The sequence below is a fragment of the Amblyomma maculatum genome, chromosome 1 (genome assembly GCF_055883805.1).
Source record: "Amblyomma maculatum isolate TAMU_Amacu chromosome 1, ASM5588380v1, whole genome shotgun sequence".
NCBI classification, from domain to species: Eukaryota; Metazoa; Arthropoda; class Arachnida; order Ixodida; family Ixodidae; genus Amblyomma; species Amblyomma maculatum.
In genome coordinates this window covers 153,326,499-153,397,958 of record NC_139344.1, presented here as the reverse complement: position 1 = coordinate 153,397,958, position 71,460 = coordinate 153,326,499, and the positions used below count along the sequence as shown (strand labels likewise).

Here is a 71,460-nt window from a genome sequence, read left to right as displayed (position 1 = left end):
AAATTTTTAAGAACATTAATACTTCACCACGCAAATTAAAGATATAAAATAATAACGCTTGTTCATGTTTTTGTATTGTAAACGCGCTGGGCACGTGTGTGCGTGACGCTCCTCGGGTGAACGCTAGCAACCTTGCGGGCGTTCGAGGGCCTTCGAGATCTCGATAGAGTTCTGAGCTGCTCCGCTGACTCGATAGACTATCGACTCAATGGTCATTGAAAACGCCCGTGTGGCAGCTTTCGAAGGCCTTGGAGTCGATATGTAGTCGGTTCGAGGGCCTTCGAAATGCCCGTGTGACAGCGGTATTAGAGGTTGACTGGAATTAGCGGCCTGGCGAACTTCACTGTGCCCCTTTAATACTGACTGTTTGAAATAGATAACCCACTTTTTGCAGGCATCACGCAACGTTGAATGTTGAACCGAGGTCAATGACATCCACCCCGAGGGTGAAAAAGCTTCGGTTTGAGCCGTATTTGAGCAGAGCTTTGGGCAACTATGCAGTGGATCCTAAATTATAGGGCTCTAGAAGATTGTGCAGTGTGTCGACCACGCCGCGAAATGCATGGGAGCGGGGCGCCGCTTTTGCGATGACGGAGGACACACCAGTTGCTGGTGGCGCCCTCTGCGCTGCCACCAGCAACTGGTGTGTCAGCCGTTCGAACGCCCACGTATGCGCGCTGTGCGGCGGGGGGCAAGGGACGCCACACGACAGGAGCGATGGTGTACCGTCCAAACTCACACTTGACGGAGAAAGTGTGATAGACACTGCGCCTTTCCTTTCCTGTAAACCAATTATAATTATATGTAGCACTGCAACGAATGCCGACAAGAGGCTAACGATGGGAGGCATATTTTAGGATAGGAAGGGTAAGCTTGTTGTGGCTGTAGGTGTCCACAGAACCAGTGTGACGTACAAGACTAAATTACATTACTGCTAAGGCTCGAAGGTATGAGCGTGATCTCTCACGACGACAATGGCACCTGTGGTGCGAGCAGTTCTCCACACAGTCATCGAATGCTCATCTTTGGCGAACTTTCCCTGCCATGGAGCACGGTTGTCGTCGTCCTGATGCAGCGGCCACAGCATGCTTTGCAGCAAACTTGTCTCCGAATGATTTCGCAAGACAAGTAGCACGCAAGTTTTTCCCCAAGTACGACGTGTTGCCTGCACCAGTTACAAGAACTTACTTGTGGGGCATGCCAGCCCATGTCGATAAGCTGCCATCTGCTGCCGACACCGAGGGAATCGCGAGCCCATTCTCCATGCCCGAATTGCTTGCAGCTATAGATGAAGCCAACCGAAAGACAGCGCCCGGTCCGGACTCCATTACGTACGAGGTTTACAAGAACCTCAGTGGTGATGCACTTCCTCAACTCCTTGACGCCATTAACAAGGTATGGCTAGACGGCGATGTACCAGACAGCTGGAAATCGGCTATTGTGATCCCTATTCCAAAGCCGGGGAAAGCACCAACAGACCTAAGCAACTTTCGAACTATTTCCTTAACGGCAACAATTTGCAAGCTTGCTGAGAAAATGCTCGCCACACGAATCTCGTGGTGGCTTGAACATCACGGTTTCTACCACCCGGCCCAGATTGGCTTTCGACCATCTATAGGCACAGAAGACGGATTGGCTGTCTTGACGTCCTCAGTATTATCATATCAACACGCAGCCACAATGTACGCACCGTCCTCGCCATGGATGTAGAAAAGGATTGCGATAATATCAAACATGCTGCCATTCTGGATTCAATTGGCATGCTCCATTTACCACTTAAAGTACGCAATTTTGTAAAATCTTTCCTTGAAAGTAGACAATTTGCAATACGCCTCAGTAGCGAGGCCATAGGATCATTTGTCCCTCTTCGCGGCGTACCCCAGGGACCTGTGTTGTCACCAACATTATTTAATATTGCGTTTATCTCACTTGCATGGCGGTTACATGAAATTTCTGACGTTAAATTCTTAATATACGTTGATGACAGCACGGTGGGGAGCACACACAACGACCTACTGACTCAATCATCGGCCCTGCAATCAGCTTTGGATATTATGTGCACATATGCATCTTCCATTGGCCTTGAACTTTCCGCCAGTAAAACTACGTTCATATCAGCCGCCAACCGCTGGGGCCGCCGTAAACTATCGGCAACACCTATTCGTCTACATCTATCCGGAACCCCACTTCAGGAAAGTTCAACAGTAAAAATATTGGGCTTAACAATTCATGAGTCAGGAACTGGAACTACATGGCTGTCTGGCGCTAAAAAGCAGGCGTTACAGACTCAGATCGATGTTGCAAGACAGTTGGTGCGGGCAGTTGTGCAACCGCGCCTTGTTTATCAAGTCCAATTTCAGCATTTTACAAGGGCACAATGGGATCGACTTGAGGCTATAAATCGAGAGGCAATGAGGGTCATCACTTGCCTCCCTCGCATTACACCAATCGTGGCGCTCCAAGAAAACGCACAACTAAGCACAATAGATGAACTGGTGCAGCAACGACGTGATGCACGCATGCTTAAGGCCACACTCACGCAACGTGCGCTCTGAAGGCTTATGCTTTGACACATTCACTACTACCACCGCCACTGCCAGTTCTTCCTCCTTGGCGTTTTGTACAGCTGAGCGATAACAAGCCAACTGATTTACGCCGACCAAGAACACAGGAAACGGCGTCGTCGTGGTGGTTGGGCGCAGGAACTGCCTCATGGCATATGGAGCCGGACTGCTGGGGAAGTGATCACCACCCTATCCTCATCGGTCTCCATCCCTCCCGTCTCCGCCCTTTACGCCGAAAATGTTCTGTGATAAACTGGGACAGCTTTCGCTCATGTCTCGACAGTATGTCTTCAGATTCGCCGTCACTCCTTGTTGACCGTATACAGAGAGCACTAAACAGCGCTACGACTACTACCTGGATTGATGTAGGTCGACCGGCACCAGATCTCGGCCTGCTTAACTTGTGGGCAGCCCGCCGTCAAGCTGAGCTGGCTGCTACGCGAGACCCTACTTCGACTGAATTACGTACACGACTGAATTACCTTACTGCGAAGGCTCGGAGATATGAACGCGATCTCTCGCGACGCCAGTGACACGCATGGTGTGAACAATTTTCTGATAAATCATCGAATGCCTCGCTCTGGCGAACGTTTCGTGCAATGGAACACGGTCGTCGTTCTACTGACGCAGCAGCAACAGCATGCTTTGCGGCTAATCTGTCACCGGGCGATTTCGCCAAAGAAGCTGCTCGAAAATGTTTCCCAAAATACGATTTACGCTGCCTCCTTCAGCTGTAAATCTTAATTTGGCAGGTATCCCTGCAGACGTATGGAAACTACCATCTGCTGCCAACGCAGATGGAATTGCGAGCCCCTTTTTGATGTGCGAGCTGCTGGCTGTAATTGACGATGCGAAACGGAAAACAGCGCCCGGCCTGCACAAAATTGAGTATGAGCTTTACAAGAACCTCAGTACTGCTGCATTTCCTCAACTACTAGACACCATAAACAAAGTGTGGCTTGATGGTGTCGTACCCGAGAGCTGGAAAACCGCTGTCGTGATCCCTATTCCCAAACCTGGGAAGTTTCCAACGGACCTCGCCAACTTACGACCAATCTCCTTAACATCAACGCTTTGCAAACTCGTAGAGAAAATGCTAGCCACACGACTTTCTTGGTGGCTTGAACAGCACGTTTTTATCACCCTGCTCAAATTGGATTTCGTCCATACATAGGTACAGAGGACGGGTTGACTGTCTTCGCATCAGCAGTTCTATCATCTACCCGCAGCCGCAATGTACGTACGTAGCAATGGACGTTGAAAAGGCATATGACAACATCAGTCATGCTACAATCCTGAATGCCATTGACATGCTTCATCTCCCTCCGAGAGCACGCACTTTTGTCGCATCATATTTGGACGGAAGAAAATTTGCAATACGCCTCAGCGGTGACACTGTCGGTTCATTCGTTTCACTACGTGGCGTGCCCAAGGGATCAGTATTGTCTCCTACGTTGTTCAGTATTGCTTTCATCCCATTGGCGTGGCTCTTACATGATATCCCTGAAATCAAGTTTTTGCAATACGCAGATGATATCACGGCATAGAGCACTCACCATGATCTTCTCACTCAAGAGGCCGCCCTTCAGTCAGCATTAGACGTAACCTCTGATTACGCATCCTCCATTGGCCTTCAACTTTCTGTGTGTAAAATTTCATACACGTCAGTCGCCAACCGCTGGGGACGCCGTAAACTTACCTCAAATCCAATTCGCCTCTCTCTATCAGGCACCCCAATACAAGAAAGTTCGAGCCTGAAAATTCTGGGCTTAACAATTCACCAATCAGGATCAGCGACTGCTTGGCTTTCTCAGGCAAAAAAGCAAGCACTACAAACTATGAGTTTAAGAAGAATTGCACCTAAAACGGGTGGCGCTGGTTCGTCTGTTGCACGCCAGTTAGTGAGGGCGGTTCTGCAGCCACGTATTGTTTATCAGGCCCAGTTCCAGCATCTTACAAGGGCGCAATGGGATCGCTTTGAAGCCGTAAATCAAGAAGCTATGAGGACCATAACATGCCTTCCACGAATTACACCGGTCGTAGCGTTACAGGAGAATGCGCAGCTCAACACCATCGATGAACTGGTGCAGCAGCGCCGTGGTGCTCGCAGACTCAAGGCCACTTTGTCACATTCCACGCAAGCACTGAGGGCATATGCAACGTCATACACTATTATTCAGCCACTTGCGCCAGTTCTCCCTCCCTGGAAATTCATACAGTTAGGAGACAACAAGCCAACTGACATCCGCAGACCGACGTCTGCCAACTCGGCATCGTTGCATCGCCACAGATTTGAAGAGCAAGATACTCACCTGCCTCAAGATTCCATAGTAGTGTACGTAGATGGAAGCCTGCAAGGCTGTGAAGCCAAAACTGCAATATACTGTCCACGGAGACCTAGCCTGAATCAGACAACTACGTTTCAGCTTTCGGAACCACTTACATCTTTCTGCGCTGAGCTTGTGGCAGTTCAGGAGGCACTCTGCTCCGTGACTTCTATAACCATGCTCCCTACAGCCCACGTTGTCATCCGCACTGACGCACTTCAAGCAGTACGTCTGCTCCGACGTGTCAGCCGCTGCCCTAAAATTTGCCAGGACATCCACCAGCTTGCGGCGCGCATCCCACAATCAATACGCATTGAGTGGGTCCCACGGGATCTGCTGCCTTCCCAAAGTCAAGCTGATTTTGCAACCCGCCTCGTGAACCAAGACGCATTAATCCCACGGCTTCTCGAAGTCGACGACGCTACCTTCCTTTTGTCAAGAAAGGTGCACCTCCGGCGCCGCACACCTGCACTTATCCCTCCGTGTGCGATATCCCTTCCCCGCGGTCTCACCCGTGCAGAGGAGGTTGCGCTTAGGAGGATCCGGGTCGGTGTTGCCCTTACACCAGCTCTAACAAGGACGTGGTCATACTTCCAACACTTATATCCTCGCCCAGGATGCCCGATCTGTAACAACGAAGATGTCGAGGCCGACATCCACCACTTGCTGCGGGACTGCCCAGCACTCAAGCCGACACGAATCCGGCAACTGAGCATAGCTGGCCTTTCAGCAACCAATCCTGCCTCATACGTCACTTGGACGCAGGGACCTCATCATCGCTCACTTCTGGACTTCATAAAAGCAGCCAACCTTTTTCCACTAGTCATTTATTCATCCTTCATCTCATACCCTACTGATTCCCTGAGGCAATAAATATCGACTAAGAAAAAAAAAGATGCTGTGGAGGAGAACGATGTTTGTTGGTAGGGTACGCGCGCAGAGCCTAAGACTAGTAGCTGACAAGGCATCTCTGACACCCCAGTCTTCGTGAAGGCCTTCGAACGTAAGATTTTGGTGGAGGCTTGCTAAGTATTAAACTCATTAGCCACGGATCTACCACTCGGACCCCGCCGCAGTCGATGCCTTGCCGGTTTACCACCTTCCATCCCAGAGATGTCCTTGGACGGAGGCTCCGCGCCCATGTCAGCATCGAGCTCCTTCTGGCCCCATTACCGCGAGCCCCTCTCACTTGCAGGTGCCGCGGGAAAGGACGTAGACAAATAGTTGACGCACTACCAACGCGTCAGCCGGTATAACAAGTGGGACGTGAGCGCACAGCTTGCCAACGTGGTGTTCGCGCTCATAGACACTGCTCTTACTTGGTATGAGAACCACGAAGACTCTTTCACATCCTGCGCACGCTTTGTAGAAGAGCTGTCCAAGTGCTTTGGTGACTCCGTAGCAAAAAAGAAGCGCTTGCTTAACGGGCACAGCTTTCTGCAGAGACCTGCCCTCAGTATATCGAGGCGGTTCTAAAGCTCTGCAAGGTTGTCTCTCCTCGCATGTCCGACGAGGACAAGGTGCGCCACCTACGGAAAGGTTTTGCCGAAGATGTCTATACTTATCTTCTGAGCAAGGAAAACCTGGCATCGGTCATGAACGTGACTGATCATTGCCGCACGTTTGAGAACCTTAAGATGCAGCGAATCTTGCCGCTACTATTCGTCAGATTGTACGTGACGAGTTAATCCACTGGCAGGATCTAACACCGTCCCAGCGCGCAGCCATACTCGTATCCGATGGCTTCGCTTCAACTTTTATTTCTGAACGCAGCGGACCACGAGGGGTACCCGGTGCCCCAGCTGTCTCGACAGTCCCGACCATACCATACCCGTAGATCGCTGCGGAAACCACCTGTGCGCTATAGTGAGCCGCATCCGGTCATCTACGAGGAAGAAATACGACATGATGTCTTTCCTACAGGCCCCAACACAGCCGATGTTTTCTCGAGGCCGCCTTCTGTTCGTCAGCCTTTGGTGTGCTACCGGTGTGGTAATCCTGGCCACATCTCGCGGTTTGGCTATCGCCGCCACTGGCCTTGCTATGGCTCCACGATCTACACTGCACGGCCTATCCATCAGCCTCTTCCCCACGGGAAGCCTTTCAACCCAATCTCTACAGCGGACCACTGGCACGCCAACTTGAGGAACCCTTCTCTTGGTCAGATCGTAGCATGACCCCTCCTCCTCTATCCCAGACACGCCGATCGCCATCGCCATGCCGGCGCTCCTTATTACCTCATCCGGAAAACTAGCCAGCGCGACCGATGGAGGCGAGGTTGCTAGGCATCCGCTGAGGACCGATCTACCTTCCCCTGTTTTAATGCTTGAGAACAAAGTTAACGTGTCCGTCGATGGTGTTTCTACATCGGCTCTTGTCGATACCTGGGCAACTGTTTCAGTTATGAGTTTAGGATTTGAACAGTTGCTAGGGCGCAAAGTGATGTTTCAGTGTGCGGCTAAATCGGCGTTCTGTGGAATGAGTGGTGAATCGTTACGGCCTTAGTGTGCAGTGTGGAAGTCAAACTGGGTGGATCAGTTTTCCCAGAGGAATTTATCGTTATTTCCCGCTTCACTCATGACATAATTTTAGGGTTGGATTTTTTGAAAATGTGTGGCGCTACAGCTGACTGTCGTAGTGAGGTGGTTTATTTCAAGCACACCTTTGTGGCTAGTCTCGTGGAAAGTTCCCGCGATGCGGAAGTTGTGTTTAGTGCGTCCCAAGACACAGTCATGCCATCGTGGACTGCAGTGTGCATCCCAGTTTCTTCATCGCCTCGCAGCAGGGACACATTTGAGGCTGTAGTACAACCTATTTATTTGGCGTCTGTGAAGAAGAATGTCATTGTACCTCATTGTCTGGTCTATATGTGAACGGCCACGCCTGGTTCTGGACAGATAATTCCTCCCCGAGCTCGTCATTCTGCCATTTGGCTTGAAACTTGTCTCCAGTGGCCCCAAATGCCCTCAGCGTTGGAATCGGTCGGAGTCGCTCCAGCCGATCCTATTCCGAAGGCTCCGGCAGCATCATCCACACTTACTCGCATGGTGAACACCAGCCTCACTACCCCTCAGCGTCAGGCCCTGGTGGACTTCTGCACCAATATTCATTTGTTTTCGACTTCGCCCAGCCCACTGGACCGCCTTCTCTACCTGCGTCTCACGCTCGTCACGTCATAGACACCGGTTCTCACCGCCCGATGCGCCAGAAGCCCTATCGAGTGTCAGAATCCGAGCGCAAGGGGATCAATGATCAAGTCCAAGAAATGCTTCACAAGGAAGTAATTCAGGAGTCTTCGAGTCCTTGGGCGGCCCCTATAATCCTGCTGCACAAGAAGGATGGTACGTGGAGGTTCTGCGTCGATTATCGCCGTCTGAATGCCTTCACTAAAAAGGAAGTATACCCCCCACCTCGAATAGATGATGCCATTGACTGCCTTTCTGCCTCCTCTTCTCGTGTGTCGATCTATGATCAGGTTACTGGAAGATCCCTGTACATCCTAATGACAGGTAAAAAAACGCATTTGTCACGCCGGACGGACTTCTTGAATGTAATGTTATGCCGTTCGGACTTTGCAACGCGCCCGCAACCTTCGAAAGATTTATGGACACAGTGCTGCGTGGTTTGAAGTGGGACATTTTTATTTGTTACTTGGACGATGTTGTCTTATTTGGAAGGACCTTCAATGAACATAACGAACGCTTAGCTATTGTCTTCGACTGTTTGCGTAACGCTGGCTTCGTCCTCAATTCCAACGAGCGTCAGGCATTGGTGCTGGGACACCTCGTTAACGAGCGCGGGGTACGACCTGATCCTTAGAAAACAGCGGTGGTCGAGTCGTTCAAACCACCCAAGACGGTCAAAGAGCTCCGCAGTTTCCGTGGGTTATGTTTTCATTTCTGTCGTTTTATACACCGGTTTGCTGACATCGCCGCACCGCTGACAAGTCTGCTACACAAGGGCGCTTCTTTCGAATGGACCACCGGGTGTGAAGCCACTTTTCGTCAGCTGAAGTTTCTGTTCACGTCGCATCCTATTCTACCCCACTTCGACCCTGCAGCACTCACAGAAGTCCATACGGACGCAAGTGGTGTTGGCACTGGGGCTATTTTGGCTCAGCGCTGCAATGGGCCAGAACATGTTATCGCATATGCAAGCCGTTCTCTGAGCAAGCCTGAGCGGAACTACATGGTCACGGAGCAGGAGTGCTTTGCAGTGGTCTTCGGCTTCCAACGCTTCCGCTCATATTTACTCGGACGGCCATTCACCATTGTCCCTCACCACCAGTCTCTCTGCTGGCTGACAAACCTTCGGGATTCTTGTGGTCGTCTTGCGCACTGGGCCCTTCGCCTCCCAGAGTATACTTTCGACGTAGTCTACAAAAGCGGCCAGTCGCCCGCCGACGCAGACTGCCTATCGCGGCTTCCCTTAGCCACCAGCAAGTGCGACGCCGACAACTTCGGCAATTGCATTTCTGTCCTGGTTGCAGAGTTTCCAGACCTTCAAGTTTTTCAATCGAGACAGGAAAAAGATCTCAATCTCCAGCCTCTCTTCAACTCCCCGCAGACTTACCTGATGGTATAGTGAGTGTCCCTCCATATTAAAAGACAAGCATTTTGGGGCAGGAGATACCCAAGGACCCAGACTGCAGCAAAATGAGCCAATTCTGCCACCGCAGCCAACCGCAGCCTTGTTTCCAAACGGCTCAGCAAGTCTTCCTGTGCGATCAGCGCCCACACCAATTATATATATATATATATATATATATATATATATATATATATATATATATATATATATATATATATATATATATATATATATATATATGAAAAGAAAGATGCAAGGAGTATATAACAAGATGAACATATGCTCGAAAGCAATACATTATTATGTTCAGTATAATATCGAATCGAGCAAAAAGCTTCTCTGATCAAGACCGAAAGATCATGTACATACGCATGTTTTGGTGAACTTCGGCACGAAGAATCTGTAGAGGGCGGCTTCACTCATCAGCTGCATATGTGGGCTGTTCTTTTCAAATGCTGACTGCTGCAGGAGGTTGAGACAGATTGAATTTGCGCGAAATAAAAGCTGACGATAAAATTAGGCAGTAGGCATCGCGCCCACACGGAGAAGGCCGTCGACTGAGTGGCGCCGCGCATCTTAGCTCGCGCGGAAGGTGTTTTCCCGCCATTTGGCCACGTGACCTCTAGAAGGGGGGGGGATGGAGGGGGGGAAGAAGCTGCAAAAGCAGCGAGAATCTCTCTGTGTGCGGTGCATGCATTTTTTTTTTCGCCGCTATTTCTCTCCGCTTCGGCACTCCTGTTGCCCCCGCGGTAGGGTGCCTCGATGCCTTTCGCCTCCCCGTGGTTTTTTCCGTTTTGCCGCAGGGAGAAGAGATGGACTGATGGGGGGCAGCGGGTCCCGCGCAGCGAGAAGCAGTTTTCTTTCTTCTTCACGCCCCCCCCCCCCCTCCGTTTACCGCGCAAATCTTAGGCACTTAATACTAAGTAAGCTTCAAACAGACAATCACCGCCTACCAGTTCAAGCTCGCGATCAACTACAGAGTGTGCCATACCCGCCGCGGCTCAATTAGCGCGCGGTTAAAGCTTTATTTCAAAATATGTATAAATAACAGTTAATTTCACCTTCTGTTGCGCGATGTATAATTGTATCAGCAGGCTTAAATGATATAGTGTCAGTATATGATCATGCACGCGGTATAATTCAATGTTGCATAAAAATAGCTGTTTCAATTATACGAATTTTCCACTTTTCTCCTGCTAAGCCGACTGCCTCATGAAACGTAGAGGGGAAACCTGCTGTATTGCAGGAGACTTTACTTTGATATGCACAATGTTATTTAATGATATATTATAGCAGCAGTGATGGGCTGGGGAAAAGGGGATTCGAGGAACTTTATATATATTCTGGCATTTCATACCATATTTCTGCGTGTGAGGCTGACGTTGAAGAATTTAACACAATGTAGACCGCCACTGGTGCAGGAGCCGATCGATCCTCGTCATGTTGCGCGGGATTCTCAAAACGCAATCACTTTGAATTTTCTCAAAAGAACCAAAGGTTACTTCTTGCACAATGCTTGTGTTCGCCGGAAGTTACGTTCGACAGGCGAATCGTCCGGGCGATCGGCTCTTTGCGTGCCTTTCATTTTTATTTGAAAACTATCAGGACCACATTTGTGTTCTGGATAAAGACACCTCGGCATATTGATATATCAGGAATAAAGCTTTCCTAATCCCCGTGTTTTAACTGAGGCGGGCAAATATTTGTCCCAAGCTGTTCCATTTATCCTCATGTCGGCAATATCCCCGAGTTTCGTCTGTCGAGAGTGCAGCATATAGGTATATATGCGAAGCTTTACAGCTCATTTGGTCCAAAAGCCACCTCGCTAACTCGGTTTTCGCTTGAGTATTGTCGAGTTTTGTCTGAAATATTCGGAATGTGGTAGTAAATATGGAGATGCGGTTCAGGTTCCCACCGGGGTGACAGATGCTGCGCCTTTACTTTTCTATAACCAATTTACAATTAACTGCGGTTGTCCACCGAAATAGAGAAATAGAGAGAAGAATGAGAAGGCGTTGTATCCCGTCGAATGTTAAGGGGAAGCTTGAGCGTCCCCCTAATTGTTATTTCCTTCTTTCAATTGTTATTAACTATTCCATCGTACCACTTTGTAAGGTCGTGGAACAATTTACTCTGTGCGACTGCTGACGTGCGTAAGTGCGTGCGTGCGTACGTGCGTGCGTACGTGCATGCGTCACACACGGCTTCGATCGTGCCGATGTCGGGATAGACTATTAACTCAATAATCTCGGACATCTTGTTCATCCTAAAGTTATAGCTAACTAACGTATGCGCGAAACTTCTGATAAAGCCTAGTGCACACAAGTGCCAATTTTCCCACATCTGTGTTCCTTGACTGTTTATTGATCCAGCCTCCCAATGATACGACCCTGCATGGCTTAGCACGTGTTTTCTTGTGTATTCCTCTTGCAAAGTCAATGTACTTTGATTATATTTTCACTATAGCTAGGTGGTGGCGCCTATTTGGGTTCCGCCTTGTCTTCATTCTGCCCTTTGTTGTGCGCTATTGGGCATCCGAGTTGGTGGATCACATAGGTTACGTTGGGCGGCCTTAACTTTTATACTGGCTTGGAAGTAGAAGGCAGATGTTTGTAGTGCATGGTCAGGGGAAAGACAGGCGCACGTGTTCGCATAGTTAGAGGAGATGTTTGTAGACGGAGCATGGATAGCCATAGCAGTATCTAATCTCTGCGAAGCGCTCTGCTATTCTGCGCCCCTAGACATATGTGCCAAAGGTATGAGAAGTGGGAGACGCCTGTTGCACCCAATCTCCTGCATGCTGTAAGAGACTTTCGGTGGCGCACTGAGTGTGGCGTATTCGATCCCCACCAAATTAAGACAGGCTTTACAGCTGGCATATTGATCCACACTGTATCAAATTTGGTCAGGTCGAGTCTCACACACGTGTCCTTAAGGACTGCGTCGCAGCTTGGACATTCCGCTGCCTAGCGCCGTGAGCTTTTTCGTCGCACAGTGGAAGGCCGCGCGAAGCGTTCGAACAACGTGTAGTGAAGTCCGTGGGATTGATCATTTGGCAGAATAGGAACGCGGTCGATCGTATTCTTTCGGTGACCCCGTTGTCTACTGTTCCCCATGCTAGTGCGTCTCACCTAGATATAGTCAGCTGTTAGCTCTTGGAGAGCAAAGCTTTATCCGGAGGTTGTTGACGCGGCACATCCACCTCAGGAAGGTCACTTGTACATCGAAGTGATTTGAACTCGGTTCTTGTCTTGAAAGACGCAAGCCTGCGGCTCACGCGTATATGTGTGAGCACAAAGGATCGAGCAATCGACTGTCTGGAAATTTGTTAGGTGGTCAGAGCTCCCGAGGGAGTCCTGTTGCAGCTGCGCATTATTGATATACAACGTGTGACCAGAAACCCACTGCATTATATATTTCTTGCCGCTGCCTTATATGTTCGGTACTGTTTGCTGTTTTACTGAAACATTATTTATTGTCCCAGTGTGCTTTGCTATTTCCATGTTTATCAATAGGATTTCTTTGGTTCCCTGCTATGTAAATGGTTGAAGTTCATGCCTATGACGTCATGATCGTTTCTACTCTCTTATCCCGGTACTTTTCAAGCAGAAGTCTTAAGTTTCTGGACTTATGCAGCATTCCTTCCATATGCAGGGCTATTCTACAAGCGATCTCTCGGCTTAGTACGTACGCCAGATAATTCGCTTTAATCACTTCCGATACATGTTCACCCCTTAAAACTAAAAGTTCTCCATATTATTAGTCTGCAAGCCACAACAAAAACCCGAAATTGCGGCAGCTGCTTCAGGAAAGAATTCTTTTCAATTAGCTTCTTTTATTGCGCGCACCTCGTGTAGCTCTCAATAAATATTCTTAATTTTCAATCACCCTGTGTAACATAGGGGTCTCAAACTCATATTGATATGCAGGATGCGTTGAGAAAATATGTCTCTCGCGGACCAGGAGTGGACAATAACAAGCAAGAAAATATAGAAGCCATAATTCAGTCGTGTTTTTAGAATTTGTCTCTTTGCTTGCCTGCCGGAGCGTTAGCCGAGGCCAAGGCTTGCCAGTGCCCTACGCATAATTTCTGCCCCCGTGTGCTTTTTCTCTTCTGTCCGCTTCTTTTATTTTACACAATAGCCTTTTCCTCCCTTACAATGCGAAGTTGCGTCTACTCAAGTGTCCTGCCATATAGCGGACGAATTTCAGTGAATGATACGGGCTAAATGGGGTGTACGGGAGCTTGTGCGCCAGAATATAACTGATGTTACATCACCTACTGCTGCGCTTCGTAACAAGCAAACAGTATAATGACATGATCTACACATGAAATCGCGGTCACCTTGTGGCTTGCTGTTTATCAGAACTCGGTAAATAATTTTACTAACAGCTATAGGGTTCACTAAAAATGTGAGCGACAAGTTAAACAAACAATAGCATTAATTAATGTAACAAAACATTTACACTAAATAGCATGTATCATTTTGTTCCATACTAAGCGCAAATTACATAACATCGCGAAAAACCAAAGCGAAGTAACAGGCAAATTTAAAAAAAAAGTAGCAGTCGTGCTCTTCATAACTTTTTTTCAATGTACCGCCTCAACAGTCGGGCCGACGCATTGCTTCACTCTTGCCATTAACCTGGCGCCGTGCCCGGCATTTAGTCAACCCGAAAAGTCGGGCCAAAGCCCGCTGCGAACTACTTGCCGAAATGGCTGGCGGCCACCTCCGGGCCGACCGCTTGCCGTGGTTTACTAGCCGACTAAGTAGGCTGCCGACCCTTTTCCGAACGTCGGCCACACGTAAATGTCGGCCAAGGATGCTTGGGAAAACATTCTAATTTTCTTTCCTGATAACTAAAAGTTAAGCGTATTACAATTATTTTGGCATGAGTGGTAGTTTTATGGATGCTTGACGTCGCAAAGAAGCAGACCAATAGTCATTCGAAAACGCGTGTACGTAGACGCGTTGCACGGAGGAGACAAGGGACCGCAAAAGTGGAAGGAAAGAGAGCGCCAACTTTCGAATAGGATTGAGGGACCTGTGCTGCGCGTAGACGTGCTTTATTACGTTCAGACGTGTATCGCAGCATAACCTAGTGACAGAGATAGTCTGCGAGCAATGCTCGGGAGGTGTTTGTGGGCCCCTTTAAGATGCATGCTAAACTGATGTACAATTGTAGATCATTAATTCTCACACACTACAACTGTTGTCTAGTTAATGAGAACTGTATGTTTTTTATTACAAAGCGTGCCACATTTCACGGTTAACGGCCATCAGTTAGGTGCTCTTTGGAAAGTTTGGTAGTAACTACACCCAATGCTAGAAAATGACATGAGTCAGCTACAGAACTTTTTAATTTCCTCAGCATTATACATTGAAAATAGGCAACTTAAACAATCTCACATATGTTAAAAGCAAAGAAAGTCATAAGCAACCGTATGCAAATGACAAAATGCGGTTCTCCGAAGCCTAATATTGTACCAAGGAAGAAAACACCAGAAAGAGCCAACTCATGAACACATGGCATGAAAGGAATGATGCACATTGTCATTTATTCTTACAGACATTGAAACTGCGAACAGTAGGTGAGATCTGTACATATGTTTTGTTACAAAACATGCCACACTGCATGGTGGACAGCCATCGTTAGGTGCTCTTTGGAAGATTCGGCAATAACTGCAAAAGGTGCTAGGAAACAAAATATGTAAATCATATATTTGATTTTTTCAACAATGCACTACGAAGTTAAAAGCACAGAAACTAGACGCTACAAGTGGTATGAAAATGACAAGATAATAATGCAGTTCTCTCCGAGCTTAAAATGATCTCTTTACAAAAATAATGAAAACGAAAACAATCATACTCCAAACAAGAGCAGGAAATGACTAGAAATAAACAGGGATAGGCATGCAAAAGTGTACAAAACTGGTTCAGTGGTTGAACGAACTATCTGCATAATGTTTGTACAAAATAAAACAAAGCAACAAATTTGAATGAAAAAGCTTTAGTATACAGAAAAAGGTGCTTTCACAAAGGACCATCATCACCAGTGTTGCATTTCATAATACTATATGCGCATGCATGTCAACAACTGAATGCTGGTCATACATACATCTTGTGAAAACTGTATGAATACTTGAGCATTGGGCACATCAAATCCATTAAAAAATCTACACTGCAAAAAAAGAAACCAAGACTGCTTCATTGCTGCTGTTCCTGTTAGCATGACTAGAATGCACTGAAAAAAAATGCAATGGCTGCATGCCTTTAATAGTTACATTCTACTATCGTAACTAAAAAGCACTAAGGAAAAGGAAGCAGGTAAGGGTCGCATATCACTCTACAAGAAACACTAGAAGGCATAAGGGAAAAAAAAAGGAAGGAGCAAAAGGTTTGCATCCTTGTTATTGTACACACCAACCACTATATTCCATCTCAAAAGCTGTTTGCAGCACTACAAAAGATAAGGGCAGCATGAACCAGCCATGATGGCACAAACTGCCCTTACCTTTTGTAGTGCAGCAAACAGCTTGTGAGGAGTACAGAAGGCACAGCAAAAAAGCAGATAATTAAATTCAGGGTTGCACACGGTGCTGTTCTTCACATTCTGCTGGTATGAGAAGGAAGTTAACTGCTGAGATTGTTGGTTTGCAGACATAAAAAAAAGTATTTAGCGTAACACAGACACACACAAGTAAGAAGACACCACGTGCAATCCGCCTTTTGCGGGAGGATGTGGCGCCATCATGCGGGAGCGGGCGAGAAACACATTGGATGGCAGTGTAGCAGATGACGCGAAAGCACACCATACGAAAAGGCCACGCCAACGCAGGTAGAAAGCGAAAGCTTCTGCCCTTTTTTGGCCTCGGGGCATAAAGTAGTGACAGTGATTGAAGTATATCATGTTCACGCAGTATGGGGGAATGTACAGCGTTTTCACAATCCACTCACAACGCACGCATATACTATCTTCGTATTGTAAGAGCCTGTAGCGCGGGCCGTGTTCGACGTGACAGAATGAGACGCTCTCGGTGTGCAGGTTTTCGGCAGACATGAGAGCGCGCAGGCAGAGAGACAGAGAGAGGGATCTCAAAGGGCAAAGCAGCCAGGGGTTTGTTGATGCTGCAGAGCTAGGTGGAATCGTCTCCTGTGACGTCGAGCGCCGCATATGCGCGGGGTGTCTTGAGTCGCCGCGGCGCCGGCATGGTGCAATGGGCGTCGCTTTCTCCTCGCGTCATCTACAATCGTGCAGCTATAGGATTTCATCTACGAAGCTCGGCAGAGAGGCACTTATACACACCCCCTAAAAAGTCATTGTCCCGGCCGGAATGCACACCTGCAGGAAACACACGGTTTCTGCCCTCAGGATTCAGAACGGATGTGGTCGCAGTGGTGAAAAGGTTGTCAGTGCACAGCGAATGGTCATTCTGTTGTGAAATGATCCACAACCTTTCTGCCTCCGCCGCGATTTCTGCGGAATCAACGACTTGGTGACACATGTGCATTTCCTGCATATCGGATGCGAATCTCGGTCAGGTACCAACCCTGTTCTACATCCAGAGCGATCCACTCTGCAAGTGAACGAGCATGAACCCTCCAGGAGACTCATTTGTGCCGGTCGGTTTCCTTGCCCTTGCAAATGGCTGTACGAAGACAACGATAGCTTCCTAACGAAGTGCATCTGATTGCGTACACCAAAGGAACAAAATCCGAATGCTTTGGCGTGCACGAAGACGAGCCTTTAAGGTAAAAAAAATACTGTGCGTCGTGCAAGAGTGTCAAGTGCATCATATGCTCCGAGCAGCAAAAACACAGATACTACAGGTATGTATGCATCTAAAGCAAATATGATGAAAACTACCACGGCCGCTCGATGGAAGCGCACTGGGTGCGGCCTGCTGCGTCGCGCCGCCGTCAATGGGCAAGCGCGTCCTTGGGGAGTTTACAGTTGCGCCCGCTATTTCTGCTGAGGGCGCCACTGTTCGGGGACACGTCGCCACCGGGGTCGCCGGCTCTGAGCGCGCGGTTTGCTTCCTTTCTGAGCGCGTTCGCCTCGCGTCTGCGTGGTAAACGAAAACTTTTTTGTGCGCGCATGTGCAAGCACGTTAACTTTGAGACTGGATGCGTTTGTTTTTTAGGGCGAAAGCCGTTCTAGGCCCATGGAACGAAAATCTATGCGCAGAAGCTGTGCCTGTTATCTGTGCGTCGCATCTGTGCACTGGTGTGCCAGTCGCAAAAGCGGACGCGCAAGGAGAGAGATCAAGAATGAAAATGATTGATGGTGATAGGTAATCAATAAAAGTTATAGACATTGATAGAGATAATGACTAATGCTAATAACTAATAATGGTTAATAATGATAAAAATGATTTGTAATGACCAGTATATCAAACTACGACATGTAATGACCGCAATTGATTACAAATGAGTAAAAGTGCTTAGCTATGTGTGGTAATGACTATAATAGCTAGGCATGACTCATCATTACTGTTAATGACAACGAAATGACCAATATATGAAACGACATGTAATGACCACTGCTGATTCTAAATGAGTGATAAGGACTACGATGACTACGCAGGCAGACTCATCATGACTGAGAAACGACCAATGTATCAAACGACGACTTGAAATGGCGAACTGTGACAAACGATGAGAGGCAAATGATAGGAGAAGGGTAGGCTTTCGCCGTCTCCCAGCTAACCAGATTCCTCCCCTGGATATCCCTGCAAAGTCCAAAATGTCCTGGACAAAACTAACATCTATTGCATATTTACCATAGGTGCTTTTGCTGCGTTTTATCGCCGAGGATGTGCTGCGCACGTATATAGTTTAATGATTCGGTACGGCTATAGTACGTCTAAAAGTTAGTGCAATATATGTGCATTGGACGGTTACATGGTGTGTGTGACAACTCTGCAGTATTTCGGCGCATCGGAGTCAATATGCATTGGCTGTGGTGTTTTTTGTTCTTAAACAGTTCCGCATGAAGCTAATTTATGCGATTGCAATGACATGGGCGTCTTCCTGCAAATTAATTATTGCCATCAGATAGCTGTAATAAATTATTGGCAAATAAATTAAAATGTGAAAATTAAGCACCCGGACTTTGACCATATATATACTGTGACAGACAGGTATGGTGACCTAACTTTTGTGATTGACTGTGATATGTATTACTTTTAATCTGCGTTGCCCCACAAATAAGCGAGCGGTCATATGTGGGACAATATCCGGCTGAGCGTTACTTTTGAAGTTCGCGCTTTATGTGAGCTAATGTTGGACTAGTCTAAGCAGCGCAAATCATCAACATCTCGCGCACTCCCACGGCCGTTCCGCTCCTGCAGGAGCTGCAAAACTTCGGAAACCTTCATCCGGGTATATAAGTTTCAGGGCTTCATAACTTTTTAAATATTAACAGATTTTCCGTGTAAAACCTACTGACAATTCTTAGATAACGGCGGGACTGTTTTTTTTTTACTTTCTGACAATTTTTCGTGTTTTTTTTTTTCGTTTTCATCTTTCGAACGCCGGTAGTCTAGTAACGGTGCCGACTATTTGTGCGCATTTTGTGCGGCACGCGGTGCCGCACAAAATGCGCACAAATAGTCGGCGCAATTTTGTTTCGGTTTCACTCTTTTGAAACGTTTTAGAATGTTATTTTTTTAATGTAAAAGTAAAATAAAGTATCATATAATAAATTTCCTATAAGATAAGCTGCTTAAAAGTGCTGACATAAACATTTACAATTTTTATACATGCAAATTATCCCCACTAGGTGGCTAACAGGACTAACGGCCTTTTCCGTGCATTCAAGGCTCAGCCATGGCGGAAGTAGAATGGTGGCGAAGGCTGGGCCCAAAAGCGGTTCAGCGGCACCGCAGCATAGCCACAGGTCGGGGGGCCAACTACTCAGATTAGGAAATTATATTACTACAAATTAAAACGTATCAATCAACATAAAAAGAATAGACATTTTGATAACTTCGTTTGTGCATGAGGTAAGGTATTTTATAAATACATTCTTAACTTTTTTTTTTAAATCTTGAAACACTCTTATCGCCCCAGCCCCTTGATGTTGCATCGGTCAGGAGGCGCTGCCAGAGGTAACCAAGGCAACGGAGATAACGAAGCTGACGAAGCACGAAACGGTTTCTTATCGCTGTCTGCTGCTCGTCACGAACTGCCGTGGTGCGGGCCTTGGTGCGCCCGTGAAAGCGTAATTTAGTTTGCAAGTCTGAAAATGTCCCTTTCGCGAAGATTTTGACGTCCTTGCTGGTCGCTGCTCTGTCGCCGTTTGGTGAGATTTAATATTTCCCTGCAGCCGTGTTTTTTTGGTTTCGTCCCCTTCGTCGTGCGGGCAGTGCGAAGTCTTTTTACAGCAGTGTATCGCGCTTAGCTTTTTATCGCAAGATGAGCCCGCACAAAGTGAGGAAGTGATGTCCTGTGGCACGTTGCGACCGCGTGGGCTCAACCGTCGGTGTCTTACCGCTTCCTGGCTGACTTTCACCGGTGAGCAGATCTGGAGGTTGCGCATAGACTCAATGTATGCTCTAATGCTCCTGTGTTAAGCACGTTTGTTGATTCTAAAGCTGTCTGGACTGGTGCGACCTTGAAATTGCCTTGAAAACTGCTGTATAATTTCTTCCGTTGAATTTAAACTTGAAGAGTGATCCCAGTGCTCTATGCTCCACGTATGTTTTGATGCACCTACTAATTCGTGACATTTTTATTTCAATTGCAGCTGTCATAGCTTTGTTTTCTGTACATGCATGTTTCATATCTGGTGATGTTTTGTGGCAGTTACTTCAAGCCTTTTCTATGCCTCAGCTGTGATCATTGAGATGATTAGTGCGCTTAAACAGCGCTACTGTTTGTGCTGTCAACGACATGCATTTTTATCGTTGTGATTTGTTGCTGTATTTTATTGGTTGATACAATAAACCATGAACATGAAAACCATAATTGTTCACTTGGTACACTCTGTGGCGAACTGGGCACGACTGCCCCGTTGCACCAGTGTTTCTGGACCGCACCTTACTGTGCTGAGGGACAAAGTAAATGACCAAAGTACTTGCATGACTTGCAGCAGTATTTGTATTATGAATTTGCATGCGTGGTCTCTATTTGGAAGTGTTGCTGCCTTTCTATGCCGCCACCTTTGCCAACCACTTTCATTGTGCTGGAGCAACTGCTTATAAACAAAGGCGTAAACAACAAACTCGAGTTCATTTAGATGGCAAAGGTTGGCGCCCGCTGAAAGGCAACAACCTTCAAAAAATGCAGGCACGTCAATGCAACGCGGAGGTTTAAAAAAAAAAAGTTTATAATTCGCGCCAAAATGAACGTATGGGTGACGTCATTTGACGTCATGGCCCCCCAATTTTCATTGGTCGCTGGAGCCCATGAGCCGCCATGTTTTGTACGTATGGGCGTCTATGGAGCCTTCGCTACCATAGTACATATACCGTGGCTCAGCTACCTTAGCGCATTTCGCGACAAGCGTTTAGGGGTAGATCGGCTGGAAACGCTGATTGGTCAAAAAGTGTGACGTCACACATGACGTCACGTGTGACGTCACGTTTAACGTCACAAGTCACGTGACATTTTGTGACGTCATGTCCTGTTGGGACACACGTGTTTTCCCCAGATTGTCTCTAGAGTCCCTGGATTCCCCGTGCTTTTGAGAGCGCGCGCGGGCATCTCGCTGCGCGCTTCACTCTGCCCGCTCCTGTCGGAATGGCTGCAGAGATTTCCAACCAGGGTGAAAGCGATCCTCGGCACGCTGACCGTGATTCCAATCACGATGATCGTCAGCTACATGATCGGCGCTGTGACATCTGCAACAAAGTCTTCACTGCGCGCAAGAACATGTTACAGCATAAGAGAAATGTTCACAAGTTGGAGGCAGAAGGAGCTGTCCTGAAGTGTGATGAGTGCAACTGCGGGCTCTCGACGCTGGAAAACTTGACTCGTCACTATAGCGACGTACACCAGTTCCCAGCCGAACATCGGCAACTGTCCTTCGCGAACGACAAAGGTAAGTAATTATATACATACTTCGTTTTTATTTTTTTTTTTCTGTCTCGTTCTTCGATCAGCACATGTGTGATTCCATATATATATATATATATATATATATATATATATATATATATATATATATATATATATATATATATATATATATATTCGGTTTTGCGATGTGAGCATTCGCGGCTTGAACTTTTGGTACAGGCGAATTCGCATGCGCAATACATGTAAGCATAATTTATTTTTTCCATGTTCTCGGCGATATGCGCTGTGTATATAATCCGCTGCCTTTCAAAATTTCGCAGGGCATTCTGCGATTCATTTAGCTTGATGAGGCGTTTTCTGGAAGCTGTATTTAAGATGTACTCGATCATTTTTAGATATATAAATGTTAGACTAATGTCAGACTGGACTGTATTGCCGCGTCTCAAATTTTTTTTTTTAGTTCTTGTTCTTTAGGAAGCGTGAATACTTCCATATATTCGCAATAGACCGTTTTTCTGAGAGCTTGATTAATTCTCATGTCTCGTTTTTATTATATAGCTGTGTACATATAGTGTTCATGTCCGCGCTGCACTGTTCTTGCCTGTATTTGTGGTCGGTTTTGTATAGGAAGCATAATTTCGATTATTTGATATTTTTCTTTATTTATTTATTTTCATTTATTTTTTGTTCGCTTGTTGCCATGTCAGACGCTTCGAGAAGCTTGGAATTCAACCCCATCATATACGTATATTTATACGAGTTGGGAAAAAAAATGCGTTATTTCGGCTCAGCCGCTGACCACAGGTACCTTTTGAAAGGCTACGTTTTTACATTACTAATTTCACTTTACTATGCATGCTGCATTTTCCGAAATCGAGGAAAACCTATCATTTGCGGCAAAAGCTTAGTGAAGACAATAAACCGAAGCAGAAGAGGGCAAATACGGTCTGGTTGGTACATGCTTAAGAATCGAGTAAAGCGCTAGGAGAGACGAAACACGTGAACGACAGAGCATGTATCTGTCTGTCGTTCACGTGTTTCGTCTCCCCTAGCGCTGTTTTACTCGATTCTTCAGCCGAAGCAGCCGATTTTACAGGCTGCGCTACCTGGCGAACTATGACGCAATACAGTTTGGGGGCTGGTCTCGTATGGAGCAGCCTGTCGAATCAAGTTCTCCGCTCGCCACGGTGAAAAATTCTGCTGTAGCAGACTGCCAATTTTCGCCGATTCCGGAAAACTAAGGCAAGCACAGATGTTAAATTATATCAAGAAACTTAGAACAATGGTCTACGCTTTTCGATCGGCACTTCAGTGAAATTGCCGGTTTTGTTTAGTGCACCGGTTTTCAGCCATGTGGAAAGGTGGTGCGGAACCTTAATCAATTGCGACCGGTATTGAGACTATAAGGTAGAGGGCAGCGCGAATCTCGTATTCGTGCTGCGATCTTTTGCGTACTAGAAGCACGTTGTGTAATTGGGATTGAATCGATCGGTTAAACAACGCGCATTTGATGCCAGCGCGCGGCTACAATAAGGGATTCGACTCCTCCACATATCATGCCGCTCGCCACGCATTGCGGGCCCGTCTATCAGCTAGTTTCAGTGGTGCCGGTATCAACAATCGCACGATCATCTCTCGATCCCTATCTCCTTCTTTCGCGCGCGCTCTTGCGCTTAGAGAAGTTAACATTGACATTGAACCTACGTGGACCCCGCAAGACCAGAGTAGAGTGAACTAGTTCACTCTAACCAGAGCAAAAGCCGGAGAGCTATCGCGCGACCTTTCATTTCTTTTATCGTGGGCGTGGGTTTCGCACACCCACCTCCATTTGAGAAACGCATTGGTGTAAGGCATATATGTAAGCAACTATTTAGATCAAGCATGTATTTCAACCATATATATATATAATGTATATGTATATAATTCAAAGGAGCGAACAGTCTATGAGTCCAAGGGGAACATTTTCAATACCAACAACAAAACATTAAACAAATATATGTCCAAATGTTCGCCTTGGGCTCGTAGACTATTCTCTCCTTTCAATTATATATAGCGAGCCCCTCGGTTCTCAGTTCCCCTTCAATTCTTTTCTATATATATATACATAATATAAATACGAATCCCAGGTCAAAAGTCCTCACAAAGGTGAATGTTCTGCGTTTGTGAAAAAAATAAGGGGGCTATATGTATATGCTGTAATAATTAATGGTCCTCAGGTGTGGCAGCACTCGATACTATAACTGTCACAATGTTCGGTACACAAATTCGCATCTGTCTGGTGCAGTGTTCTCTAGTATTTATGGGTCTAGCCAGCGGCACAACAGTCAAATTTAATTGGTCCTGTGAATCTGCAATTTTACAGATAAAAAGGTTCTTCCACAGTCGACTGCGGTTTCTGCCACTTGAAAAAAATGCGGGCAAATCCCAATGTTAAAATACTGTGGGGAAAAATGTGGACTAGCAAAGCTACCTTTGTGGTTGGCATTTTAGCCGAATTATAGTCTGGTAGTTTGAACAGAATATTTTACAGCCCAAGATTGATAAATATGCAGAATAATTAGTTGCAACAACTAAACCTTCATGGTAGAATTTCCCTGAACATTGCAAGATACTCAGCAATACTGGAAAAAAAAAGCTATTCCACACATGCAGTTTTAGGAATGTGGACTACATTATACTGTAAGTAATAGTATGTGTTGTGCACAATGTTTTTCAAACAGTCATGCTTGATGAGTGTAGAAATTACTTTGTCAGTGATACAGAGCCCTGATTTTTTTTTTTTTTTTTCAATTTACAGAGTTCCAGGAATGGAAAACGAGAGAGGAGGTGAATGAGGACTGCAAATTCATAGCACCTCAAGGCGAAAAAAGGCTCGCTGGTGGAAGTACAAGGGTGTACTATAAATGCCACAGGTCAGGAGTGGCTAGGCCAAGCCGAGGGAACAAGGTACGGTCAATGAAGAGCCAGGGAAGCTGCAAGAGTGGTAAGACATGCCTTTCTTTTATGATTGTTACTAGAGAAAAGAATGAAGTCAAGGTGATGTACCAAAGGACACATTATGGGCATGATGCAGATATTGCACACCTCACCATGACCACCCAGGAAAGAGCAATCATTGCAAGTGACCTTTCAAAAGGAGTGCCCATGAAGACTATAATGAAGAAAATAAGGGCATCAATAACAGTCAAGCTGACTCCTCTTCATTTGACCGATCGCTTAACCTTACACAACATCAAACGGCAGTATAATCTCAATGTGCCTGAAAGATGTCATGACAGTGATGCTGTCAGTGTTAGCACATGGGTGCAAATCATGAGGAACAAGAACCGACCTGTTGTTCGCTTGTACAAGGAGCAGGGGGCTGTTGACTCAACAAATACGTTCAGCACGAAGGATTTTGCTCTTGCTCTAATGACGGAGCCACAGGAAGACCTTCTGAAGGTTTTGGGCTCAGGAACAGTCTGTGTTGATTCCACACATGGAACAACAGGATACCAGTTTGAATTAGTGACTGTTCTGGTGCTGGATGAATTTGGAGCAGGACTGCCTATGGCATACTTTATCTCCAGCACAGTAAATGAAAAAACTTTAACAGCCTTCTTTGAATCTCTGAAGTCTTCCACAGGAGCATTATCAACTAAGATTTTTATGTCAGATGATGCATCTGAGTTCTTCAAGGCTTGGTCAACTGTCATGGGTCCACCTCAGCACCGACTGCTCTGCTCATGGCATGTGGACAAAAACTGGAGGCGAAGGATTATGGAGAAAGTCAAAGGAAGAAAACTTGGAGCTGAGATTTACCGGACAGTTCGCACACTGCTAGAATCCCTTGACAAGAATGAGTTGACTGAGCTTCTTGAGCCATTTTTGGCCAACAACGACCCCAGGCTGCAGGAGTTCATGCAGTATTTTAAAGCAAACTATGCTTACCGCCCAGAAATGTGGGCCTACAGTTTTCGAACTGGCCTCGGGATCAATACAAACATGCATCTTGAAAGAATGCACAGGACTTTAAAGCATAATTTTCTGGAAGGCAAGAAGAATCACCATGTCGACAAGCTCATCTCGGCACTGATGGACATGACATACCATTTTCTTATGAAGAGGATAGGCCACATCACAAAAGAAAAGAGAACCTGCAAGATGAGTCGAATTGAGAAGAGCCATCGAACTGCCATGGCAAGCCCAGCATCTATAGAGAGGAATGAAGATCGAACATGGACTGTGCAATCCCAGTCCACAAAAGGCCTCGCATACAAAGTCTCAAAGGTGAAAGATGGTGCTTGCTGCCCTCTTGCATGCAGTGTGTGCATGGTGTGTGTGCATAGCTATGCATGCACTTGCTATGATCATCTGATGTCCATAATAGTTTGCAAACACATTCATGGTGTGGTCATAGCTAGCACACCAGAAATAGCAGCTGTGAAAATCCCTGAAACTGCTCTAGGAGTGTTGTCAACTTCGAAGATAAGTGAGGCTTTCCACATCTTGGAAAGTGTTCAGGCAGCAGAAGCCTCAACAAGCGTGGCAAACTCAGAGTTGGTTGTGGCCAAGATGCAAGTAATCAAGGAATATACAATGAAAGAAGAAATTTCTCAAGAAGTGCACAACAAAGCGTGCAAGCTTTTGGACCCTGTGCTGAAGATCTACGAAGAAACTAACAAGCAACAAAAGTCCCACAACTCAAGGGAGCCAGCCAACAAGAAAGCTGGGCATCAACTGAGGTTTCATACTACTAAGAAACCTAGGTTGTCCAGCTTAGGTTTTTCTAAGCCAACTGAGCTTCAGAAAGAGAGTATCAAAAGGCAAATCCTCGACAGCACCACCGAAGATACGCTTATAATTACATCTTCAGGACATGAATATCTTTGAAAAGTGGAATGGAACCCCTATGCCACTCTTCTGCACAGATCTATGAAGATAATGTGAAGCAGGAAATGCACAAGCAAGTATGAAAATTTAACTTCAAATTACTTTTCTTTTTAACCCAGAAAACTAGCACGTACTTGGAATAAGTGTGAATTCCTACTTCTGAGAAGAGCACTGCCTTAGACTGACTGAGCCTTTCATCTCTGCCGAAATCACTGCCACTACATTTGTAAAGGTCCTTGTGCTTCCTGTATGATCTTACCTAGCTGTAGGTGAAGTTTGCAGCTGTATGGTACCAGTTGGTTGGTGTGTGCGTTAGAGCGCGAGAAACACCTCCAAGCTGGCCATATATGCTGCTGGTAAGTACTTTTCCTTCCAGCCCATCATTGTGCACCACTAACACGCTGGTCATGTGTGCTGCAGGTAAGTATACTTTTTCTTTCAGCGCAGCATCTCGCACATCGTGCGCTGCATCTGGCAGAGCCAGACAACATTTTTTCTCTCGGCAGAGCCTGACTGCTAGAGAGCGCGTCTCCCAGGTGGCGGATAGGGAGGCTCTAACCAAGCACCTGAGCTATGAGCTAACAAAAAACAGAATTGCTTCAATCAAAGGAAGAAGTGCTCAGACACGAGGTGTTTTATAATGCCATGGTGCTTCGTAAGAGTGGTGCTTGCACCCGCGGACCAACAGAGCTTTTACCTGAATGCCTTGTCATGTTTCCCACTTGTATGTTTTATTTTCACCCAGGTCCATGGCTGCATGCTACTGGCAATTAAGAAATTGCTGTTAGAGTGGAGCTTGCATACAAACATGTTCTAGACAAATTTTCTGGCTGACAGCATTGTGCACTATCACAAGACAGGTAAATGTATGCATACCGAAATAAACAGAACTTTCCACGCTAATTAATCCCACTGTAATGCATTTCAGAGGACAAACAGGCAAAGAGACATGGACACCATTGCTGCCTTTCACAATTGCATTCAAGAATCCATTCAGTTAATGGGGATATCTGGTTGTAATTCGCATCCTGCACCTCATGTTGGAATTTGCTTGTCCTAGCACTTCAATAAAAATATTTATTGATTTTGATCTTGCAAAAGTGTTGTCTTCTCAGTTGTTTCTACATGCATGCTTCCAGGGATTTCGATATATAAGCAACACTGCCTGCAGTGCACTGAACACAAAGAAAACTACAACACTTGGTGGTGATATGTGTTCACACCACTGCAATGAATCACAATCATTTATTCTAATAATGACATGTTTCAGGCATCAGACATTGCTGAACCACATTCTTCAGCACTTGTATGAATGGCAGCAAAATATTGTTGTAATAGCCAAGGGTATTGGTTGCACAGTGAATTAGATATAGTTATGTAAGCACACAAATTTGCAAAATTAACTTAACATGTAACACTTGTCTGTGTCTAGCAGCTGTTTGTCCAAACCAGTTTTTATCATGTTCTTGTGATCTTGGCTGGTGCCTCTCTCGCCAGATGTTGCATACTCGTTCAAGACTAGAAGAAAAGCTGCAATAGTGGCAAACAGCAATGATGAAATATGAATATTTGTTAACTTAATTGCACTATCTTACTGAAGAACTATTGCTAAATGAAGTTCAAGCAATATGTGCAGAAGCAAGACAGCATTTTGCTAAGTGAATAGGTATAAGGCACATTCATAATGGCAGCACAACTCTTCATTATGACATTGAAGAAGAACATTTCAAACTTATACAAATAAGTGTTAGATCACCACTGAAAGTGTAATAGGTATTTGTATTCTAACTGCAATATTTAATTAGAGGCCGCAGAATGCAACAAATTCTAGGATAAGGTGAGCGATGTGGGACCATTTGTTTGGTTTCCCTAATAGGACTGTGCAGAAACAAAATTCCATTGAAACTAGGTGCTGCATGCATGTTTCAGTGAAGACAAACCTTTCCAGTGACTGAATCACAGCTGCCCCACACATTGTCAATAGAGATGGGAGGGCTCGCTAAAACAAACAAAAGCTTTAAGTATGATGCCCTTAAATAAAGCTTGAAAATTTGTACTAATAGATGGCTGCTTCTAAATACAAAAGAACACTGGAAAGGGTGCAGAAAAATATTTTTTTGCTGTTATTTAGGTTTGCTTGCACAATTTAGGCTTGCCTGAGAAGCTTCGTGATCAATGCCTAATCTACTGGAAAAATTTAGTATGCTGAAATGCTGCATTTTTGTTTTTCCCACTTCCACTAGCTGAGTGTCAAAGCATTAACATAATGAAATGTAGCCTCGTTTCGCTTATTTGTATTTCAAATGAAGTGCGAAGAGAAGCTAGTCAGGTTGTAGTTTCATGCAGATGTCGAGCGTCGTTGAGCCGTTGATAGTCTGTCACGTTACTAAGATGTGATGTCACCCTTCTGTGTTTCATGTGTCATTAATTATGGTGCTAACGATGAGTCTCAGTTGGGAGAAAGATTTAACAGCTCATTGGAGATGAATAAAATATATGATAAAAGTTTGTTGCGCCCAGAACTTGGCCTTGCATGACTTTACACAAGGCAGAAACCCGTAATATGTTTGTATAGCCTTAAAATTTGGTGTCCCAACCAGTTTAAAGACATGATCGAATTTGAATGGAAGAAAAAAAAAAAAACAAACTCAAAATGAACAGATTAGAACAACCTAGGAAGAAGCGAACACAAAAACATCGTCGATACTAGAGTGCCTTGCCATGTCAATGATTGAGTAAAAATTGTGGTGAAATTTAAACTAAGAAACATCGCAGGAAAATGTACAGAACTGACATTTCAGGTTTCTGTTTTGTATTGACTGTAAAGAAACGGGGCAGAATTTTATTTGTTACATATGGCTTCTTGTACTACTGGAAATTGTGGTCAACTTTAATGTACCATGATTACACAATGAAAAAAAGGCACCGTTCTGATTAAATGATTAGAATATTGCTTACAATGTAGAAGTGTGGTCGATACTTATTATTCCGCATGGCTTATTTAGGGACAAATGGGGTAATCTTTCAACTGCACCTTAGCGTTCCCTTAAAAACATAAAAGCACTAGCAAGAGTAAGCATACATCGGAACACAGGAGGAACATACACAATAGTTGCCTGTAGATTTGATCATGCGTTTGACATAAGGGAAATGAGATAAACCTCAAACAGTACAGGATAACTCACAGGAATGTAAAATGACGAGAATACCAGGAAGAAAAAAAAACCACAGAAACATTGTCAGACCTTATTGCCACATGATTTACTGCAAAAAAAAAGAAGACGTAGATTGAACTACACATAAGATTTCATTAAAAAAAGCTAATCACAAGCGAAAATGTATGAGGTGAAAAAGACGCACTAGGGAAAAGAGGCACGGAAACAAACCCAGGACTTCGTCTACCCGCAATACTCCGAATCACTGCTGCTCTCATTTCTGGTGCCGCTCTCAAACTAGATGCTTTAAGCTTTACGTTAGAATGAACACAGCTTCTGCACTCTATCCCATGAACCTGCTCCTGCCCTTGGTATGCACAAAGCCAAACTTTGACCACTTCTTCTCATTGCAGTAGTGGAAGCTGTAAATTAAATAAGGCAGGATAATCTTCTAGAACCATCAGAGGTGTCATTTATGTCTTTTATAACCATCTAAATGTGGCGCAACATTTTCATGAGCAACAAACTGCTAAGAGAAAAGACTATTTGCTGTTTTAATGCAAGTATATGCATTTCTTCATGAATGAAAATATTCAATATTTTTCCAAATTTTTCAATATGGTTTTTCTCAGCCTTTAAATTTTCCAGGAATTTGACATCCCTATTGCCACTGGCAAGGTGGAAGTAAGCAATAAAAAATATTTGTATACAGTGATTCTGTGCAAGAAGGGCACTCCCTGATGTCTTCCATGCACCTTTGCAAAAAAATAAAGAGAAGCAGTGCCTCATGTAGGGATGACTCCATGACGCATTGCATATACAGCTTAGACCTAGTCATGGAGATGTACTTACGGGAGTGTATGGTGGCATATTTGTGCTTGAGTGGAAGGAAGGTCAGAAAAGGCTTTCACAACTAATGCTGTCTGCTGTTATTACCAGTGTGTAGATATGCTTTATAATATATTACAGGTACTCTGCTGGTATTAAAAAATGTTCTTATAGCTGCTGTTGGTTTCTAAACTTTGTTATTACATAGCCCATTAAGGTCTGTCCGAAAGAGAGTCCACTGTACATCAACCATTTCATGGTATTCCTTTCAGACTGCTAAGAAATTTGTGATGTAATATTTTTTCGTCACTATTTTGGCTCATGTTTCAACAGCCGAACATGGTAGAATGTGTCTCAGACCACTAACCAATTCAAAAAACAGTATAAAATTTGGAAACCCTACAAGTTTCTCATTCAAGAACCGGCCGTCTAAACCTTTAAGTAGCTTTGACAGGTCAACATAATGATTTTGCATAAGCACGATGAAGATTCCCCTTTGTTCTGTGTTTGGCATTGACTGTATCAGAGATTGCGAGCACAGTTGTGCTGATAGACTTCTATTGGTAGCAATGATTATCATGTCATCCCAAGCAGTTTCATGCCCTTATTTCTGCATGTATTCTACCAAAGCATTTGGTATGCTGTCAGGTTTCTAGTGGCATCGGGGCTCTTTTATCACACTTGTCAAATTTCTCATCTCCTCTATGTAGACAGAGTCTAAGATGATCATCACATGGTATCTTATGTATGATACCTGGCATCTTTGAATGGGGCAAAGCCTCTTTAAAATTCAAAAGAGCCCCTCGCAGTTTACTGGATGGCATGTGGCCAGTATGCACATTTGCTTCTTGAAGACCCATGCCTTTGCCTAATTATGCCCAGAATGTACAAAAGCATGCCTTTTGGTCGAGATGATGACGTTGCATTTTGTGTAGGCATCGGCTGCAAATGCTTGTCGATCTGATGTCTGGACACGCATTCAATAAGCTTTTTTGGGTATCCGTTCTTTTCCAAGTTTTGTAATTATTTCGTCATGCCCGATTCCGCGACCTGCTCTCGGAACTGTGGTTGCAGTTCACACCACATTGACCTCCCCTCGGTCTCAATTAAGAGATCGAGGAGCACTGCATTATACAGTGAATGAAAGAAAAAAAAAAGAGAGGGGGGGGACAGCTATATTATTTCTAATGAGGTGCAAAGAAACAGTATAATCATTAATAATAATTGCTGCACTGAGCATGCATGCATACAAACCCTATTTGTAAGAAAATCCTTACTGGTTCAACAGGTTTAATTAAGGAACTATTCTTCCCACCAATTCTTCCCACTTAATTTTTTATGTCCCTGGATCAGTTATATTTTTATCTGATACTGATCTTTAAAATGAGATATTTCACAGATGTATACACATACGTGCGCGTGCAGGGTTATGAATTAAAAGAAGTCCCCCCCCCCCATCCTTAGCTATTACGACCAAAACACCTCGCAAAGGCAAACGATGGCTATAAGACATCTGTTTCGATGCAATGGAATTTCAACATTAATAAAATATTGATAAAACTTATATCTGGGCTAGATATGCATATTGCACATATATACTGCTTAAGGGAAAAACAAGGGAAAAACAGATATACAGAAGGAAGAGAATAAAGGGACAAGAAATAACTCCCATGAGAGTTAATTGTTTACAGTATATGTTTTAAGTGCGGGACAAAAGGAACAGAGTAGACTGGAGAAGGCGCTCTAAAAACTCAGGTTTTATTGAAAGACCACTTGCTTAACTACTGTATTTGCTCTTATGAACGAAATGAAAGCAAGCACACACGGACAATTACTGCTCACAAGGAGGCCTGTATCAAAGAAGCTTGGCCTATTGCTGAGCAAGAAAGTTTAATTCCTTTTTGAAAGCCCAGTCGAACACACACATTATCCGAACACACAATCAAATTTTTCAATCTCATCTGCTTCTATAATCTCCCGGCCTAGTTGAGTCCTGCACCTGTGCAACACTGTGGTGTTTCTCATCTCGGGAGTGCAGTTACGGCTTTTCCGAATGTGTTAAGTCATTTTGCTGCCTGATTTGTCTATAACCTTTTTTTGGTATACTCCCTCAGCCTCTCATTAAGGTATCTCCCTGTCTGGCCAACATATCGTTTACCACGGGTAATGGTACTGAATACACTGCGCTCCTGGAACACTTCACGAAGTGCTGCTGGTGATGCATTTTACAAGCGACAGACTTGTCCTGTGCGATTAACCCTCCTGCATATCCTGAGAGTTTATCTGGTGCAGAACAAGCCACTTTTATGCCAGCCCTCGCAACCGATTGTGCGCGAACCCATGTATATATGGAATAACCGTAACTTTACTTTGATCCAATTGATCAGGCTTGATAGCTGGCTTTTTCAGCTTATCTTCAGCGACCGATGCCATCAGTGAAGGCTGGTAGCCCGCACTTAAAAGGCGCTGCACCTGGTCGAAAAACCTGTGTCCCACCAAGCGCCTTGTCCTGTCTACTCATACTTGTCATAAAGCATACTTTAAGAAATGCATCAACTTCAGTTCAGTCGTTCAGTCGTGTCCGACTCTTCGTGACCCTATGGACCATATCACGCCACGCTTTCTGGTCTCTCACTATCTTCCTAACATAACATAACTTCATCTGCAACGCCCCGAGGATGCCATCTAACCATCGCGTTCGCTGCCTACCCCTTCTCTGGTGACCCTCAACCTTTCCCAACATCAAATCTTTCTCCAGCGACTCCCCTCTTCTCATCAGATGACCAAAGTAGCTGAGATTTAACTTTAGAATTTGACCCTCCAATGAGCAGTCAGTGTTTATGGTCGACAATATCGACTGATTTGATCTTCTGGCCGTCCAAGGAACTGTCAAGATTCTCCGCCAGCATCACAATTCAAACGCGTCAATTCTTCGGCGGTCAGCCTTCTTCACAGTCCAACTCTCGCATCCATACATCACAACTGGAAATACCATAGCACGAGTTATACGGATCTTGGTTGGCAGACTAATGTCTCTGATCTTTACTAGGTGGTCAAGGCTAGCCATGGCTCTTTCCCAGAAGTAGGCGTCTCCTAATTTCATGGCTGCAGTCTCCTTCCGGGGTTATCTTGGAGCCCAAGAAGAGAAAATCTGTCACAGCTTCCACTTCTTGTCCCTTGATGCTCCAGGGCTTGATGGGGCAAGACGCTATGATCTTTGTCTTTTTAATGTCCAGTTTAAGTCCAAACTTCTCACTCTCTTCTTGTATGCGCATCAGAAGTCTCTTGAGTTCCACTTCACTTACTGCCATTAAAGTGGTATCATCCGCATATCTAAGGTTGTTGATACGTTTCCCAGCAATCTTCACTCCAGCTGAAGACTCGTCCAGACCAGCTTTCCTCATGATGCACTCAGCATATAGGTTAAATAGGCAGGGCGACAGTATGCAGCCTTGTCTCACTCCTTTCTCAATCGGAAACCAATCAGTAAGACCATGCTATGACTGTGGCCTCTTGCCCTTCATACAGGTTCCTGAGGAGATAGATAAGGCGATTTTGAACTACCATCTCTTGGAGAGTTTGCCACAATCTGCTGTGATCTACGCAGTCAAACGCTTTCGCATAATCAATAAAGCAGAAGTAGATGGGTTTTTGGAACTCTCTTGCTTTTTCCATGATCCAGCGAAGGTTGGCAATCTGGTCTCTAGTTCCTCTGCCCTTGAAACCCAGCTTGGACGAAGCTCCCGATCCACATACTGCTACAGCCTACCTAGGAGGATTTTCAACATCACCTTGCTAGCATGCGAAATAAGCGCGATCATGCGGTAGTTGGAACAATCTTTGGCACTGCCTTTCTTTGGAATAGGGATGTAAACTGACCTCCTCCAATCCTGTGGCCACTGCAGGGTTGTCCAAATTTGCTGACATAATGTATACAGATTGTTAACAGCGTCGTCATGGTTGAGGTTTTGATGCAACTCAGCTGGAATGCCATCAATTCTGCTAGCTTTGTTCTTAGCAAGGCTGGATAAGGCCCATTCAACTTCTCTCTTCAGGATGCCCGGCTCGAGATCAGTAATCACAGCCGTCTTATGTTGGGTTTGCACATCCGGGTCCTTCTTGTACAGTTCTGTGTATTCCTGCCACCTCTTCTTTATCTCTGAGGCTTCCGTGAGGTCCCTGCCTCGTTTGTTCTTTATCACGCCCAGCTTAGCACAGAAGCTTCCTTTGATATCTTTGATTGTCTTATACAGAGCTCTTGTGTTCCTTAATTGGCTGTTGTCCTCAACTGCTTGGCACTGTATGTTCAGGATGGCATTCTTATCTCTCCTTGCGATTTTCTGAAAATCCGCATTGAGAGCCTTGTATCTTTCTTTTTTCCCCATAACTTTTGCCATCCTCCTTTCCCCAGCTATTTGCAAAGCCTATTCAGATAACCAGTTTGCTTTTTTGCATTTCTTTTGCTTTGGAACTACCTTAGTAACAACTTCTTGCATTATATCACGCACATCAGTCCACATCTCTTCAGGCTCTCTGTTTTCTAGATCTAATTCTTGAAATCGATTCCTCACTTTAACAGCATATTTGATCCAGATCATACCTGAAAGGCCTTTTAGTTTTCTGCGTTTTCCTCAATCGAAGCTTAAATTTGGCAACAAGAAGCTGATGATCGGTGCCACAATCGGTCCCAGGCCTTGCTTTTACTGCTTGTATAGCGCTTCTCCATCTCTGCCGGCAAAGAATATAATAAATCTGATTCCTGTACAGACCATCCGGTGAAATCTATGTGTACAGGCGCCTCTTGTGCTGTTGAAAATGAGTATTCGCTATGGTCAGGTTATTTTCTTGACAAAACTCTACTAGCCTCTGCCCAGCTTCATTTGCCTCATCGAGACCGAACTTGCCTGTAATTCCGGATATTTCTTCACTCCCCACCTTAGCATTCCAGTCTCCATTAAGAAAAAGGATGTCTGATGAGGGAGTGCGGTCAAAAAGACATTGCAGGTCAGCATAAAATTTCTCAACGTCAGCTTCTTCAGCAGTAGTGGTTGGTGCGTAGACTTGGATAACTGTAACTTGAAAGGTTGACCTTGGATCCGAAGTGAAATCATTCGGTCGTTTTTGGGGTTGTACCCTAGCACTGCTTCGCCCATTCTTCTGTTGACTATGAGAGCGACCCCATTCCTTCTCCTGGATTCGTGCCCACTATAAAAGACATAATGGTCGCTGGAATTAAATTCTCCCATTCTGGTCCACTTGAGCTTGCTGATACCCAAGATATCAATGTTCAATCTGTCCATTTCTCGCTTGACGATATCCAGTTTACCTTGCGTCATAGATCTTACATTCCATGTTGCTATGTGATATATGTCCTTGCAACATCGGACCTTCCGGTCGCTTTCCGACACATCCACAACTGAGCGTCCTTTTGGCTTTAGCCCAGCCGTTTCATTCGCCCTGGAGCTACTAGGAATCGCCCTTTAACATGTGGGACGCCTTCCCCCCCCCCCCCCTCCTAGTAACATGTGGGACGCCTTCCAACCTGGGGGGCTCATCTTCCGGCGCCATATCATTAATGCTATTGTGACTGGTCATAGGGCTTTCTTGGCAGGAAATACTGGAGTGGGTTGCCATTACCTTCTCCAGTGAATCACATTTTGTCAGAACTCTCTGCCGTAACTTGTCTATCTTGGGTGGCCCTACACAGCAGAGCTCACGACTTCATCGAGTTTCGCAAGCCCCTCCGCCACGACAAGGCAGTGATCCATGAAGGGGATGCATCAACTAGCCTGCAATAATGTCCTTGCAAGAGTTAATTGTCCTGTCGTTTTCTTTGTCTTATGGGTTTTTCAGAGCACTTGTTTTGTTTTATTTCAGTACAAAATGTTGTGCACTATAAAAAGAAATCAAGCTTCGCCATGAATGCAAAATTGAAAATGACGTGACGATGTGCTTCTCACAATGGTTCATTCTGCCCCTGGTTTTGCAGTTTGTGCAAAACAACATCACAGGTGGCTGCCAGTATTTACCTTCGAAAACCTGCATGACCATAATTGTGCACGTTTAGAAATGATGGCACAAGTGCAACAAAGTAAAAGTATGGGCTGACTTAGTGCCCCTGAGACAATTCGGGAGGACAGCCGCCCTCCATGCGCATGCCTATGTATATATTTCACTTTGCAGGAATTGTCATTACACAAACATGACTAGAGGAGGCTGATCGGAATGCCTTGAGGATGAAGTGATAGGTGATACAAGCTGATACAAGCTGCATGTAATTGTATGAAGAAGAGTCAAAAGTGCTAGCTAGAAGTGGACATGCTAGGTCATGCAACAATTGGTAAAAAACGGAGCAAGAAAATGTAACTGCCACAATGCATAGTACTTTCATGACGGTAAGTCACTGCAACAAGTGTAAGAGAGAGCATATATAAGCAGTTACTGTTCCAAGCAAATAAATAAAGCACTTAAAATGCAAGAAAACATGAATTGAAAAGCTTTTCCTCAGGAACTGTGAGGGTAAAATAGGTTCATTCTTTTTTACTCACTGGTGGAGACAACACTAAACTGAGAGATGATTTGAACATTTTTATAGTGAGATGACAGAAAAACGACCTGTCAGTTTCCTGCTGAATTTATATAAATTTTCACCGGATCACAGAATGTGGTACAGCTAGGTTAATGCATATGCTTAACGAAAGAAATTGAAATAACTTCTTTTGTGACTGAAAAAATAAGTACACATAACTTTTCATTCAGCTGTAGTGATAAATGAAGAATATGCAGTGGATATATCACGAGTAAAGAATGCATGCTGATCAGCGGCTGAAATAACAATTGTAAAGCCTTCAAAGATGCATGCATGATGAACATGTGTACTTTATATTTTGCATCATGGGGATATACAATAGCAATGTTACACTGTTCAAAATAGCAGCTAAAGAGGGGAAAATTTGTGGCGCTAGAAAATTTTAGGCAAATTTTATTGCCGCAGAGATGCTGAAATAAGTTTTAGAGGTAGGAAACTTAGCTGCAGAGCAAGCTTGAAAAGCTTAGTAAAGTCAGTGCTCCAAGAAAGGTTACAGTCATTCAGATTGATAAAAAATATCAGTAACTATTAACTAAAACTAGCGGTATTTGTCTGACTTCACTGTTGTCAGAGTAATAGTGTATTAATTGTGCGTGTGTCACTGTGCATGAACACATGTACAACATTGTTGATACTTTGTCTTCAAAAATGCAGGTAGAAACATTTTATTTGGGAAAACATTTCATCTGAAGAAGCATAGATTGTCATCTCTTGGCATAAGATATATGTGAAAGGCTTCTGGTTTAGTCCTCACAACTCAGCTTACAGTTGTGTTGCACTCATTGCAGATGAGGTTTAGTAACACACTTTATGTGTTGAGGACAATGGAAAGCCAAGATTGCTTCCTTGTTTCTCATTGCTTTATCCCCTTGTATCAATACACTATGGGGGTGGCTGACTGTCGCTGCATTCTCTGGATCCAGCCTGCTCATGAAATGCAAGCGCATAGTTCTTCACAAATGATTTGTCCCATGCACTGCAAAAAAAAATGTACTGGTTTTTCAATTTTTGCCTTCTCTGCAAGTCATGTCTTTGCGTGAATGACCTTCGCTTAATTGTTAGCCTCACCCTTCCATCAAGGCACTGCGAAGAAGATACCACAATGGGTGGGTGCTGCTGCTTTCAGTTCATGCATTCTGCTCCTGGGCTCAGCCCTATGTTGAAACATGCACATTTGAATGCTTAAACGAGCCATTTGATCATATATTTTTTTTTTAATTTAGAATTTAATATCTGGAAATTGTGTTATCTGGAACATACATATTAAACAGGAAAGGAACAGTGCAGCTGTATGGGAGATATTTACTTCCTGCAACTCTGAACGAGGAATGTGTCGAGGCTCTACTGTAATTTGTAACAGGTTATTCTGTCATAAGGCAACGATGGTTTGCAGAATGCTTTAAAGATATATTTGTATAAGATGACAACTGTGGTGTCAGTTGCATGAAAAGAAATGGCATTGTATGTTTTTGTAAATGTGAGTGTATGTTTGCTGTCAATTGAGATCCATAAGGTTCATGTCTTGTATTAAGTTTGTGTTAGTTCTAATGCAACATATGGTTCATTTGAGTTCGGCCATATGTTTTTGTATGTCCAATATTTATTTATTGAAACAAACCTAATGTCTTGCGCGTTTCCTTCATGGCAACACGTTTTGCATTCATAACATGGCATATATGTCAAGCTATAGTTTAGTGGACCTGTAGCCTAAAACAGACTGCTTACTTAGCCACCCCAAATTTTTTTTGTACTCAATTTTCTTTTCAAATTAGAATTACATTGCATCATCTGTGTGTGTGTGCACTTGCTATGGAACTGAAGCAAGCTATAGATTGCAGAGTATACTCCTTAGCTGTGCTTTAATTCCTGGGAAAAATAAAAACCTAAAAATTAGACTTTCAAATAAAATTTGCAATTAGAAATTGTGCGACAAATTTCAAAGTCCAAATTGGAGTCAATTGATTTCAATCTTATTCAGTTCTTTATTTATCAGCATATTGGACAGTCTCCAGGGATAAATAATGTTGCATCCAACAACTTCCCTGGGTGCACTCCGGAGCCATTTAGAAGGGAGCAGTAGCCGACGTTGAGTTGGTTAAGAAAAAGAAAAATTACCTGGGGTTTACTTTTAGTTAAACCCGGTAGGTTGCATATAAACAAAGCCGACGTAGCTTCTCTTTCTGTTCTTTCTTTTGTCTTCTGCGGTGCGGCGTGGCTATCGACCGAGTTTACCCGACAGCTTGACTGTCAGGCCGGGTTTATGTGACAGGCTGAAACCTGGCGTAGTATTGCTTACGTAATAAAAAAAAAATAAACACACTATACAGGAGGTACCAAAAATTATAGATACCTACTGAAAGATTTATTGTGACAATCAATATTTGTGCATTTAAAATCCTGAAAAATGCAAACATTTTATTAAATGCAGCTAGCTAACAAGAGTGAACTCAAACACGGCATCCCTTCACTTTATGCACGGTTACAATACAAAAGCACACTGCACAATTGAACCTTGCATAGTGAGGCCTCGTACATCGAATACATTTATTTGAAAAAAAAAATGGCGCCGTCCACGGGAAGACACGTACTTTTCCGGTGTTGTCGAAGGGATATTCTTGGCCAGCAGACAGTGATAACCACGTCGCTGACCTTCGAAATGTCCTGCAGTCATCAAAAAAAAGAAGACAGACCAAAACCGCACTAACTATACTGAAATATTCCTGTCGCGAGGCCTATGTGATCGTCGCGGACATTTCCATTTTTTTTTTCTTATAGATGCATGCATATTTCGAAGCATCTCGTCGCGGTGCTGTCCGAAAATCGTTTCGACAGCATGGGAAATGTAGGCAGCATATTTACTACACGTACAGCGTCGTCGCTTCGACGTGCTGGGCCATAAAGTATCGCGCTAGGCCTCTTTTTTTTTTATCTCTCCCTTTAAGAGGAATTCGTCGAGTGACAGTAAGTAAAGTTATATATTTCATACAACATGTGCATAATACTGCTGTACCGCTTATAGCTGCTTCCCTCGTGCATTATTTTAAGATCCCAGGGCAGAAATCGCAAAACACGTGTAAGAGTACATGCCGGAGCGAACGCTAGGCCTCTTTTTTTTTTTTATCTCTCCCTTTAAGAGGAATTCGTCGAGTGACGGTAAGTAAAGTTATATATTTCATACAACATGTGCATAATACTGCTGTATTATGCACATGTCGCGGTGCTGTACACAGCACCGCGACGAGATGCTTCGAAATATGCATGGGATTTATGAGAGAAAAAAAAACAAACACGGCAGAAAACCGCACTGTGTGCACAATACTCCTGTCGCGAGGCCTATACATGTGATCGTCGGAGCAGCGTTGAAATGAAAGACGCGGGCGGCATGATGCTGCAGAAGATATGTCCCACGAGGTAAGCGGCAATTATTTAGGCTGTACAGAATCCATATTTCAGACGATTGTGCCGTTGTTATAGTAAATGGTGCTCACATTAAAAAAAAAACGACGTAACAAAGCCGTAATGAGCGCAGCCCTGTTGCAATAAGGCCTAGCGTTCGCTGCGGCAGCTACGCTTACACGTGTTTTGCGATTCCTGTCCTCAGGGACTTAAAATAATGCACGAGGGAAGCAGCTATAAGCAGTACAGCAGTATTATGCGCATGTCATATGAAATGTATAACTTTACTTACTGTCACTCGACGAATTCCTCGTAAAGGGAAAGAAAAAAAAAAGAGGCCTAGCGCGACGCTTTGTGGCCGAGCACAGGCCTAGTGTTCGCTCCGGCAGCTACTCTTACACGTGTTTTGCGATTCCTGTCCTAGGGTCTTAAATAATGCACGAGGGAAGCAGCTATAAGCGGTACAGCAGTATTATGCGCATGCTATACGAAATATATAATTTCGCTGCGGCAGCTACGCTTTAAGTACAACGATATACTACGTGCAACATATCTAAAGAGAGGGAACTGGATCACGGGACTGCAAGCCTGCGGTCTGCCAGGAAACAATGGGGTGGCCCTGAAAAGGGCCGTTTGTATGCGCAGCGTTCCATCGGTGGCTTGCAGTGGCATGGCAGCGTGGTCAGCAAAACGAGCTGCACTCTCCCGTCTCGTGGCCCTTCGCCCTGCATCGCCGACAGTGGTGGACAACGTACACCGCTCCTGGTTCTGCCCTTGACGCTGCAGCGATGTCGGAGCCGTACACTTTGACCAGGGCCGTGACGATGATCTTCGAGAGCTGATCGATGCCGCGACCCCTTGCCACGTGGTAACTGTCGGCCGCGTACAGACAACGCCTCGGCCGCTTCGCAGCATCCAGGAAACGGTGCTGCAAGAGTGTCGAAAAAGTTGCGTTATGAACTCAACAATTTGATAAATGAGTAACAAACGAGAAAACAAAGCATTCTTACCTCAGGGTTCAGAATGCGCACGTCAGGCATGCGCCGCAGCGCAGCAGTCAGGCGCCGGTTCAGCTGCCGACGACGGGCGTTTTCATGCAGCGTTTCGCTCTCGTTTTTGAAATACCGCGGCAGTATTTTAAAAACCAACACCATCCGTGCGACGTGCTGCTGCAGCTGCCGCACGAGGTCCTGGAAGCACGTGGGGCAAGATGAACGGCACAGCACTTTTAAAGCAAATTGTGAGACGATTTTACGTAATTTATACGTACCTTGATGTTGGCGGCGATTTCCCGCGGGCCATGACCATTAGCGAGGTCATTGCCCCCTACATACAAAATAACAAAATCGGCGTGCAAACGCATCTGCGCGACCTTAAATTACAGTGAGGTGGCATCATAACCGCCAAAACTGAAAGTGCACGTCTCAACATGCGGCGAAAACCGCAGGCGAGACCTGCACAAGAATTTCATTTGGCTATCGCCGATTATGACACCACGCAGGACCGCCATCATAGGAATTACGCGCCGCAACGAGACCCACGAGCCGAATACGCGCCGCAGCGAGAACCACGAACCGAATGCCGGCATATCGCGCGCGCCGCCGGAGCGGACGGTACCTAGGGATTCCCTAGATGGGTTAGGGACGAAAAAAACAAGCAAACCCAGTTTTCATTGACGTCACATCCGGTTAAGCATCGAGCGTGACGCGAAAACGTCACGCCAGGCCGCTGCGTGTCCACCAATCAGCGTTTCCAGCCGATCTACCCGCAAACGCTTCTATTTCGCGTGCCTTGCCCTCTGTTCTGGCCTCTGGCATGGCTTCGTCCATTCCTGCAAGATCCAACGACTTTTTGCACTCAAAGGAGAGTACGTATTTTCTGAGAATCTGCATTGGAGTGCCATTTTGCATGTCAATTGGCGGATTCGCATGGTTGGTGCGTGCGCTGTTGCAGTTATGGTGGCTAAGTGCAGTCGTTCTGGTTCCAGCGCTCATCGCGTTTTTCACTAGTGGTCGAATGTCATTCGCCTGCCAGTAAATATATATACATTGAGCATACTGTCTTTGTAGATGTGACTTCGGAGTAGTAGAACCATTTCTTTTTTGTATACAGGTATAGTTCGTTTGTCGTTGTTTTCATTTCTTTTTCCCGCCATGCCGAAATGCAAGCCGAATGTTCGGAAAAGGGTTCGGATGGAAGTAAACGCGTGTTTTGAAGTTTTAGCTCACTCAAAAAATGTATGTTCACTTTCGGGATCAACTAACCCAATTGAACAAGACTCTGTGGAAGTTGCGGCGGAAGTTTCTCCTAGTCAAATGTCGCATTAGGTGTTTCCAGTGAAACTGTCTACTCATCTGAAGCAGGTACTTCTGGTGAAAGCTTGAGCGTCACGAACTGTGGTAGCGGTGTATTTTCCTCTCAGTCTGTCGGACTTCAGATTTCAGGAGTGTCATACGAGAGCGATGACAGTTCCAGTAGTGACAGCAACATATCTGGACCTGAGTTACTTGCTAGTGAAAACAACGGCGGATTGATGTCCAGCGGGTTGAGTAGAGCGGCCGGGAAACTTTGTGAGCGAATTGTAGAATGCATCAACAGTGGCTCTGGCCTTTTGGCAGGTTTAGCAAGGTGGGCGGTGGAGGAAAACATATCGCATCAATCTTTGAACTCACTTCTGGCTTTGTTAAAAATGCACGGTTGCTTTTCAGACCTACTGAAGGATGCTCGCACGCTACTTAAGACACCGAGGACTCAGCATGTAGCTAATGTTAAAGAGGTGCCCCCTGGACATTACTGTCACTTTGGCCTAGAGAGAGGATTGATGGATGTGCTTCTCAGTGCTCCACACTTGCATGAAGTAGCCAGCCTATCATTTACTATTGATGGCTTGCCCCTGTCAAAAAGTTCGCGACAGCAGCTATGGCCAATCCAATGCTTAGTGCATTTCAGTAACTGTGACAAGCTTGGTCCATTTGTAGTTGGTGCATACGCTGGTGGCTCAAAACCAAATGATGCTAATTTGTTCCTGTCCCCTTTTGCTGCGAGTTGGGAACATTGATTGAGAGAGGGATTACTGTCTGCAGCCAGAGAGTTGGAGTTGAAATCAAACATTTCATCTGTGATGCTCCAGCACACGCATTCATCTTCAAAACTAAGGGACACAGTGGCTACTCTGGTTGTCCAAACTGAATCGTTGAGGGTGACTTAGGTGGAAAAGTGTTTTACCCCACTGAACCTGCAGCACTTAGGACAGATGATTCTTTCCGCAGTCAAGCTGATGCAGAACACCATCTAGGTACATCAATCTTGACTGAGCTTCCAGTTGATTGCATTAACATGGTGCCGGACCTGATGCACTTGGTGTACCTTGGTGCAATGAGGAAACTAGTTAACCTGTGGTTTTCAGGGCCATTACCTGTTCGATTCGGTCCCACAGACCGCAAAGACCTGGCGGCAAAGAGTGCAGCATTAGAAAAATGTGTTCCTAAAGTTTGTCAGAAAGCCAAAAACACTAGATGAAAAAGATCGCTGGAAAGCCACAGAATTTAGGATGTTGCTTCATTACACTGGACCAGTAATTCTTAAGGAAGTGCTGTCCACACCTGCTTTTTCAAATTTCTTGACATTGCATGTGGCTACCACCATTCTAAGCACACACTCTCTTTTCCGTGACTTTACGGACTATGCTGACAGCCTTCTCAGGCATTTTGTAGAGGGATTTGCAAAGCTGTATGGTGCCGAAGAGGTGTCATATAACATTCATTGCTTGTTGCACATTGCAGCAGATGCTCGTCTACATGGCACTCTAGATTCATTTTCTGCCTTTCCGTTTGAGAACAACCTTCAGTTTATCAAAAAGCTTCTGCGCAAGCCTGGCTGTACGCTTAGCCAGCTCTACAACAGGCTGGAGGAAAGAAATGCACTTGTGAGATCATCATCAGTTCAGGGCAGAAAGAAAGATGAGTTTGTTCTTTTGGGAGGTCATGATCGGGGAGACCTTCCCCCTCAGTGCCAGTTCCCCATGTACACCAGTGTCAAGTTTGAGTCATTCACTCTAAGCTTATGTCCAGTTGACAGCTGTTGTAAAATCAAAGATGACATTATTCATATTGAGAACTTTGCTCACAGCAAGCTGGATGGAAAGCCATGTATAATTGGAAAGAAATTTTGTTGCATTGAGCCATTATATCAGTATCCACTTGAGTCAACTAAACTTGGAATTTCTGTTGTCAGCAAACTGTCTGCTACAAAGTGCTGGCCTGTTGATAATGCCCAGAAACTTGTCAGGCTGACATACAAGGATAAATTTGTTGTTTTGCCACTTTTACATGCTGCTTAAATACTTTTTCCATCGCTATTCTCTTTCCAGTTGCATGCTGCTTAAATTTTTTTTTCTTATGACAAAGCTAGCTATTTCACAGGCTACAGAGCATAGAACATAGCAGCTGTTGTAAACTTCACCTTAGTGATCACATAATATTTTAATTGTTTATATTTTACTCGACTGTGCAATTACATTCCTATGTGCTTCGGCCAGCTCGCATGTTTGGTGCATTGCAGCAGAATTTTCGCTTCCCACTATTTATGCTGTGGTGTTGAAGGCCATGTCCATCTACTTTTTGTAATGTGTGACATTCTGTTCAGCCTTTGGTCCTTCTGGTTGTATTTTTGTGCACATCAGATGACCACATGAAGTCATATTTCAGATGAGGTACTGCATCGTTGAATTTGTTGACGAAGAAACCATTGAGCTTGTCCCAGAAACATGGGTCGTAGGCAGGAGGTGCTTTTGGCCACCCGGCCCGGGGAACAAAGTGGCACTTATAAAGAAGGCGCAGGCACCAGGCTCAGACTGGGAGACATTCCGGATTGCAGTAAAGGGGACATACGGTAAGACCTCTTTATAATATCTCAAGCACTACAAGATGAGGGTTGGGTTCCTTAGTTTAAATTTAAAAAGCATTAAATTATGCTTGATTTAAATTCTTTTGTAATTGCAATAAAAAGGTTAGTATTCATGTGTACACAGAAGCTAACTGGCTATCAAGCAATAGTTTGCAATATGTCAAAGGATAGGAATAATTTATGGAAGCAGCAAGTGAGACTGCATACTGTTTGATAAAGTGCAAGGCTATAAATCTTGAGGCATCACTTTCCTCCCTTAAACACCTTTGCATGCTTGGAGGCTCGAACTTGTAACCAAACATTGTTTATTAACTCAGTGCTCTACAATGTCACCTGCTAGAGACCTGTACTGTTATGCATGTTTCTCCATTCAGTCCAATGGCTCTCACAACTGTTCATAGTGGTTACTAAAAGGTAGCACGTTCTAACTACCATGAATTTGTGTGTGGGTCCCATCAGTGGAGATATATCAACTCACATTTTGACAGCAATACCATGTTACTTACAGAAAAAAAAGCCAATCCATGCACATCAAATATTTCCCGAAGGAAAAAAGACTGAAAATGAGTACATAAACACTTAATGACATCAAATCTTCGAAAAATACAAACCAAGAAATCCAGTCTCTAGATACCAACAGACAATTTGCCAAACCAGTAGTACCCCTTTCTGTATTTTGCTTACAGACAAATATGAAGACGGTCGGAGAAAGCTCAGTTTAGTGGAATACACATCTGACCTGGAATCTAATGATGAGAGAAGGAAGCGGAGAATTCCAGTTCGATATGCTGACATCTCTCAGCCACCAACACCGCCACCAAGCTTTCCTGGGACATCAAGTAAATGCAAGTACTTTTGATCAAAGAGCTGCAGTCCTTATAACTTTTTATTACAACTGATGGCGGGAGCTTTTCTCAACCACCACTACCACCTCAAAGTTTCCCTGGAACTTAGCAAGTCAATGTAAGCTGCTTCCTGGATGAAAAAGCCAGGTGACTGATGAATGTTTTCTTTTTCATGTTTTAGCTGCAGCCATGAACCTTTCAGAAGAAGGTAATACTCAGTGGCAATGTTACATCGGATATAAATTACTTATTAGCGATGCTTATCACTTATGTCACTGCTTTCTTTTCTAGATGAAGAATGCAACATAACAACGCACAACTCCAGTTGTGGTAATTATATTTTGATATTCTTTAGATTATATGACTACACTAGCACCTTATTTGTCTGTGGCGCAGAAAATCAAATGTTTTTCTAGAGCTGTTGAGCTTTTATTTAGAACGTCCAAAAAAATGAAGCAAATGCTTTTAGAATAAGAAACAGAAAATAAAAACGGTACCACTTATTTCCTGTTAAAGAGTAATGGATGCTACTACAGCCTGAAATTATCGGACATTACGTCATGTAGGTAGCGGTGGTGGCTCAGTTCAGGAAGCCTATTGCAAAGTTTTGAATTTTATATTGGTAATGCATGCAGAAGTGTAGAATTTTAATCCAAAACAAGAAAAGGCACTCCATGCACTATAATATAGAGCAAACTTGTTACAGTACTTACGTTACACGACCTATAATAGTTTGCCTAATAATGGACTATTACAATCAGTTTTAGATGAAGCTACGCCATGTCTCTTAAAAATGTCTTCTGGGCAACATATCGATAGTATTCGATGCTTCTTTTCTTATTAGTAGGACTGCTGATATGAGATGGTATACGCTTTTAGTAGTTTGAAATCTGTGTGGAAATTTTGCAATTATCGAAATATGGCTGCTACAAAATTAATTCAAATTCAGGACCCTGTATCGAGCAGGAAGATACTTTATGCACTGAGCAAGCTCTTGCACAATTTTATGCACTTTACTTGGGGGGAAATACTTGGAGAAATAGTTTTTGACACAGTCTTGTTTGCACAAAAGCACATTGTGCAATGGAGCTTTTTGTCCAGAGTTGCTGTAGCAGCATGAAGAAACAGTGTCTATGGTTTGCAACGTTAACTTATGTTGGTGGCACATTTTGTATGTGTAACACAGGTAGCGTGAACACCAATCACGAAGCACCAGGCAGGCCTACTCCAACAGCCAAGCAGCAGAGCTGACGCAGAGAGAGGCTTTCTGAAGAAAGTAGTAGCCTTTGGAAGTGTTCCTAAAATATCCAGCATCCATTATGTATATGTCATGTTTTCTAGTGCATACCAAAATGTATAAGAATTGCTTCTGCCACAAAAATTATGAAGTGCTCAGTAATTGCAGTGTATGTTTTTCATATGTTGCATGTAGCAGCCTTGGGAAAAGTTTAAAGCATTGGTGGGAACCTGAAATGTGTTATGTTTGCCCTCAAAATGCCAAGCAGCATGATAAAGTCACTCGCTGATATGAAAGACAGGGCGTTGCCTATCAACACTATGTCTATCTTCTATGACATTTCTTACTTTCTATTACCAAGTTGCTAGCTTTTCCTGTTTCCTTTTTTTTTTTTGTAAAGGGAGGAAGGAGATTGAATATAATATGGAGCTTTATTTAGGCCTAGGTACAAATTTTTCTTAATGTGACTTCTTTCTTTTTTGGTAGCCGTCTTGGTGTAGCTGATTATTATACTGAACTACCGCATCATGGTTCTCTGCTTTTACCTCATCTACAGCAGTTATGTTTCAGTGGATATGAAGTGCAAGGTGCCCGTGTACTTTGATGTCAGCCTTTGTTCCATATATTTTTCACAATCCCAGTAGTCAAAATTACCTTGAACCCTCTACTATGGCATATCCCTTACTTCCAGGTTTGCTTTAGAGGGCCACATGCCATAAACCAAACATATTTGTTTAGTATCCAAATTTTGTGTGTTCATTTCTTTCACTTTGCCTATTTTTGCTTCCTTGTGCTAAGATTTGCAGGCTACAAGAAGAGACCATCTAATTGGACTGACAGCATTTTTATTTTTACAATCTGGTTAAAGGGCTAATGTCTCTCAGTTCGTGCATACTAGTTTCATTTAAGCCGAGACTTTTAGTTCTGCTTAGTTTAGCAGAAGTCTTTATCTGGCTCATAGTTGCATTTCAGTAAAAAGCCCTTTTTGTTTTACAGAATTTCAGCGAGAAGTGCTTACACGTCTAAGCGTACTGAGGATCATACAACAGCAGCAGGGGGAAATATTAACTGCATTAGCCTGTAGAGTCAGCAAGCAGAACAACACTGGAACCTATGAAAATGTTGACTCTGAGCAGTTTGATGATTTAAATGACCTGCAGTGCTTTGACGGCAGCCTAACGGAAGCCAGTAGAGAAGCCCTTGTAAGTTGGCCTTTATTTTTTTTTGTAGTGATGTATCATTGCTCTGCCACGTGCAGTTATGTTTATAAAAGATTCACACAAACACTTAAGCTTATATAGCTTTCAAATTTTTGTACCAGGCCTCCAAAGAGCCTGTTGTGAATTGTTTCTTATATGCATTACCTCTTTTCAAAGCCATTGACCAGTTTGGCTTGGCCACAGTTTCTGGTAAGGTACCGATACTTTACTTTGTCTTTCTTGTATCATAACTGTGTTTTCATTTTCAGTTTTAATTCTTGTTGAACATGATATGCTTCATAGCATTTTACTAAGTTTAGGGCGGATGTACAGCCTCGTTTGCCTTAAAGGTAGATATATACATATATATATATATATATATATATATATATATTGTAATGTTTCTTTTTTGTGAATTGTATCTGCCAGTGGTACAGTACCGGAAGTCCTGATCTTGTTGCTAAAATTCTCAACTGCTGTGGTGCTGTAGTTATGATGCTTAGCTGCCAATCCCAAGGGCACTGGACAAAACCCGGCCTTGATGAATGAATTTTTTTGCGCAAAATTTCTTGTCCTTAACTATGAATGACAATGTTTTCAGCATGCATTAACTAGTAATTCATGTTGAGGCTATCTACTGCTGTGTACTTTTTTCCAGGTAATGTTCCAACTGATTTTTATCCAAATATTAAGGTGTTCTTGGTTTTTTTATGTTGAGTGCACTTTTGCTCCTAACAAAATTGCTTTTTTTGTTCAAAACATTTTTTATTCAAACTTCATAGGTTCACCAGTTCTCCAGCATAGGAGGAATAAATGCGGAATCATGCACGAGGAGAATCTTGCGGACCATTATGACTGACAAGCTAGCGGCATTATTTTCTTGGCATGGAAAGAAGGGAAAGCAGCCCTTCAGCTGCCTCACTGTGTCCAAGTGCATTGTTGGTAAGTCAAGCCAAGAATCTCAATGTCAAACAAAAATTTTATAGATCTCCTTCACTTCGGATTTGTCATGAAGATGTGGTGGCACTGTTATCGTCAGTAACTTTCGTGTGGTTGGCAAAACATTTCAGTTGCTTTTGCCTACTGTGATTGCAGGGCGGCTTGCTGGTTCGCTGCTGCCGAAAAAAAAAAACAACAGCACCATGCCGACTAGTTACCTCGCCATGACATGCGCCGCAAGATACAGAAAGGGAAGTTTAGTAAGCTTGCATAGGTTTCTTGCCAACGAAGGTAACCGTAAACAGCGGGTTGCATTCACAGCAGCTAATTTTGAATGTGAGTCATGGGGTTCAGCACCGCCAATCGACATATGGACTCGTAGCCGGTGGCCGGGAATGAACTAGGTCGCCCTAAGTACGGAACCACTGCAACTGCTGCAGCTTGTAATTGTAACACAACTAAAAGCCAGAATACCCATGATGCAAAAGCAAACGTTAAGCCAACAGTGCCATTGCTACTGTTTGCTATGCTTACCTAAAAGCCACTCGACGCTAGCGAGGGGCTGCGTGCTTACCAACGATGCTCATTTACCGCTCACTGTGAAGAATAATCAGAGAGTGGTTTCCAGCGGATAACTTTGTAACTGGTTTGCGCACGCTGTTTACAAGCGAGAACAATCACCGTCTACTTACTCGACTGAAAGTAGCTGTAAGCATCTGAAGCTTTGCAGTTCTCGATGTGTTCTGCGGTTAATTTGCTCGGCAAAAACACCAAAAGTTAACAACGTTGCTCATTTCTCCTGCCGGGCAGCAGCGCTTCGCTTGTGCGCCTTGAACCACTCTGTCTGTACAATACAGTACCCAGGATCGGACGCTGCATGCAGTGTATGAGGAGTTTTTCCATGTATTGCTTTTGTCTTCACTGCTTATGCTCACGCCTTGTGTACACAAACTCCACAGAATGCTTGTCAAGTCGATTATTCAAAAGAAAGAGCAAGTTTTGAATTTGAATGGGAGACAAGTGTTTGGTGTTTTGCTCTTTCTCTACGTTTTGTCCTTTCTCTCTAAAAGGGGACCTGGCTCACTTTTTTCGTGTTCATGTAAACCCCCTGAGCACATGCATGGTTACCTCTGCCAAAAAGACTCCTGTACATTACAATAACAATAAACATGCTCTTGACAAGCTTGGCCACACTGCCGCTCCCGTGCTTTTTGCCTACCGTGGGATTTACACTGAAGTGCCACCTCGATCGCTTTGTTTGTAAACATGCGAGGTCTATGCATTTGGCCGACTATGTGAGCCTGTGCAATGTTGCTATGGGCTAAGATGTGTGCATTTTCTTTTTGAATAATAGGATTGCAAACTAGGGTGCCCTTGCACATTTTCATGATCTGGTAATGTATTTTTAGCTATTGCGACGTTTGGCATCTTTGGAAGAGGTGTTTGTACACACATGGTTTCATTTACTGTTACTGCCAGAGATCTTGTGATACAACTTAGGCATGTTGGTGCAAACTTATTGATAAAATAGCCTGTCTCCCAGTTACAATGAGAATTTAGTTTATGCAATGTCTTTTTGTTTTTTGCATACCATAATCGAAGCTATAACAAATGCTAACAAGGCTGCTGCGTATCATAGATTATGAAGGTTGTGTGAGAATTTTTTAATGACCAAGATGAAACAGAATTTTTGCACCCGGCTGTGGTAGCGCTGTAGTTAAGGCACTCGGCTGCTGGTCCAAAGGACATGGGTTTTATCCCTGCCACTACATCTGCTTTTCAGTACAGGTGAATAGCAAGGCACCTGTTGACTGTGCAATGTCAGTGCATGTGGAAGAACTCTAGGTTTTTGAAATTTCTGGAGTCCTACATTCTGGAACCCCTCTTACAATAGCCTAACTGTAATTGGGAAGTTAAACTCCATAAACCAAACTCAATTGCAGCTGGAAAGTTTAGAGCTCATTAATCTGCTGGTAATCATAATTTACACATTTGTCCTCGTTTTTGTTTCCTGTGTGTGTTGCATGATTTCTGCTTGTCTGCTTACTGTAGAGCTGTCCCTAACAATGTAGTGCCATGCTCTCATTTCAAATGACCCCTATATTCAGCACGGTGGCAGAAACAATTCTTTTATTTAAAAGAAAGCCTTTTGTGGCAGACTTCAAAGAAACATTTAATCTGCGAGTTCAAAGCTGACCATTTACTGCTGTTTTTTTCTTAATGTGGCAAATGAGATGAATGACGGGTAACTGGTGCTCTCCCCATGATTAAACCCCAGGCCATTATTTCTTGAAAAAAGAAATTAGTGGAACATGACATGAACAGAATGAACATTTTCCTCTTTACATACCTGTTTGTTGCATTACTTTCTTTTTCAACTCTGAGAAATTAGGCCAGCATACCTTGCAAAAATATTTAAGAACATGCTGATATTACTTGTATTTCATTCTTAGTTGCTGCACAAATGAAAGAGTCTTAAAGCAAATGAGGCATCTTGATATGACGATGCATACCTGGTTAATATTTTAAAGAGAGCCATTTTGTAATAAGCCGTTTGTTAGCTGTAACTAGCGTTCACCAAAAATGCGAATTCCACTGTGAAACGTGTAGGTCATAGGCTGCTTGCACAGGCCACAACATAAGCTCAATATGTCTTGGTACTAAGCCTGCATGACCACTATAAAGGTCTGCTAGAAGATGGTAACTCACAAGAAAATGACGCATGTTCTTTGATGGGTGACCACTTGTAACATGGAAACCTATGTTGGAATTAGTGCCAGCTTCCACGCTTTGCTAACTTTAATATTTTGCTGAAAAAGACAAAACCGTAGGCACATTTTCTCTTTTTTTTTCAGATGCTGTTAAGCAGTGTTTAACTGCACCGACTTCACGGCAGAAACTGCCATCAAGGACTGGTTGTGCCACGCTCCTGCAAGGCACAGGGACAGCTTGGGAAAGGTGGGTTCAGCGAGCTTTTGGGTATTCATCAGTTCCTTATGTGCGCATAAATACTTGGAACTTAGCTGTGTGCTGTTTTAAAATGAGCTACAAAATAGATTCCTATGGTTTAAACTCTACCTTCAAAGGGATTGGACCTGTACAAATTAACAGACAAGGGAAAAAGTGCCACCGTTGCACTGCACTAACATACAGGATGCAAGCCCGCCGGGGTGGTGCAGTGGTTGCGGCGCTCGTCTACTGTGCCCAAGGATGCGGGATTGAATCCTGACCTCAGCAGTTGCTTTTCGATGGAGGCGAAAAGCACAGCGCCTGTGTGCTGTGCGATGTCATTGCATGTTAAGGAACCCCAGGTGGTGAAAATTGCTCTGGAGCCTTCCACTATGGCATATCATATCTTGAGTCGCTTTGGGACGTTATACACCCACAAACCAAATCATCTTCCTTAATTTTATGTTCTATCTTGAAATGTGAGCATTTTTTGCACTTCTTGCTTGTCTTTATGAGTGCTGAAGTACTCACATGACAACCTACTTAAAGTTGCAAGTTTATTATATTAAAAATTTGGTTATACTGAGAGGACACAATGAAAACAACCTAGTAGTTGAGTGTGATCCTTCAATAGCCTTAAAACACTGAAAGAAGCCTAAAGGTAGCCCTGTAAGCTTTTATTGCACCCACAAAAAAAGCACTCAATTAGCTTGCTTGGACCCACAATTAAAATACTAAAATGAATTTTGTTTATTTAGCTTGCTCACACCGGCACCCAACAAGTTGGTCCCAAGCGAGAGTTCTTCAGGCGCAGGCCAGCACCCAACCAGTTGGCCCCAAGTGAGAGTTCTTCAGCCCAGGCCACTGTGCGTGCAAGCATGTCGTGTATGAGCTCACATCATAAGCACTCTGGACACCTGAGAGAGAGACTTTCCATATGTATGTTCTAGGTGTCTGAAATTGGCTTCAGCAATGCTGGGACGCTTTCGTTGCATTTTAATTTCATGTTTTCATTTTCTTTTATTGTATATGAAAAAAGCACATACTTCAGAACTATGATTTAATATTTATTTCAGCGTGAAAATGGTGTCTTTATTTTTGTCTGATCTCTTGTGGAATCTTAAGGACTGCAGGGTATTTTATTTTGCCTTTAATATATGAGTTATGTTTTCAAATTTTTTACTCGGACCTTCAATTTGTTTTAAGGTGTAGACCATTTTGTGTAACAGCTCTTTTCCTTGGATGTCTTTTTTTGCCTTTCTTTATATCTTATTGGAGTTCTTTTAATGTTTTAAATTTTGTTCTTAGGGCTTTAGTATTGGTTTAGAGGTACAGACTATTTTTGTAACAGCTTTTTTCCTTGGATGTCATTTTTTTGCCTCGTTTAATGTTTTTTTTTCACTTTTTTACTCAGGCTTTTAGTTAGTTTTGTCTTACAGGTGCAGCCTATGTTATGTAGCAGCTCTTTCTTTGGAATGTCACTTTTTTGCCTTTTTTGATATTTTATTTGAGTTCTTTTAATGTTTCAAATTTTGTTCTTAGAACTTTAATTTCATTTTAAAGGTGCAGACTATTTTTTGTAACAGCTTTTTTCTTGGATGTCATTTTTTTCTTGTTTATTTTGTTTTATTTTTGTTTTCAATTTTTTTTTTTGTGGGCTTTAGTTTTGTCTTACAGGTGCAGGCCATTTTTGATAGCAGCTCATTTCCTTGGATGTATTTTTGCCTTTTATTGTATGTTGTTTTTTTAGTTTTTTCATATTTCGTTCTCACGGCTTTAGTTTTGTCTTCAGGTGCAGACCGTTTTGTGTAACGTTACACCTTTTCCTTGATGTGTTTATCTGGTCACTCTTTTAGTCATCTCTCTAAGACATGTTTATTTCATTATTTTCGTAGCCATTTGTTTTAAAGGTCCACGTTGTCAAAGTCAATTTCAGAAATACTTTCCAAATATGTATATATATTAGTTTGATTTTTAGCTTGTTTTGTTGCAAAGTTTCAATAAACAGTTCTACCCAACCTTATCGACTTGATTTTGCTGCTGGATGCCATTTTAAGCAATGTTCCAATGCATGATTAGATAGTCACCAATTTTGCTGCAGCTGTTAAACTGCCCTCCTACATACATCTGCTTGCAAAGTGACATTTGTTAAGTCGGCACGATCAGATTCAAAATTTAAAGGCAACTAAGCTCGTATTCTAACTTAGGTTCATTTATAAAATATCCCCGTTGGCTAATTATGTGTAGCCAAAAAGCAGGCATGTTGGGATATCCCTGGTTTGTGTGTCGCTTCGAAGCAAGATCGACCTTCCGGCCAAGATGAAAACGCGCGTAGCAGAAACCATGCGTCTCAATGTGAGTAGTCATTATTGCCTGCAGATATATGGCCTCTAGTGTCAAAAATACAGGTCTTTGGTCACAATAACAGCTACAGAAAGGTCAGCTCTAGCGTCTTTTGCCTTAAACTGAATGTCTATAACATGTCTCAAATGTCCATGAGGAAAGTTCACGGTACATACCAGATTACAGTTCCGGATGAGCTTCCGATGGTCCACTGCATGTTAGTATGTCGGGTGGACAAATCTGGATATCCACTAGACCTGTCAAAGATCTAGTGCTCTACATTTTTTAGATGTCCAAGGGATGTTTGTGGTTTACTGGGCTTGCGCTTAAGAGACCCTCTAATTTTATCTGCTGAGCTCGCTTCAGGCAAAGACAGCAGCGAGGAGTGGAAATGCACTCGCTTCCTCTGAAATGAAAGCGGCGCTGCGGTTAAAAAGTCCAGATGCTGAAGCATATTGCCCTATCAGCTGCCATTGAATTTGCTACAAGGGACAGCAGATTGGACTTGTTGGTGATTAATTATAGGTTAACCGTGCAAACAATGCGACAGGAACACACGAGAAGACGGCATAACCGCGCTAGTTGTGTCATCCTCTTTTCCTGTGTTCCCGTCATGTTGTTTAACCTATTTAGTTACCAGGGAGCTGGCCAGTGAACTAGGATTTTTAACTATGTGTTGTGAAGCAGATGAACACGATGAGGTAGCACCAGAAGCTTTTCTCGCAGATTATGTTGCAAGGACATATCAGAAAAAGCTACGAAGGTTTTTTTTTATATATAAGCATGCAATTTGTTCTATATTTTGCCGCGCTAGTCTGAGTGGCCTTGCAAGTAAAGGAGCCTGCGCATACAACATTTGTTTATACTGTTGAGACTGTTTGAGCCTATGCGATAAATGAAAAGCCGCGTTCCACATAAAATCCGGCGCCCGCTCTGTCGGCGGACAGTCGGAAAAAAAGCTCTCTGGTAAGAGGCACTTTAGTTGGTGATATGGCCAGACACCTTTGGCGCAATGAGAACACATGACATGTTCAATGTGGCAGGAGCTGCCAAACCAGAGAGTCAATAAAATTTAAGGGTGAAATGGGAATTACTGAAAGCGGGACCCTTAGATCCCAAGTCAGGCACACTATACTCCTATAGGGCACGTTCGTACAGCTGTGGTAAAGAGGGGCTTTATAGTATAGCTATGTGTACGGTGCTATTTCATATAATGCAGTGGCTTAAGGCTGCATTCTAATGATATGAGACAGATGCAGCAATTACGGGATACGGTGAATAAGCAGGTAGAAAAGTGCGGGCACTCTAACAAGGCTCCTCAAGGAGACTTAAGAACCCCAAGTTTTGTTTATCCCTACCAGGTTGTTGCTTAATTTATGCGATATTTGGTAATGGTTTTGAGGCGACATGTCAGTCGAGCAAGAGCCTGTTGCAGGAAATATAGTCAATTGGACCAGTTACAGGTTAATGAAAACCAAGGACAATGGAGGCTTGATATACCCCGCAAAGGAAGTAATCAAGCTTTGTCAGCTTACGAGCACCTTCATTACCAGGATGATGAAGTCTGAAGAGGTCCGGTGAAGTAGCAAGCTGTGTAAACTTTTGGTTTCATCATTGTTTTCTCACTGTGCACAGTACCTGCAGCTAATCTATAAAAAACAATGATCGTGCCCATGCTAAGGCGCGAATGCAAGATATCTAAGTTGCTGCCCCCACTGATAGCGAGCTGGGCTGGAAAAATCAACTCAGCAGTGGAGCGATGTGTATGGCTATGGCATAAACCTCTCTGAAGAAAGGTTTTCCGTCTGCGATTGGTAATTTTCTTCCTTTTTTTGTGTGGCCATTAAATAAGCGTACTTGGCTGCTCGCTGAATCTCGGCTGCAGTTGCGCTCTGATGCGTGAACATTCTTGTGATCACAGCTAATAGTTTCACAACAGCAACACTCGATGCGCGTTCTATCGAAAATTACGAACCAGCAAAATTGTATGCGTTTGCGAGCAACCAATAAAAATATTATTAAAACCTTTTGACGCATATACGTAGCACCTTGAGGCAGACCGGCTCTATCAAGCACGCTTACTTTGTCCGGTCATGCAAACTGCGGGAAGCCATGACGGATAACGTTCTGGCATACAAAGTTTAAGGTCTCCAACTGAGTCGAAGATCCCAGGTTATCATCTAGATTTAACCTAATAAACATCTTCATATTTCCACCGTAAAATTTGTCACAATGAGATAGAAAGGTTGGTTACATGCCGCGTTTTCACAGAGGTTGCTCATAGTAGGACATTTTTGTAGTGGATAGCGCTGGCAGCTTAGAACAGGTTGACATCAATTTGTGTATAAAAGCTATATGCAGGAATGAGTAAATGGTATGAAAATGACACACGGAATTCGCGACACAGTTAAGTGGTTATGCATTAGGCTACCATGGCAGCTGAACAGCTTCGAATTGTTCACAGCCGGGTGACATTTTAATGTGACGAACAACTGGATCCGATGCAACATCACGGTAATGCGAGCTCTCCATTCGAGTGGCCTTGAACCACCGTGACTATAAGTTTTTCGGGGTACACTCCAGTGTACATCCTTGCCGAGCAAGCGCTAAGTGCTGACATGGTCACACTAGACATGACAGTATATACTAATTCTTGCTGCCAAATTGTGTGAAGCGGAGCTTTTATATCCTCAAAATAAAGCGCTTCTACTACGCCGACGCCTCCCTCAAAGCGCAGCCAGGCGCAGCTCTCCGCGCGCGGCTGTCCCCGAACGGTGGCGCCACGGCGGTGGCGACTGGAAGTAGGCACCTCCCGCCGGTTTCGGGCGATGTAGCAGGCCGCACCTAGTGTGCTTCCATCGAGCGGCCGTGAAACTACCTACTGGAGTTTGCACCCAGTCAAGCTGTAACGCACCAGTGATAGCTGCAATGAGGATTTCTTCGGTGCGTGATTGCTTTAGTTGCGCCGGGGCCTGAAGGTGATGTATTTTGTCGTTTTTTTTTCTTTATGTGCGAAAGGGCTAGGTAGCTTAGATATCACAGGCGGCTGTGTACGCTAGCCCGTAATATTTAGCATGTTTTATCGTGACTGCCACCTGACTAACAAGAAAAACAAATACGCCATTTTAATGCACTCCGTTCGCGAGCCTCATGACCAGCTCAACCAATCGGCTCGCGAACAATGGTGCATCACAACAAACGTCCAATATTTTTTTCTCTTTTTAATCAGGCGGCAGTCGTGATAAAACATGCTAAATATTACGGTGTGGCGCACACAGCCTACCTGTGATATCTGCGCTACCCGGCCCCTTCGCACATAAAGAAAACAAACGACAAAATACATCGCCATCAGACGTGCCGAACAAATGCTCATTGCGGCTATCACTGGTGGGTTACAGGCTTGGTGCAAACTCCGGTAGATACTTTTCATCATGCATATTTCCTTCGGATGCATACATACCTGTAACGAAGTGTTATTCGCACAGTCGAGCGTACGCAGTCAGTTGCTAAGGTCGGCCATTCACATCTTGACGCTTGGTGGCCCTAATTCAAGCTTCACGTCGTTGTTGGTTGCGGCTCGCCGGAAGAAACCTGAAAAACCGCGTCTTGCATCTCGGCACGCTTAGAGAGTGGCAACCGTACGCGGCAGGTGTGGTTGGCATCGCTTTGCAAGCCTGTGACGGTCACCGTGCCGCCCGGCGCTGCCAGCCCCCGTGCACTGGCAGCGCCGAGAAACGCCGTCGACGCCGTCCAATGTGTTCCCATCAGTCGCCGCTACGACTTCGCGCATGCGCAGAAAACTCGCGCAAAAGGCAGATTACTACAACTGTTTATTCAGGGCCAAGCAGTCAACACATAGCTTTCACTGCTGATGTGCACATGTACAAGGCAACAGGAAAACAGCACCAATCTTATCAAAGCAGGTATGAGAGAAATATCTGTTCAGCCTCAAAGAAAAACTGAAATGTCGCTGACACAGCTCGAAACTGTTTAATATATAGGTGGTATCCTTCGCTCCCTGAAAGCTTGCTCAGCTAAGCCATCAGCTACGAAAGCAAACAGGTCGGCTGTCAGAAGAGACATGGCCAGCATTTCGTAAAGTGCACCACCGTCTATGAAATTCTACTGTCATGTAGAAAAATCTTATTTTGGACAGGCAGGAAGGACTCTGTGTGAATGGCCAACTTAAGGAACATGCAAAAGACATTAACAATGAAGGTGGGCGACTTGTCTTGCACTTTAGGGTTTGCACCAATTGTGAAAACTGTGGGTAACGGCTCATGAAACACTAGAAGACCTTCATATAAAAAAGCAGGTTTCAGCTGTGTCAGCAGCAAATTAGATTTTCTTATGAGACTGACCAAAAATTTCTCTCACGCATAGTTTGACAAAATTGGTGCTGTTTCCATGTTGCCTTGTACCCGTGCGCATCGCCTGAGAAGGCTATGTATATTGGCTGCTTTCCACTGAACAGTTGTAAGTGCTGGTGGAGTCCTCTGTCTTATGTGCGACTGTGTTATGCTAAATAGCCTGTTATTATGCATGGACAAACGGCATTGAAAAAAAAAAACCAAACAAGATCTGAATACCACTGCCAACATTCTGGCATGAAAGCATTGTAAAATGAAGCTGGCACGGGTTGTGCATCTGTTATTCTGTACAACCCCTAGAGGGCAAAGAAAATTGAAAAAAAAAAGAACTGCCGGGGCTATCACATCCACTACAGTCAGTTACAAATTAAGAATGAAGGGGCGAATATTCCTCAAAGGAGGCTTTTCTGCCAATCAGATCATTCTCAACACTGGTACCACTTCAGCCCTTGTCCATAGCTAACTAGGCTGGGCAGCTTTTTCTTTGACGGTACTGAACACCAGCTGCACTGCCTCTTTTTTGTCACCTACTGCCATGAAAGGGAGAATTCCTTTGTGGCTCACTTGATTGGGAGGCTCCTCTCTCAATGGTGGGAGGCCTACCTTTAAGAAATTACAAAGCTGCAATCTTGAGTTGTAACTGAGCACAGAAGGTGCCTTGATCCCAGATGCTTGCCATTGTGGCTCTGTTCATAGTGGCTGCGCAGCGCCTTTAGATGCGGACATGGTCTTGGTCACAAGGCAAACACCAACCACTCTTTTGTGACGTCGGCAAAACTAAGTTTCATTGGTGTTGAAGGCTTTACATGTCACACCTGAAAGGATTAAAATCAAAAGCACGATTTAGATATATGAGCTCCTAAACAGAAGGAAAAGGTCCCACTGTTGGTAACTCTAAGTTTTTGGCACTGTCAAACCATACCTGTGTATTCAGTCAGTAGCCCATGACTGCCCAGTGAGATGTCAGTCCCGTGGCCCTCATCGCTAAGTTGTGTTTGCAGCACAGACAGGAAAAAGATAGTTGCTGGGCAGCCGTGGAGGTGGTGGCAACCTGTAAAGGTGTTCCAATGCTTTAATGATTTCTTTTGAAGTTTAATAAAGCAAACCACTGACTACAAAACACTGGCGCAGATTCCACTATGGGATAAGAATTTAACCTCAAAATACAGCACATAAGGTTGAGAGCTACTAAGTACACAATAGAAATATGTTTAACCAAGACATGCACTAGCAGCACACAATAGTGCTGAGTATAATATATGTATATTAAGAACTCCTTGATGACCTCGAAGGCTAAAACATTTCCTTGTCTTCACCAACAGACACACCTGAAGAGAACCACCATTTTCCTGATTTATACATTCCTTTTTTTTTTTATTGAGAGTCACATTCTATGCTGGGTAAGGTTTCTGCCTGAGTTTGCCAAGGGTTTCATTCGACATATGTAGAGAGGAAATAAATCTATGTATCATTTATCTATGTATGGATGCATCACCTATGTATGTATCTATGCATGTATCTATATATGTAGGTACCCATGTATGTATGCATCACCAGTTTTTCCTAGAACAAATGAAAGTAATATTTTAAACAGTGAGCATGCACCCAGAGAGCACAAAAAAAAAGGAATGCATAGCTCACTTGCCTGAGCTGTTGGGTCAGTGTTTTTTTTACATGAAAACTCGCACAGACACAAAAAAAAACAAGAGCACCAGACACAGACACAACAGCGCAATGTGAAAAAGGGCATTAAATTAAATGAAGGCATTTAACCTTTGCTGCCAAACACCTTCCCTTCGGGAGGAGTCCATATGCTATCAAAAGGTTTGCGTGGAGTCAGAGCTTTGTTGTTGAGGACGGCCAGAAGGCATACACTGAACCCATATTATAACATGGCTACATTCTATACGCCTTAAAAGTCAGTTAAGATTCAGTACTCTCTTTTCTTTTCCCAGTTCTGGACAGGAAGAGTCTATTGGCCCTGAAGCAAGAAAGCAAATGAAATTGATGTTTTTTGTGTATATATACTAGGCTTTTCATTATACGAGGTCCCTCCAAAAGATTTGCTTTCGACCTCCTTCTATACCAATTGAACTGAAGCTTAATTTCTTAAAAAAACATTTTTCCAATAAAAAAAAAAACTGAGGACCAAAGCAAATAGAGCACCAGCACACCACACAGCATGCAGTTCAGGAACTTAAAGAACTAAATTGTGCTTTCTGACTATATGAAAATGTAAAATCACTTAATCACTGCATATCTACGGACTAGGTATTGTGACAATGTAATGCCTGACTGTAAACATTTTACGAACTATTAAAATTAAATCACTGCAGAATGTTTGTACGCCGTTCCTATCTCGCCATGTGTTTCAACTTGTGCCTGTGAACCGGCCGAGAGTATTTTGCTAGCAGTTGGGAGAGTCGCTGTGCCAGAATGCACCTTACCCTCGACTCTAAGGCGGCTTATTGAGATCGTTCTTTTTCTTTTTCGCAACCGCGGCATAACTTAGCGCGTAGCGCTCTACAGGCTGCCATAACCAATGCACGGCTGCCCCTCGACGGTGCGTATTTTCTGTATCTTGCTGCAGAGTGAAGGCCACACTACGCATGCAGACTTTCGTGGCCATGCAGTTGTGTTTCTTGGGAAAGTGTTAGAACCAGCGGCAATCAACGAAAGACGGCGGATTGCCGAGATCGCGAGGTTCCGCCGCCAATAGCAGCTCACGAAACGCGGCGAGTCGAATTACAAGCTCAAAACCTTCCTGCATGCACAAAACTATAGATGCGCCATAAAACACCGCTTTCGTACCGACTAAACGGTCCGTGCGCGCAATCTTGCCTGCGCCCGCGGAAGCATACAGCGATCCTTGCAGCATTTTTGTCGGAAAAAGAAAACACTCAGTCACTTTTGTGCTCCATTAAGTGACTCATTTAGAAGAACCAATATCTTACTCACCCAGCGAAGCTTGCTTTGCAGCCAGAAGTAGCAGCCGTTGTGCGGGATACATTTTCAACAGTCACAAACCAACGTTCCAACGCGCAGACACGACTAGACACGACGAAATCGCCGGCGGCCGCGCAGCGCATTGATACAATAATTTTAAAAACAATAGAAATCTGAAATATAATTCATAAAACAAGCTATGCAAGTAAAATTTAACTCTTACTTCTGACGTATTTGTTTCAAAACGGTAAATACAACTTGCGTCTTGCATAATTATTTTGGCGCACTATTTTCTATCTCGCTGTAAAGAGAAAGGGTGCAAAAGGGCCACGGCGCGCGGAGTTTGGGAATGGCGGATCGTGCATAGCTGGCGTTCCGTATTAACATCGGCGCAGTAAATCGTTCGTCTGTGCGAACTACTGGCTTTTATCCCACGCATATACATCGCTAGCTTACTCTGCCATAGTGAAAACTCAGAGATTGGACTGATTGGACTGCATGTTTAATTCAAAAGCGCAGGTACTTTGGATACAGCATTTTGCAAGCTGAAATATTGCCAGAACAAATCTTGGATAATTTATACTTAGAGTATGCAGAACAGTGTCGTCCAGGTAAATTGTGTACATATTGCACTATAGACGCATATGTGACCCTGAAACGTCTTGTGAGGAAGTATGGTAGACTTCTGAAGCAGAACTCTATTAAAAGACAGCTTGCGTAAGCTGGCTATTAACTGTCTTGCGTAGCTGAAGCCATAAAAATTCTTCACAAGGCAGATTGCAGACATCTTGCCGATGATGTCTTCTAGACTAGCACTAAACGACGTCTTGTGGATGTCTTTGGTAGCTCAATATATATGTGACCAATATAGACATATCAAGACAGCTACAAGATATTCTGTGCTCAGTGGGATGCTGTCTGCGTGATTACTGCACGATGATTTTTAAGCACATTTCACTTATCCAATGCTTGCCGTAAACAATGCGCTAATTACCTGCGCGCGGTGCTCCCGGTAGCACCTCCGACGCCACTTCTCCCCACATAGCTTCTTTAATAACTTAATTATTTTATGCGGTTTGTGGCTGGCGAGCCAAAGCGAGTGGCACAGCTACACTACGGCGATGAACCTTTCCTTGTCGATCAACAAACTCAACGCACATGTCTACAAGGTTGACGACTGGGCACGTTGGTATGGGTTCATACTTAACCAGCCAAAAGACGAGACACAGCAAAGACAGCCTTGTCCTGTCCTCCTCTTTGCTGTGTCTCGTCTTTTGGCTGGTTAAGTATGAGCACATGTCTACGTACCGCAGCCGCCACAGCATCGATGCAAAAAAAAAAAGCAAACAGAGAGAGATCGCGGAGACAGCGCGAAAGGCATCCTCTGATTGGTGCATGGCAGCCAAAAACCGGCGAGTCTCCTCGCGCCAGCTCGCAGTGAACGCCGCGCTTCTCTTCTCTATTTTCTCTTCTGTCCGCGCGAGGCAGCTGAGGGGGCTCAGCTAAAAAGCCAGTAGCAGCATTTTCTTTTCCTTCTTCCCACAGACACAACAGCGAACGCCGCGGAAATGTATGACATGGACAGATATTTGCTCAGCGCGCGCCTCAGCTCGCGCCTGGCACGTCACGCATGCGCAGATAAACTCCAGCGTACATTCGTGCGCGTAGACGCGCCGCTCGGGCCAGCCCGGGCGCCCCATGGAGCGGGGCCTATTGTTCTGCCAGGATCATCGCGATGATGAAGTTGTTTGCCATGATTTGATGCTCCAAGTATCTGAAAGTTGACTCGGCGTCTTCAAGCTCATCGTCGAGTTGTTGCTCTTGACGTTGGCGTCAGGCTCTTGCGCACAGATAACTGCATAGAAATCGTTGAAATTCTGTTCTAGTAGCATCAGACTCTGCTAACTCTGCATTGTCGAACGTCACCATGTTGGACTGGTGTTGACTTGAAATGTTTTTGAAATAAACTTAATACGCTGTTATAATTTTCATTTACGTTGACAAAAGATAGTTTATGTTCGTTTTTATTTGAACTCAATGCACAAAATCAACTTTTAGAATATTTTTTTCTTCTTAATGCACATCTAAAAAAAAGTTTCTTACTCTTACCTAAAGGGAAAGCTCTGCTCTCTTAGAGTTTACATGGAGTTTCCAGACGACCAGTTCAGCCCCCATGGGCGCTAAAAGCATCATGGGCCGGAGAGCTACCGAGTGCAGAACTACAACTTTTGGCCAAAACTAATGCAAAGATAAACGTTGTTCTACCGTAACTAATGTCCTATCATTCAATATTGGGACTATAAATTCCAAAAATGGAGAGAAACAGCATGTCAGTGTAAGATTTATCCAATATAAGCGATGGCTCTTTCTCCTATTGGCTTAGTTTTGAGCAGCACAAATACCAATATTTCGCACTTAATAGGCACATTTTAAGAGAACAAAATGTTTTGGAAATATCTATAATTGCGCAGTTACTTATAAAGGAAGTTTTTAGTGGCATTTCGGGAAACAGAAACCTTGTATTGACGACGTCTGCTTTTGCGCCTTCGCTACTATGGCTTTTGCGGTCTATGTACGCACCTTGAGATGATGATGAGGACGAAAAAAAAAAACATCATAGTGTGAAATTTCATTAGCGGGGCGAACGATTTTTAAAACACCGCGAAACGTATATGGGTGCGAGTTGAGAGGGCGACCCCTAGAAAAACATGTAAACACAACTTACCGCAACATTTTGCTCGGTTCAGCAGCGTTGAACCCTTCTCATTTTTTGGTGAACGTCTTGTACGATGCCCCGACGTCATGTTGCATGACACACTACATTCTCTTGCAAGCAATGCAAGTCTGACGACTTGCGGGACCGTTCACAACACGATAAACTGACCGCGCACAGTTGCAGACGACCATGCACCACCGGCGCTGTCGCTAGCAGACACTCCGGAGCTGGAGGCGGCCGCGGTGGGTATCGCCAGCTGCGCTGTCGTCTGCTGCAATGCGCGAATCTCCTTGTGTCTGTATGCCGTTTGGCAACTGCTTTTTAAATGTAATTCTGTCTAGGACGTATCACTGGAGCGACAGTATTATCAAGCTTATTTGCCCTATGCGGCAGCATATCAGACTGTAAGCAAAACTGCGCGATTCGCTACACCCAGCTTGTCTTTTGGCGGTGTCTGGATTCATAACACAGGTTATTCGGGGAGTTTTAAAAGTAGACTGCCTCCGTAATGGCGCACCATACTTTATCACACACTTCTTCAAAGCACTGGTCAAAGTTTAACGACCGGCCACCACTTCTGATGCTCTGCGAAATGAGACAAATGTTCCGGTAAGTTGTGTTTACATGTATTTTTACGGGTCCTCCTCTCAAATAGCACCCCCCCCCCCATGTTTCGCGGTATTTTAAAAATACTTCGCCTCGGTAATGAGATGTTATATTTTCGCTATCTGTTCTAGGGTGTTCATGGTTGCTCTGTATCGAATAACGACATCATAGATGCCCCGTGAAAAGAGAAAACTGCTTTGAAATCTTCCGGTTCCATGAATTCCTATGGGCGCTAACCCTACTTTTCACCCCCAGTGGCTGCCGCGCCGCGAGCGCCTCCTTTGTTTGTAAACACGGTTGGTTGGTTGTACAACTTTTAATTCCATCGGAAATGGGGAGTCGTGCGCCCTGCGGATTAGAGGCTGGCAGGTAGCCCTTGGCTTGTTGCGGCCTCTTCCGCCAGATGGACGGTGCCGTGCTGGATCGCAGGGTCCTCCCTGGAGATTGTGGGCACTCCTAAATTATGTGGTCGAGGGTCCCTCTCGCCCCACAGTGTTTGCAAAGATCATTGTCCCTAAGGTTGTGGGCGATTCCTCTGCCCGAGGGATGCGCACGACAAACACACAGTGGGCCGTATGATAAACATCTTTAATCTCACAGGAATCGGGGATCGTCGAAGTCGGTGTCGTCGTCCGGGTGGCTGCGGGTCGTTGAGAGCGCCGGAACGAAGAGCCAGGGACCAAGGAGCCAGAGACCAAGAGAGAGCGACGGCGGCGCGAGGCTTCCTTCATAGCCCCCTCGCGCGGGACCGGTTATCCCCGAACGAGCGGGGAGAGGGAAACAGGCACCGCGCAGGGGGCATTGGGATAGTGGCGCGGCCTTTGAATGCGCGGCGCGCCACGAGCCCTACATCTTCCCTCCCCTCAGCGTCCGACCCGGGCTCCGCCAACAGCCGGTCCATGTCCATGTTCGAGCCCGGGTCGGCGTAAAATATGAAGGCTTGTCGCCTGGCTCTGGCTAGATGCCATCTCAGCTGGTCCGTGGGACGGGAGAGGCAGCAGGCATGGCGGGACTGTTCCGGCTGGTCCCTCTCCGGCAGCGGCCACATCCACGGGGTCACCGCGCAGCTGGGCTCGGCCACGGATACGACTGGCAGCGGCCCTGAGCTGCTGCTCTACATCGTTGACCCCCTTCGACGTGGCCCCGTGCTGGATGCACATTGCAGCAGGCGTTTCCGCCACGGGCACACCTGGCTTCCTGAGGCCCGTACTCCAGGCCTGGGCAGCGGGCTTCAATCCAACTCGTTGAAGACGGCCAGCATGGCCGCGCTGGTCACAATAATGGGCCACAAACTAGGGGGGTACCCCCTGTTTAAGTGGCCCCTCCTTGAACCAAGCGCTGGGTGCGGTTTCCCGCCCCAGCGACGATGGTTCATCTGGCTGCTGCAAAATCTTATCAGAATGCATTCTGAAAGAAGCAAAGACGTTAGACAAAGTAGTGCACTACCTTGGCCTTAGGTTATAGCGTCGGTTGCGAACCGGGTTGCTACCTGCATCGCTTTGAGCTTCCCCCGCTTCGCAGTTATCGTCCTTGCGAAGGTGGTAAGCTTTCAAGTCTGCGAGGTGCACCGGACCAGCGGTTTCACCGCTCGCCAACAACCGCAGCTGGTAGGCGAGTGGCGTAGTCCGTGCCGTAACTTCGAACGGTCCAACCCACTTGTGCGCTAGCGACGCGGCGAAACCACGCGCTGCGTTACTAAGCGGGTGCGTTCTTTTCAGTACCAAGTCGCCCGTGTTGAAAACGACGTGACGACGACCTTTGTTGTACTGATCCGCTTGCTCCATGCGCGCGACATCGAGGTTTTCACGAGCCGCGCGCTGCGCTGCCTCAAGGCGCTCGCGGAGCTTTGCCGCGTACTGTGTAAGCGGAGGGGGCGCGGGCCCCGCCGCGTCAAGTAGGGCGTTCTCTAGCGGAAAAGCGATCTCTTTCCCAAAATTCAAGTAAGCAGGTGTCATACCCACCGACCTGTTCACGGTTGTTCTAGTGGCGAAAGCCAGTTCGGACAGCCGTGCGTCCCAATCTCTGTGCTGCTCGGTCGTCGCGACCAGCATACTCTTAACATTCCGATTCACTCTCTCGGTTATGTTGCTCTGAGCGTGGTAGGGACTCGTTTTCCTGTGGCGGATTTGAAGCGCCCGACAGGAATCAACAAAGACTTTGCTTGTGAAATACGAGGCATTGTCTGTAATCAGGTCGGAAGGGAAACCGAAACGAGTGAATGTCTCCAACAGTTTCTCCCAAATCCGTTCTGACACAAGCTTCCTAAGGGGGAAAACCTCAACCCACTTGGAATAGTGGTCCGTTATTACCAGGATATATTGGTGTCCGCGCGCGGAGCGAGGGAGGGGTCCCATGATATCGCACGCGACCACTTGCCACGGATAGTTGCTAACTACCGGCTTCATCATGCCAGCGGGTTTCCCCGCCCAAGGCTTGGCTACCTGGCAAACAGGACATGTACGGGCGTAACCCAGCACGTCCTTTCTCATACCTGGCCAGGTCGCGACACGGCATAACTTATCGTAAGTCTTACTGCCGCTGCCATGGCCTGCCAGCGCTGAGTCATGGAAGTACTGGAGGAATCGTTTCCGCAACTTCCTCGGGACCACGACTCGGAAGGGGGATGCAATCGCCTCTTCCTCATCAAGTTCGGGGATGTAGCGGAGCAGTAAGCCGTCATCGCCCAGCAGATACGCGTCGTACTTGCCCTCAGCGTTCCCGGTGCAAGCTGCACTACTCGCAAGCTCTTCCAGCACCCGCTGGCATAGACCGTCTGCTTTCTGGGCCTCAATTAGCTCTTCCCTACTGACCGCTACTCCCCATGACAGATTTCTCTCTGCCTCGCTTCTTGGCAGGCGAGTAGTCGCCGCCACCAGGTGCTGCGCCTTCTCTCTCTCGCAGCACAGCGCGGCAACTCTGTCCGCCTCCTTTCTCTCTTTAACTACGCAGGGCGCGACACTTGCGTCCGCCCTCTCCTCCTCTCCACTAGCGGCGACGCCGCTTTCAGCAAAGCTGGTCTGCGCCTCTTCTGCGCTTCTGCCAGCCTTCAACGGTGCGCGCGATAACGCATCAACGCATCGGCCACCTTATTCATGCTGCCCCGGCGGTACTCAATGGCGTACGCGTAACGTTGCAACGTCAGCGCCCATCTCGCGAGTCTGCCTGCGGGGTTTTTCAGCCTCTTTAACCACGAAAGTGCCTGGTGATCTGTCTGCACGGTGAAAACCGCTCCGTCTAGGTACATGTCGAACTTTGACAATGCGAACATTATCGCCAGGCATTCCTTTTCGGTCACGGAGTAATTCCGCTCCGCCGATGTGAGCGTGCGGCTAGCGAACGCGACAGGGCGCAGTTTGCCCTCGTGTTCCTGCAACAAAACAGCTCCTACACCGGCATCACTAGCATCTGTCTGCAAGACAAACGGCTTGTTCAGGTCGGGGAGGCGCAAGCTAGCGTTGTTCGCTATCGCGCGAGCCAAGGCAACAAAAGCGTCGTTCTGTTCCTTGCCCCAGACCCACTTCGAGCCTTTCCGCAACAGCTGGTTCAACGGCCTAGCGAGCTCTGAACAACTAGGGATGAATTGTCTGTAGAAGGCAACCATTCCCAAAAACCTCTGCAAGCTTTTCACGTCCGTCGGGCAGGGGTAGTTCAGAATTGCCTGCAGTTTGTCACCGTTCGGTCTCAAAGTGCCATCATCAACCACAAATCCCAAGAGGTTCACTCTCTTCGATGCCAACTGCACTTTCTTTGGGTTGATCGTTATACCCGCACGTCTCATTCTTTTAAGAACGGAATTCAAGTGAATGAGATGCTCTTCGAACGACTGTGAGAATATCACTACGTCGTCGAGGTACGCCATCGCGTAGTTGAACCTTGCATCGCCCAGCACGATGTCCATCAATCGCATGAACGTGCTCGGTGCATTAGACAAACCAAACGGGAGTCGAGTAAATTCGAAGAGCCCGCGGTGACAGGTGAATGCGGTTTTCTGAATGTCACCTTCCGCCACCTCAATCTGCAGGTACCCTCTGCTTGCATCCAGGACTGTGAAGAACCTTGCGTTCCCTAATGCGTACATTACAGCCTCGATCGACTGGAAAGGGTACGCAACCGTAGGCGTCAGTGAGTTGAGCTTTCGATAATCAACACACAGCCTGACCGAACCATCTTTCTTTGGCGCTAGAACCACTGGGGATGCCCAGGGACTTTGTGAGGGTCTCACCGCGCCGGTATCAATCATCTCGTCAAGGGCGCTGTCGAGAAGCTGTCTCTTATGTGCGCTTAACGGCCGCGGGTTACATCTGAAAGGACGCGCATCACCCGTTTCGATCTCGTGCTGAAGCAAGTCAGTTCTGCCTGGTTTCTCTGTGAAGCAATCCGAAAACGGGAGTAAAGTTTCCACGAGCCTTCGGCGCTGACTACCGGTTCCTGAGAAGGACGCGATAATTGCTTCTAATGGGCTACCATTCAGTGTCGCGGGGGAGCCCTCTGCCACACAAGCGTGGACGCTCGCCCGCTGAGCGACGCATTCCTGTTTGGGTGCGCTAACAAAGGGAATGAGGGGGGTGAAGGGGCTGTAGCGATAGCCGTTCTCCCCCATGTCAAGCACAATGCCTTCGCTCGAAAGAAAATCTCTTCCCAGAATAACTGGTATGGCTAAGCCGGGCAGATAGACGAAGCGATGCCTCCGCTTCCTGCCGTCAAAACGCAGAACCAGACGTACTGCTCCCTCCGCTTTTGTTGTCCCTGCTGCTAAGCTCAAAGGGGTTTCGGCTGGCCTGACACGGATGTTACATCTACGGCAGGCCTCGAAAACATCATCACCGACCAGTGACAGAGTTGAGCCCAACGAGTGCCGAGTAGCTTTGACCAACTAACCGCACTAGCATAAAAGGGCTCGAGCGCGACAACACTCCTTGCGCTCTACAGGCGAGGGGGACAAAAGCCTCTGCGCCCCCGGGGCGGTCGCCCGGTGACGCGGCGTGGGAGTACATTTCCCATTTTCCGCCGTGGCTACCATGAAATTCTCCCGCCGACGGCGACAGGCTGGTGTTACCAATTATGGCCGCCGGCGGTCCGCGTTTCCCTGCGTACGCCTTGCTTGACACTCTCGTGCCACGTGGCCCGGCTGGTTGCAATTCCAGCAAAGCCGATCCTTCACCTGCCGCGCGGTCGGGGGATGCCGCGTTCCACGAAGCGGTTGGGGACGTATTTCCCCTCTCTCCGCGCCTATGCGGACGTCGCTGGCGAGCCCAGCTCGACGCCGCTGCTCGAACGCGTACGGGTCAAGAGCGCGAGGAATATCGGAGCCTTCCGCTGGCCTTTCCTTCCTAACCGTCATTACGTCTGCGCCCCTGGCGCGCGGCGCGGAGTCTTGGCCTCTGGCCCAGGCGCATCGCGGCTCTAGCGATTCGGTTGGCCTGGGGGGGTGGCTGGTAGCGCAATTCAGCGAGTAAATCCGCCTGTACTACCTTCGCTTCCTGTGCTAGGGCCTCGAGGTTTGCAAAACCACGTCCCCGCAAATACGGCTTGAAGCGCGGATGGCATTGCCTCATCACGCGCGCGACCTGTTCAAGATCGGTTGCCGTGGGATCTGCCCTCTTGTAGAGCTCCTGCATTGCGCGTACATACTCGAGGAGGCTCTCCTCTGGGTGCTGTGTGCGCAACGCTAGCTCCTCAAGCATCCGGCGTTCGTAATCGGGCGGCAAGAACTCGGCGCGGAAGCGATCTGTGAAGTCTGCCATCGACTGGAAGGCCGGCTGGCAACGTCTCCACCGCGCCGCGCTCTCAACAAGTGCCACGGGGATTACCTGCGCTAGCACCACGTCGTCTGGGGGACCCAGTGCCGTCTGATAATCCTCGAGTTCTTGCAGGAACTCGTGGACTGACTTTACGTCCGTGTAACCGGAAAAGGAGGGAACCTCTACATTTATCCGCGGACGCGAGACTGCCGCCGCAGCTGTGGCTTGGTTGGCACTAGCCACCGAACCGAGCTGAAGGGTGAACACCGACAACACTTCGTTCATCTGCCTCATCAGGGCGACCGCATCGGTAACCT

The 71,460-nt window shown here is 45.2% G+C and overlaps 3 protein-coding genes and 1 long non-coding RNA gene across 4 annotated transcripts; 2 read left to right on the top strand and 2 right to left on the bottom strand.

The window, feature by feature from the left end:
- The first annotated feature begins 21,221 nt into the window (after positions 1-21,221).
- Positions 21,222-27,470, top strand: LOC146204646 (uncharacterized). The gene is made up of 4 exons (XM_084589343.1): positions 21,222-21,529; positions 24,305-24,490; positions 27,125-27,239; positions 27,308-27,470. Exons 1-3 carry the CDS (start codon positions 21,229-21,231, stop codon positions 27,151-27,153), a joined length of 516 nt encoding a protein of 171 aa, XP_084445469.1. The 5' UTR covers positions 21,222-21,228; the 3' UTR covers positions 27,154-27,239; positions 27,308-27,470.
- An 11,738-nt stretch (positions 27,471-39,208) lies between these two features.
- On the bottom strand, positions 39,209-41,832 carry LOC146204645 (uncharacterized). Its single transcript, XM_084586505.1, has 3 exons — positions 41,618-41,832; positions 41,358-41,537; positions 39,209-41,275 (listed from the first exon to the last, which is right to left on the bottom strand). The coding sequence occupies exons 1-3, from the start codon at positions 41,708-41,710 to the stop codon at positions 41,030-41,032; spliced, it is 519 nt and encodes a 172-aa protein (XP_084442631.1). The 5' UTR covers positions 41,711-41,832; the 3' UTR covers positions 39,209-41,029.
- A 287-nt stretch (positions 41,833-42,119) lies between these two features.
- Positions 42,120-54,828, top strand: LOC146204644 (uncharacterized). Its single transcript, XM_084589342.1, has 8 exons — positions 42,120-42,214; positions 45,054-45,237; positions 45,939-46,305; positions 46,389-46,427; positions 48,331-48,536; positions 49,316-49,475; positions 52,328-52,430; positions 53,180-54,828. Exons 3-8 carry the CDS (start codon positions 46,287-46,289, stop codon positions 53,310-53,312), a joined length of 660 nt encoding a protein of 219 aa, XP_084445468.1. The 5' UTR covers positions 42,120-42,214; positions 45,054-45,237; positions 45,939-46,286; the 3' UTR covers positions 53,313-54,828.
- Positions 54,829-58,063: 3,235 nt separating this feature from the next.
- Positions 58,064-62,194, bottom strand: LOC146204643 (uncharacterized). The gene is made up of 3 exons (XR_014703978.1): positions 62,093-62,194; positions 60,057-60,185; positions 58,064-59,949 (listed from the first exon to the last, which is right to left on the bottom strand). It is a non-coding gene; the product is annotated as an uncharacterized LOC146204643 (long non-coding RNA).
- Positions 62,195-71,460: the final 9,266 nt, after the last annotated feature.

What these genes read in the sequence shown, in the direction of transcription:
- LOC146204646 (XM_084589343.1), top strand. Translation starts at nt 21,229, where the DNA reads ATGGCTGCAGAGATTTCCAACCAGGGTGAAAGCGATCCTCGGCACGCT. An exon ending in GTCCTTCGCGAACGACAAAG is followed by an intron (nt 21,530 to 24,304) that starts GTAAGTAATTAT and finishes TTCAATTTACAG; the next exon opens with AGTTCCAGGAATGGAAAACG. An exon ending in CCAGGGAAGCTGCAAGAGTG is followed by an intron (nt 24,491 to 27,124) that starts GTAAGACATGCC and finishes ATTTTCACCCAG; the next exon opens with GTCCATGGCTGCATGCTACT.
- LOC146204645 (XM_084586505.1), bottom strand. Translation starts at nt 41,710, where the DNA reads ATGCGTTTGCACGCCGATTTTGTTATTTTGTATGTAGGGGGCAATGAC. An exon ending in AAATCGCCGCCAACATCAAG is followed by an intron (nt 41,538 to 41,617) that starts GTACGTATAAAT and finishes ACGTGCTTCCAG; the next exon opens with GACCTCGTGCGGCAGCTGCA. An exon ending in TGCGCATTCTGAACCCTGAG is followed by an intron (nt 41,276 to 41,357) that starts GTAAGAATGCTT and finishes ACACTCTTGCAG; the next exon opens with CACCGTTTCCTGGATGCTGC.
- LOC146204644 (XM_084589342.1), top strand. An exon ending in AAGCCAGTAGAGAAGCCCTT is followed by an intron (nt 48,537 to 49,315) that starts GTAAGTTGGCCT and finishes CAAACTTCATAG; the next exon opens with GTTCACCAGTTCTCCAGCAT. An exon ending in TGTGTCCAAGTGCATTGTTG is followed by an intron (nt 49,476 to 52,327) that starts GTAAGTCAAGCC and finishes TTTTTTTTTCAG; the next exon opens with ATGCTGTTAAGCAGTGTTTA.